The following is a 71778-nucleotide window of genomic DNA, read 5'->3' on the forward strand; positions in this document are numbered from 1 at the left end:
GAAAGAGTTTCCGAAGTGTCCTGATGTGCCCTTTAGCAATGCCAAACAGGTCTGTGAAAATGGCATCCTTTCGCCGCACTTCTCACAGCCTAGCCGACCTGAAACACCTGAGCCCGTTTTACCAGCAGGCTTTAACGGTAACCATTTGAAGCAAGAGGCAGCGGTGTCAGTTTCCGTAGTGTAGTGGTTATCACGTTCGCCTAACGCGCGAAAGGTCCCCGGTTCGAAACCGGGCGGAAACAGCCTACTGTGGGCTGGCCCTTTTCGTCATGCTTGCCCTCGTGGTTCCCCGGAGGCGGTGGGTGTCTTTTCTTCATTGGAGTGCCCGCAATCGATGCACTCAGAGCGTCCGTCCGTCGACAGGTTGAAATTGTAAACGCTGGTGTAGCCACTTTTAATTAAAATCTGATGATGATGATGATGATGATGTTGTTGTTGTTGTTCTTGTTGTTGTTGTTCTTGTTGTCATCGTGGTCGCCGTCATTATTATTGTTAAAGTAAAGCAGTAGTTAGATTTGTTGCTACCGTAAGGTGTAGAAGACAACAGTTGGTATGGCGTGTGATATCAAAACATTCAGAATACTTTTAACCTATATAATTTATAAGCTTTGTAAAATAAACCCAAATATCTCTTTTGCGGGGATAAACGCTGTTCTGAGTAGTTTGTGACTTGTTTAATACCAAACAAAGCATCGCTATAAAAAAAAAAAAAAAAATCACTGTAAAAGCGCTAGTTATTTTTGATCTTTATAGTTATTTTCTAGGCTCAGGTTGTTTTTTAGCGCTTATAAAGGCCTGAAATATTCTTAGTGGTTGTTGACTATAGGTCTTGATGCTTAAAAATGTTTTTTTGAGAGACCAAAAGGTTCTAATAAAAGTTTAGAGTAGAGAGGAGAGAAATCGTCTCCATCTTGGTTTCTATTTGAAATTTGATGCAGTGTCATTTTATTGGTTGGTTTTGATATGTTAATTGGTAACAGGGTGGCACAAAGGCCAGACCAGAACAATGCCTTACAAACAGATCCGGCATGTGGCCATCAGTATAAGTATGAAGGTCTGGTCTTCAGCTCGACAGACTCATACTGACCTTTCGATTTAAGACTAAAGATCAACAATGTCCGGAAACAACATCAGCGATTCGATTTAAACGAGTTTTTAGGCAAGTCTTCAGATTATTTTCATTGACTCAGAGCGTGTTGTGTGCATGTATTGTAAATAAGGCTATAACATCTGTTTTAAGTTCTGTAAAATTATTTTTCAACCAGTCAACAGGAGTTAATTCCCAACGCTGAGGAGATCATCTGGAACAACGACGGTAAGATTTTTGTGTTTGCGCTCATGGGTTCTTATGCATGGGTGTGTGTGGTTTTGAAGCGGCTCATTAGAGTTATGAAAACGTTTTAATATATATTAATGCCGGTCTCTTTAATTACACAGAAACTATCGAAAGGCCTGTGATTAATGTCTCCGAGGATCGACCAAGAGAAGTGGTTGTCCCTAGACAGGCTGTCTGCCGACCGGGTAAGAACTAAACCCCTGTTTGTTTGTATAACGTTTCTGTAAGATGTTTGAGTCCAGTTTTGTTAATTTTAAAAAATTATCCTGTCTAACAGTATTAAGAAACGTGGTTCGAGACAACGAAAGGCCTTCCACATCGAGGGCTTGTTTCGTTTTACCTTCGAGAACCGTAACCTTTCAAGAATCTGAAAGGCCGTTAGCCCCGGTATCTGATAGCTGTGAGTATATGTCTGCAGCCTGTAAGAGGTTAAAGCTTTTTATAAAGCGGTGTGGTTAAAGGTTAAACATGTCTCTTACCTTCACAGCGGTGCAAAAAGCTAAACCAGCCGAAAAACATAAGAAACGATTATTCTGTGGAGGTAAGTAAGATCTTTCAAACTTTAATGTTTTTAAAAGGGCTTTGTTTGCCCGTTGATGGCTAATATTTAAGCGATGGGTGACCGTTTCCTGTAGGGCGGGGGGTTCTGGGAAAGATCTTTAGAAGTCCGGACAGGTCTATGCTTGTTTCTGGGGAACGTGTTTAGAAATGACCGATTGCCGTACCGTCTGGTTAGGAAGTAAAGACGTCCGAAAGGGTTTAGTAAGTTGTTTGGCTTATCTCCCGCTATTATACTTCTGTTTTAAAGTGGTTGTAGGAAAAGGCTTGAAGGTGTTCATTGTATTTAATATTTAAACAGATCGTGAAAACATTTGTGAAACAGGAAGTCCCGGGATCAGGAAGCGTTTACACTTGGAAGGTTCGTTTAAAAATGAAATGTTGTTGTGTGTGTGTGTGTTTTATTAACAATATTACAGTTTTTAAAGAAACATTTAAGAAACAGTTTATTTACAGCGGCTTCTCTGTTTTACATTTATTATCAAGTCCTAATAAATATATTGTCTGTAAATAATAAGGCGTTGTAGTGAATGTCTAAGGCTATTTTCAAAGGTTTAAAAAAGCTAAAGGTTTTGAATGTCCTGGACATGTTGTTTTAAGTTTGATTTCTGTCACCGTTTAAAGATGTAAATGTAATGTATATTTTTATTCTTCCCAAGACTCTTGGGATAGTCATTCTGTGGATGAGCTATTGAGGACAATTACCCCGTCTAAGTGGGATCAAACATCTTCCCCGGTGAGATCACCGATAGGATCCCCCACGGTGGTCTTGGAGACCCCCCAACATCTACTCAGGCCACAGCCTTCTGGGGGTAATTCAACACCCCAGATTCAGCCCGCCGCATTGTCGGGCGGAACAAATACAGGCATCCAACAACCTCAGGGGTCGCCGTCAGTCAGGGCTGACACACCACCCAACGACGGCCTGGTTTCAACATCGTCCCCCCAGACCCGTTTCTTGGCTACAGAAACGCGGAACAGTACCCCGCGCTTGGCCAGGGTGTCACCGCAAAGGCCTTCTTGGTCTCCGTCCATGAGTATACGCTCGCTCCCTGCCTCCTTCGACCGAGATTTACCGGAGCGACCATCCTTTGAAGCTGAGCCAGGCCACCAGCCCCCGAAGCTACTTCCTGAAGGTCGGCATGAGTTGCTACATACTTTGTTACAAAATCAAAGACTTGTGTTAGTGGGGCAAAACCTGCTGATAGAGAGCCAAAACACCCTTATTAATACCCTTACTAACGAATTGTACCGTATTTAATGTTTTAATAGACACAAAACGCCTTACTATTGTGGGTTGTTGGAAAAATAAAAAATAAATTAAAAAATGTCCTGACTTGGTAAAAGAACTCACAAACTAAAGGATTATGAACAAGCTAGGGCCCCAAAAAGACCTTCCCGAGAGAACATCCCCGGCCCTGTTGTGAACTCCTCTGATGTCCCAATGAACCTGGAACTATTACAAATGATAAATGATTTAAATAACCCCCAATTACCACCGATAGAATGTGAATTAACAGACTTACCGGTGAACCCCGACCTGTTACAGATGGTCAATGATCTAAATAACCACCTCCCACCGGTAGCGCTTATAGAGGTTCACCCCCTAGTTCACCCCGATTTGTTTGAAATGGTGGAGGCTTTGGAGGAGCTACCCCGACCAAATTCTGCCCCTATTATAAATGATTTGAGACAATTAGAACACAGGATGGCGGCAGAAGCAGCCATCACTATAGAGGAGGGTCTTGACATTAACCGGTTGGATATCTTTGAAGGACTTTTACAGGCTTTAAATGAGCCTCCTCAAAAAGGGGGTTTTGTAGATGTCAGCAGTGGGGGTGTTCGGAATGTGGAGGGTTCTGAGACTGATAAGGCTGTGGAGGACATGCTCTGTGAGAATGTAGGGGGTGAAGGCTTTGTTCAAAATGATGATGTGTCCAAGAGTACCAGTGATCCCGTGATTATAGATAGACCGGCCTATAACAATTTTGAAATGATTCAGCGTTTTAATTTTGCAGAACTTTTAAATTGTGACAATTATGCAGAAATATTTGTCAACATACACGAGGCCTTGCAGAAAATGCTTGAACAGGTTGCTGAAAGGGTCAGACCTCGAGATGTTGTACAGTTAGAACTCAGAGGGGATGATTTGTTTAGCAACCTATCTGTAATGCTGAGTGGAGATAATTTAGACGTCTGGCTAAAATCGAAGCGTTATTGCAAAGTAACGCAGCCATCTTAGCTGATGAAAGTCTGTCTCTGGTAATGAATGTGGTTCGTAACCCTGAGGGTGGGGCGCTTAGATGACTGTCGAAATGCTTGAAGAACGACATAATTAGGACCAAGCTCAGGCAATTAGTGGTGAGTTCCAGTGGGGACAATAAGCTCTGTTTTGCTTACAGTTTAATAAAACTACTCACCCCCGACATGCCTGAACCCCAAGCTCTGCAAGAGGCTTTAATGCTTCATCAGAGGGCCGGCTTAAACTCTCAACAGATGGTTGCCTTTTCAGACATCACCAAGTTTGAGGAGTTGTTGTCTTTAAAAATTGTTGTGTGGTACCGTTGTGAGGTAAAGGAAGTATTTGTGAAATTTCAGACACATCCTGAAACCCATACACAGACACTGTTTCTCTTCCTAAGTGATAGTCATTACTTTGGAATAAAGAGTTTGACGGCTTTTTTGGGTTGTTCGTATGTTTGTCATTGGTGTTATAAGGCCTTCAATGATAAGCTTAAGCACCGCTGTGACGGTTACTGTAACGTCTGTTTCAATCCGCAATGTCGTAAGGGTTTGGCCCCTACCATCCGATGTAAAGATTGCTTAAGGATTTGTCTCTCAGCGTTCTGTTTTTCCGAGCATAAGGTACAGAGGGCCGCTGCTGAGAGGGGTTAAAAAATGGAGTTATTGTGATCAAACTAAATGTTGCCCGCAGTGTTGCCTCCAGTACCGTTTTCATGAGGTTAAACCACACAAATGTCTGGAGCCGAGATGCAGGATCTGTAATGCTGATTTAACCCCGGGGTCCGAACACCAGTGCTTTATTCAGCCGGTTAAAAAGGAGCCGCCGCACAACTGGTATGTCTTTTTTGATTTTGAATGCCGGCAAGAAAACGGGGTCCACGTTGCTAATTATATACACTGTATTGACATGTTGGATCGTGAGTGGTCAGCTAGCGGTGAGAGTTGTGTCAGGGATTTCTTTACGCGGTATCGAGGTCCAAAATACCTCAATTACACATTTATTGCCCACAATGCTAAGGGTTATGATTCTTACATTTTGATGAAGTATCTGGTGGAAAATGGGGTGACCCCAAGAATAATAGCTCAGGGTAGCAAGATCATGTGTTTCACCGACGAAGCTTTCAACTAACGTTACATAGACTTGTTAAATTTCCTCCCCATGAAATTGAGCGCTTTGCCTAAGGCTCTGGGTTTTGAGGCTCAGAAGAAAGGTTGGTTCTGCCATTTTTTTAATACTAAGGACACTCAAAATTATCAAGGGTCCTACCCGCCCGCCTCTTATTATGGGGCTGATACTATGATGTCTCATGAGAGGGAGGAATTCTTTAAATGGTACAATACGGTTAAGTGAGGTGTTTTTGATTTCCGAGAAGAGATGGCCGCTTATTGTAAAAATGATGTGGTGATCCTTAAAGAAGCCTGTGTGCGTTTCTGCGCCGAGGTTATCAACACATCGGGTCTCAACCCTTTGCAAAGTGTGACCATAGCGTCTCTCTGCATGAAAATGTATCGGTCCAATTTCTTGCAGAAAAACACTATAGCGGTCACCACTTCTGACAACTATCGTGCTAGACAAAAGAACTTTTCGACTGTCTCCATACAGTGGGTGGAATACCTGAGTGCCCGGGATAACATCTTCATCAGACATGCTTTAAATCAAGGGGAAGTAAAAATGGGGCCTTACTACTTAGACGGTTTTAGCGACGTGTCCGGGCGGCGTACCGCTTATGAGTTTGCCGGTTGTATTTACCATGGCTGTCCTCAGTGCTTTGACCCAAACACCTTTAACCCCGTAACACTAAAACTCTGCGGTGATATGTACTATGATTTCCAGGAACGAATTGAAACTTTAAAAAACACCTATGGTTTGAAAGTGCTGGTGATTTGGGAACACGAGTGGACGACCCTGAAGCAACAGGATGCGGGGGTACAACGGTTTATGGAAACCTTGGACTTTCCTGAATGTCTAGAGCCCCGGGATGCGTTATTTGGGGGTTGTACCAATGCCCTCTGTTTACATTATGAGGTAAAGGAGGGTGAGAGAGTAGATTACTATGATTTCACCAGTCTGTACCCTTATGTCAACAAGACCAAAATGTACCCGGTGGGGCGTCCAACCATTGTTTATCGTGACTTTCTCGAAATCGGACATTACTTTAGTTTGATCAAAGTCACCATGTACCCTCCTCGCGAGCTGTTCTTACCCGTGTTGCCTTACAGGTGTTCGGGAAAATTGATGTTCCCTCTGTGTAGAACGTGTGTGGAAACTGAAAATCAAACTACCTCTTGTCTGCACAGTGATGAAGAGAGAGCGCTGACGGGTGTCTGGTGTAGCATTGAGCTTGACAAGGCGGTGGAGAAAGGTTACAGAGTCGGTAAGGTGTATGAGGTTTGGCATTTTTCTGAAAAAACTGATACTCTTTTTGCTGATTACATTATGATCCATCTGAAAGGGAAACAGGAGGCATCGGGCTATCCCTCATGGTGTGTTGACTCCGCGGCCAAAGAGCGATACGTTCAGCAATATTTTGAAAAGGAAGGGATCCGTCTAGAGCCGGGGAACATAACTGTAAACCCCGCCAAGAGACAAATGTCCAAACTGATTTTAAACAGTCTGTGGGGTAAGTTTGGGGAAAGAAATTACCGTCTAAACACAACCTTGATTAAAACCCCTGAACTGTTCATAGAATTTATGTTTTCCAAACAACATGCAGTATCACACTTTCAATTCTTAAATGACCACGTGGCACAGGTCCAGTGGAGGGCCCCTAAAGATTTCCCCACCAAACAGGGGAATGTTAATGTTTTCATAGCGGTTTTTACCACGGCTTACGCCCGGCTTGAACTGTACAACTTAATGGATCAGTTGCAGGAACGCACGCTCTATCATGATACTGACTCTGTAATCTTTGTCACCAGGCCAGGGGATTGGGTCCCTCCCCTCGGGGACTACCTTGGGGAGTTAACGAGCGAACTAGATCCTCAGGACCACATAGTGGAGTTTGTTTCAGGGGGTCCTAAGACTTACGCATACAGAACGGCTGCGGGTAAGACCTGTATGAAAGTTAAGGGTTTCACTCTGAACCATTGTAACAACAAGCTCATTAACATCAAGTCTCTGACGACCCTGGTAGAAAGTTTTTTAACCGAGAAAGACGCGCCTCCTCGTGAGATTATTACAGCCGGAAATCAGATCTATCGCAATAAAAAGGGGTACACGTTGGAAAATAGATCACTAAACAAACGATTCAGGGTGGTGTACAATAAAAGAGTGTTGAAGACTGATTATACCACTCTGCCTTATGGATATTAGCGGTGGTTTTGATAACAGACTTCAACACCCTTTCTCCTGTATTATAGCCGGTCCCTCCAATTCGGGGAAGAGCTATCTTATAAAGAACATCATAGAAGATGTGGACGCAACCGTGTCCCAAGCTCTTGACAACATAGTGTGGTGTTACTCTTGCTGGCAACCTCTCTACGATGATTTGGCTTCGGAAAAAAATAATCTGAAATTTGTGCAAGGTCTCCCCGCCTCGTTGTGTGGCGATGACTTGTTCCCGCCCGGTCAAACTAACCTAGTGATCCTTGATGACCAGATGGAGCAGGCCGGTGACAACAGTGAAGTGGAAAAAGCTTTCACAAAGTACACTCATCATAGGAATTAAAGTATTATTTATTTAGTTCAAAATCTATTTTTTCAAGGTAAAAAAAGCCGCACTATTAATTTAAATGCCAATTATATAATTCTTTTTAAAAACCCCAGAGATAAACTACAGGTCACCGTCTTGGCTCGTCAAATGTACCCTAACCAGACCAAGTTCTTTTTGGAGGCATTTGAGGATGCCACCAAAAAACCCTACGGGTACTTGATTGCGGACTTAAAAGCACAAACCCCAGAAGACTTTCGCCTCAGAACAGGTTTGTGCCCGCCCGATTGGCCGGCAGTCTATGTGCTAAAGAAAAGGAAATAAATAAGAATGTCTGTTCGGATTAAAAGAAATCTGCCGCTTTTGCAAATGTTATTTGAGAGGAGCCCGCGCCATAGGAAAGCTGTGCTGGCAGGGGCCCCCTCGGATTTGATCGAGACCCTGTGTGAAATAGCTTTTAACATCTTACGCGGTAATATACCCCTAACCCCTTCTCAACATTCTAAACTCAAAAAACAAAAAGCGGTTATCAAGATCATCGCTAATAAGAAGTATTCTATTAAAAGAAAAAGAAAGAAGATTAATCAAACCGGGGGTTTTATAGGACCGCTGTTGAGCATAGCCGTGCCTTTCCTAACCAGTCTTCTAGCTTCCAGAGTGGGTTAATAATGGAATATGCTCAGAAAATGTTTTTGATCCCTCAGGAGCAGCTTGAGAAACTGAGAAAAAATGTTGTCGGGCCAGAGCCCATTAGACAAACGGCCGAAAACAACCTGGACTCTGAAATGAAAGCTATACAGGCCAGGGCCGATTTAAATCAGTATTCCAAAGCCCAGTTGTATACCAACACGTTACAGCGCTACCTCCGTCTGGTTAGACAGGGTGAAAAAGATCAAAACATTTTAACTTTAACCATGGCCTCTCAAGAAAATGGTTCTGGGGCTGATGCGGGGGGAACGGTTGATAAAGATGTTGCGGTGACCGAACCTGTTGAGAGTTCAGAGGGAGATGTTGTAACGGATGTTTTGAGAAACATGCCGGCCAGAAGCAAAAGACATGCAGAATATATCCTGCACAAAATGGTTCAGAAACCGCGGGTAACGGCTTGGAATGAACAGGGTGAATTTGTTTTTAAAGGACAACTGATCAAAGGTTCACACATGTTTGATTTGTTGAAGAGTGTCACTAGCACTAATAAGGTACCCGATAGTCGCCGACCTGTAGGCTGGAATGCTTTCCTACAGGCGATGGCCTGTCTGAACATGCCCCAATCAACAGTTCCTAACCAGGAAACGCGACAAAAAATCCGTCTGTGTAAAGAGGTGGAGCCTGATCTGACTCCGATATCTCATTACTCTGACCGTGCTGAGCGACCATCCTCAGGATCTATCCATCGTTGGGAAGCTTATTAATCTCATGTTTTTATTTGTCTCCCCTGTAAATAATGACCCGACAAACAATTTTTTATTTTTATTTTTTATTTTTCAAATGTTGTACATTTATTTATACCATAACCCCTGCTTTGTATAAGAATTGTGTTGAATAAAAACAAAACTAATGATTCAAAGGCTGTTTTCATTATTTTTTCACCTTAACACGCATGACATCTTTTAAAATCCTCACAAGAACACCCCATCTGTATACACGGCTGGCTAGGGTCGTAAGTCATTGTGTTATAAGGGGGGGTCCACAGTGTCCTGACAAACTCTGCCACTTTTTTATCATTTTGGCCTAAATCCTCACTGTACAAGGCCATAATATCGGGGTATGACCTTCCTTTAGATCTATGATATAAGAAAAACACACAGTGTTGACCACAAGTGAAGGTCTGAAGACTTTGTACTTGACGACCGCTGTAAATGGTTTCTTGACAGTTGTTGAGCAGAAAGTTATTGATCTTCCGAGGGAAAGGTCTGAAATCCGGGGGGTTTGCATAGGAATCAAAAAATTCACCACGGTGGTCCTCCCTTAGATAAATAGCCAGCCAATGTTCTCCGGGCATATTTTTAGGGTGTGTGTTGATTATGTACATTGCAGGTAAATTCTTGATCTTAAATTTAGGCAGCTGATCGCAGGCGTAGACTCCTTGAAACAGTTTCCGTGAGCCGGCCAGGGCATTCATGATGTGGTTGAGCTCTCTGGTGTTCATTTTAATAATAATCATACATAACGTTTCTCCTCTGATTCACCTCAATAATGTTGTCAAACACTGCATACACGACCATATTTACAGTGCGTGGTAGAGGCTGCTTGAAACGCATCTCCAAACGCATATTGCCCGTCTTCATCAGTGAAAAATGTTGTCCACACTCTTCGTCAGGGGTCAGGTTGAAACCGTACAGGGTGTAACCGCTGCAGTATTCCCGGCGATCGATCAGCAGAGTTTGATCCTTGAGATGGCGACCCGTAGCTAGTACTAGACTGTCATATTCACGAACCGCATTGCCGTTTTCAAAGTCAGGTTGAAAAGGTCTGGATGGAACCTGCACACCATCGACGTACAACGCTATAAATTCCGCGTTATAATGTTTAAAGTTAAAGGGGTTCTTGTTGTAAACCCCGGTAAATGCATCATTATCTTCGAGACCTATAATAACCTGTTTTGGGAGCTGTCCTAGAAACAGATTTTCCTGGTTCATCACCCGTGTCCCTGCGGGGATACTGTGGACTTTCATATAGACTCTTTCGATCGGGTACTTGGCGTTTGCCGTCATTAACGCCTGCGCGTGTCCTAGTTTAACCGCCGGGGAGACGGACACTTTTTTCACAAACAGCGAGGCCGATAATATGGTCAGTTTATATTTTTCAGTATCAGGGGTCATCAGACAAAAAGCACTTTTACTACGGATCATTTTAATTTTAATGTCTACCCCGTTGAGCATGAGTTTTTCTTGGAAAAATATGTCTGCATGGATATGCCCCATTAGCTCAAAGGTCCTCCCTTCTGTTGAAGAGGCCGTTCTTTTTTGCAAACCCTTATTGAGTCCCTCTGGATCCTTGTCGTCCATAGCTTCCGGGATGTCTTTGAAGAAAAGGCCGGGGCTGAACTGTTTGCTTAGGGTCTCCTCACTATAATTAAGTATACACTCCATCATGGCTCTATAGGGGTAAGTATTGCTGCTTTGACTAATGAGCCGATCTCCCAGGGTCACATTCACCTGTGTAAACATGGTGGCCACCGGGTAATTGATGACCCCATCGTTGGTCGTCTTCTCGATTGCATCGCCATCCTCATCAGTCACTTTACAGTTCATTAAAATAAATGTGTTATTCAAATCAATATAATCCTCGCCATTGCCAGCTATAAAAAACTCCAGAGGGGCCGTGTCTGAAATTGCAGAAAGAGGGGGAATCTCTACATATATGCTCTTATCTATACTCGTTTGAGTGTATGGAACTGTAAACAGATCCAGTTCTGATTTGACGCATTCTTCCGATAGACTGTGGACAAAAGACATGTTTAAAAGATGTATCCTGAGGCTCTATTTTTCTTTCTTTGAGACTTTCTTTTTGCAGGTTTTTTCTTGTGCTGCTTCCTTCTCCGAGTGTTTCCACGATATGTTGGAGAATGAGAGATTCTTCGTTTTTTGTTAGCCACGGATCTTTGTCGCCCCCTGGTGGACACATGCTGTTTCTTCTTTTACCCCCCCTCCTCGCCATTACCATGAGACCCGAACCCTCCTGATGCTCATGGCTAGCTGCCCGGTTCATAACATTGGTGAACACGTCACTAACAATATTTTTAGCCGCTGATTTCAAGTGGGGTCTGGCTATAGCAAAGCCTCTCTTAAGCAGGGGTATGGCCATTCTAAAGAGACCACGAAAGAGTCCTCCTAGACTGGCGCCATACATTGTGGGGGCTCCTACAATACCGGGCAAGCCGTTCCATCTTGCATCTTGTAATAATCCACATAGGCGCTAGGATCTACATAACCCCTCGAGGTAGCCATTTTAATAATGTACACACTGTTTCAGGGGTCGAAAATGTAGTTTGACATTAACTTTACCGATGCGGAAGGGTACGTTGATATTCTGATCCAATTTTACTTCGATCGTGATGTTGTCAAAGTGGGTCTTTGAGACTGGTACGTAGTGTGGTTTGTCATAAGTAATTGTGACCATGTCATTGCTTTTACCTTTAATAAGTACATTTCTCAAAAGGGGGACATAACTATCCCCGACCCTCTGGTGGGTTATGATATCCGTATACACATAAAGAGTGTAAAAGCCGCCCCACCACTTCTGAGAACCTGCTCTCTGTGTCAGAATAGAACCCAAATATACGCCCCAGTTGGCCGCTGGTTTGAATGCTAATACCTGGTTTTGACACCTTGTACACTCTGTTTTTAATAGGGTTGTAATATAGCTTGATGTTGGGGGTGCCTTCTGAGAACTGTTTATGCATCTCATCTAATATTTTATCCACATTGTCATAATAACCTCCTTGTATCGTGAATGTCCATTGACTCTTTTTAACATCATCAAAAATGGCGAAGGTGGCATCCTTATCTTGTAAAACAGCCCAAGTGTAAGGATACTGTATTTCCGCCAACCCCACTTCCCACGACACCCTTAGATCTATAGATTTTCCAAATTGTACCGTGTAACTGGATATTTCATTTTTAGGATATATATCGAGAGAGGCATTACTGGGTAGAGTCACGTAGAAGCCTCCTGATTCCATCTTGAGAATCGAAAGTAATGCCCCCAACACACCCGCGGGCATGTTGTTATAAGGATTGAATATCGCAAACCTGTTGTTCCGGGACCCAACTATTGAACTTTTCAGGCCATCCAAGCCATTTCATCAACACATATTTTTTCCGGTTCTGGGTTTTTTCAGCTAATATCTTTTCAACTCTGTATACACTGTCTTTACCCACAATAATTTTTTGTAACTCGGCTTCGTAAAACGTTCCTTCTATATCCTCCCTGTCATAGTCTTTTAACCGGTACACGGGGGGGTCTCTAGCCAACTGTTCGGTAACTGTAAAATATTCGTCAGAAAATGTTTGTTCATAACCTTTGGCAAAAGTACTCCTTAGCTTTGAAACGCGAACCACATCACCGATGTTGAACTAATAAGTAGTTTTTCCCTTCTTAATAAATGGTCCGTATAATTTTTTATAGACCTTAAAAGAATTACTTTGATCAACATCTATAGGCTTCATTTTAATACTGGTGTGATACCCTTGGTTGTAAGCATCGATAAAATCCTGAACTTTATCAAAATACTTGAACGTGTTGACCGCTGTAAAATATCTCCACATTTTGGTCTTTATGGTGCGGTTAAACCTCTCCACTACCGATGCCCTAAGCTCATTACCAGTGGTGAAATGATGTATTTTGTGTCTCTTCAGTAGATTCTGAAATTCTCTGTTGAGAAACTCTTTTCCTTTATCAGTCTGCAGTTTTTTAGGACATCGACCCTGGGACAATATATCCTCAAAGGCCCTTGTCACCGCCCGACCTGTTTTATTATGTAGAATGCGAGCCCAGGCATATTTTGATAACACATCGATACACATCAACATCAATTTGTGACCATTGTTATGTTTTGATAAATTTGACATATCGACTAGATCCATTTGCCATTGTGAATCTATGTCAGTTGCATATACGCGGTTTCTTTTAAAGTTAATCCTGAGAGGTTTATGTAAGGTATAGGCGTCTTGTTCCCGTAACCATTCTGAAACAACCACATCATTAACCTTCACTCCGGCCTCAGCGAGTCCTCTTTGAAAACCCTTCTTACCCGCCAAACCCCCAATCTTGGCTGGGTTGTAGTATAGTTCCTGCATTTGGGGAGCTTGCCGAGTCATTCTGTCAAATAACCACACAGACCCACACTATGCGCAAAGTTTTTATACAAGGTTTTTTATTCAACTTCAGGAGAGCAGATACCCCTTTTTAGACATTTGAGAAAAGTATAACATACACAACAATTTTTTCTACGGTCCAGACAAAAAGAAATCAGATGATTGGTTACTTGATCTATATCAACAAATATACCTGTTTCTTTATCTTGTAGGCACACACCTCAGTTACATATGTAAATAAAACAACAATATGACCTATTTTAAAAGTAAACAGAGGTGTATTAAACATGCTCAGTAAAAGGTCATACAGATGTTGATGAAATGGCCTAATATCATTCTTGGCCCCCTTGAGCCCTTCATCCCAGTGTTCGTACCCCCCGGTCTTTGTTACAGCAGCCATTCACTTTTCCAGGTTTGAAAGTTGATCCTCATCGATGGTTAAATCTGTAGAGAAAAGGCTCGCGTTGGCTACTTTTCTGTCAAGCACATGGTGTAATAGCGCTCTCAGGTTAGCTGCAGAGTGTTGATGACAGAACCAGTTGCAGAAGCAGTCCAGAACATTCCCCATGTTCAAAGTCCCTTAGTTCAGGTCAGAGTCTGAATCAGTGGCGTAGATGTCGAATTCTTCGTCGCTGCCCCCAGCTTTAACTTCTTTACGGAAGAAATAAGCTTTTAGCTTGCCAGCGGTTTTTCTACTCGGCTCATCCAGGTCATTGAGCAGCTGCCCAAGTTTCTCTATTATAAACGGCTCCTTTTTCAGCTCCAGCAAAATCTCATCTATGATTTTCTGGACTTGTCCCACAGTGACATGTATGTGGGAGTAAGAGAGCGCCTTGATTAGTGCCGGTTTCAGCCACGGTTTGTTCAGTCTTCTGTAAAACACATTGAAATAGAACAGGAAATAGTAACGGTCTGGTTCAAACAAACAACTGTGTCTCAACTGACTGGGGTGATTCACTTCACACCCCCGACAGACTTCTTTCAGAGCTCGGTCGATGAGAGCACTCAGAATATACACCAGGGTGCTTTTAACCACTCTGCTTACTTGGTCACATACCCCGGGCATAAATCCTGCGTCTTCATCACGCCCCCGGGACAGTCCGATGCTCATTGGGTCGCCTGGTGGTTTGTGGGGTGTTTCTCCATCCATTGGACTGACCCCCTCCTGAGACGCACAGACGGTAGACAGTTCGGCAAAATCGAGGCCCTCCATGAGCTCCAGAGGCTGGGGATCCCCGAGACTCATTTGGACATCCATCGCACCGCATGTTGTTTCGTCCTGAGGGACCGGGGTCTGAGGTCTTGGAGAGTAACCACAGTCAAAGGGTTCCAGAGTGTATACAAAATCTGGGGAATAGAACCAGGGGTGATCCCGGGTTTGAAGAGGCCTGTAGAGCCTGTCGACGTCCGCAGCTTTCGGGTAAGACATTCTCTTTAATTTTAAACCATGAATGAATTGTTGCACCTTTTATCCTATCTCTTCACTACGTCACGACACACCGCCCTCTTAGAAGAGAGTAGCCCCTGAGCCGTCAGACCCCCCTCCAAAACCCCACACGTCGTCTGTCGTAGTTCTGCAAGCTTTCCCATTCACACCTTTCAAAACCCTGAGTCGGAGACTCCATTTCGCATTCTCTTGGACCCTCTTGCAAGCCTTCTAGAGTCTTATCCACAAGCCCCAGATCTCTCCAGGCCATCACCTTCAACCAGTCCTCATAAGAGTATTCAATTACCGTCTCAAAAGGTTCCAACGTACCCTCCTTCTCTCCCAAAGCAAGAAGCTCCACTCCAACATAGCTGGGATCCCTTTTAAAGCGGTAACCCCGTCGAGCCCCCCAGAACAACACCCAGGAGCGTTCAATCTTCAAATTGGTGAGTACAGGAACCCTTGCCCGGGATTGTTTCTTGCGGGGTTTCATGTTGATGTCGCTGGACATGTTGAAGAAGCGGGATGTTTCAGAAGCTGAGAATTAAAGAGGTATTGCCTAAAAGAAGCGCGGGTTCTTAAATAGAGAGGAGAGTTTCGGGGCGTTGCCTTCAGAGGGGTGGGGGTATTTATGGGTGGCCTTGTTGTTCAGGGTTTTATGGGTGTACACTTTCTGACGGATATGAGGTAGGAATAATTAAGGAAATAACTCTACCTAAAATCACGCCCCCCAATTATGACGTAGGAATATTAATAAGCTTAGGGCATACGTCATAACAAAATAGGCCGCGCCCAAAAAACCCTACTATCTACTCTTATGTAGTTGAAGGCGCAGTATAGCTCTCATAGTCTGGTGGTGACGGAAGACCACCAGCCGTTTGAACAAGCCATTCAGCATCACCTTGTTGGGTTAAGTGCAGGCACTGTCAGAGCGCAGGGCGTCCTGCCTTTGAAAGAGTTTCCGAAGTGTCCTGATGTGCCCTTTAGCAATGCCAAACAGGTCTGTGAAAATGGCATCATTTCGCGGCACTTCAGACGCCATCTCACAGTCTAGCCGACCTGAAACGCCTGAGCCCGTTTTACCAGCAGGCTCCTACGGTAACCGTTTGAAGCAAGAGGTGGCGTTGTCAGTTTCCGTAGTGTAGCGGTTATCACATTCGCCTAACGCGCGAAAGGTCCCCGGTTCGAAACCGGGCGGAAACAGCCTGCTTTGGGCCGGCCCTTTTCGTCCTGCTTGCCCTCGTGGTTCCCCGCAGGCGGTGGGTGGCTTTTCTTCATTGGAGTGCCCGAAATCGGTGCTCTCAGAGCGTCCGTCCGTCGACAGGTTGAAATTGTAAACGCTGGTGTAGCCACTTTTAATTAAAATCTGATGATGATGATGATGATGTTGTTGTTGTTGTTGTTCTTGTTGTCGTCGTAGTCGCCGTCATTATTATTGTTAAAGTAAAGCAGTAGTTAGATTTGTTGCTACCGTAAGGTGTAGAAGGCACAATAGCTCTGATAGTCTGGTGGTGAAGGAAGACCACCAGACGTTTGAACAAGCCATTCAGCATCACCTTGTTGGGCTAAGTGCAGGCACTGTCAGAGCGCAGGGCGTCCTGCCTTTGAAAGAGTTTCCAAAGTGTCCTGATGTGCCCTTTAGCAATGCAATATAGGTCAGTGAAAATAGAAACCTTTATCTCACAGGCTGGCCCACGGGAAACGCCTGTGCGCGTTTTATCAGCCTGCTTCGATGGAAGCCATTCGAAACACCAGGACGGGTTGTTTTCCGTAGTGTAGTGGCTATCACGTTTGCCTCACACGCGAAAGGTCCCCGGTTCGAAACCGGGCGGAAACAACCCCCGGTGCACGCGTGCCAGTGCCATGTTACCCGTCGCCTTCTCTCTGCCCCAAGGCCGGCCGTCGTTTTCTCTTCCTCGGAGTGGCAAGAAATCCTGACCTTAAAAACAAACGATCGCAGAAGGGTAGCTTTGCGAGGCGCTGGAACTCACACTTTTAAAATCGATACATGTTGTAGCTGTTACAATACGACCGTAGCAGGATCAGCGACATTGCTGTTACTCTTATGTAGTCGAAGGCGCAGTATAGCTCTGATAGTCTGGTGGTGACGGAAGACCTCCAGCCGTTTGAACAAGCCATTCAGCATCACCTTGTTGGGCTAAGTGCAGGCACTGTCAGAGCGCAGGGCGACCTGCCTTTGATAGAGTTTCCTAAGTGTCCCGAAATCGGTGCACTCAGAGCGTCCGTCCGTCGACAGGTTGAAATTGTAAACGCTGGTGTAGCCACTTTTAATTAAAATATGATGATGATGATGATGATGTTGTTGTTCTTGTTCTTGTTCTTGTTGTTGTTGTTGTTCTTGTTTTTCTTGTTGTCGTCGTGGTCGCCGTCATTATTATTGTTAAAGTAAAGCAGTTGTTAGATTTGTAGCTACCGTAAGGTGTAGAAGGCACAATAGCTCTGTGATTGTCTGATGGTGGCACAAGACGAGCAGCAGCTGTTTGAACAAGCCATTGAGCATCACCATGTTGGGGTAAGTGTAAGTCTTGTCATAGCTCAGGGCGTTCTTCCTTTGAAAGAGTTTCCAAAGTGTCCTGATGTGCCCTTGAGCAATGCAAAATAGGTCAGTGAAAATAGAAACCTTTATCTCACAGGCTGGCCCACGGGAAACCCCTGTGCGCGTTTTACCAGCCGGCTTCGATGGGAGCCATTTGAAACACCAGGACGGGTCGGTTTCCGTAGTGTAGTGGCTATCACGTGCGCCTCACACGCGAAAGGTCCCTGGTTCGAAACCGGGCGGAAACAACCCGCGGTGCACGCGTGCCAGTGCCGTGTTACCCGTCGCCATCTCTCTGCTCCAAGGCCGGCCGTCGTTTTCTCTTCCTCGGAGTGGCAAGAAATCCTGACCTTGAGAACAAACGATCGCAGAAGGGTAGCTTTGTGAGGCACTGGAACTGACACTTTTAAAATCGATACATGTTGTTGCTGTTACAATACGACCGTAGCAGGATCGGCGACATTGCTGTTACTCTTATCTAGTTGAAGGCGCAGTATAGCTCTGATAGTCTGGTGGTGACGGAAGACCACCAGCCGTTTGAACAAGCCATTCAGCATCACCTTGTTGGGCTAAACGCAGGCACTGTCAGAGCGCAGGTCGTCCTGCCTTTGAAAGAGTTTCCGAAGTGTCCCGAAATCGGTGCACTCAGAGCGTCCGTCCGTCGACAGGTTGAAATTGTAAACGCTGGTGTAGCCACTTTTAATTAAAATCTGATGATGATGATGTTGTTGTTGTTATTCTTGTTGTCGTCGTAGTCGCCGTCATTATTAATGTTAAAGTAAAGCAGTAGTTAGATTTGTTGCTACCGTAAGGTGTAGAAGGCAAAATAGCTCTGATAGTCTGGTGGTGAAGGAAGACCACCAGACGTTTGAACAAGCCATTCAGCATCACCTTGTTGGGCTAAGTGCAGGCACTGTCAGAGCGCAGGGCGTCCTGCCTTTAAAAGAGTTTCCGAAGTGTCCTGATGTGCCCTTTAGCAATGCCAAACAGGTCAGTGAAAATGGCATCCTTTCGCCGCACTTCAGACGACATCTCACAGCCTAGCCGACCTGAAACACCTGAGCCCGTTTTACCAGCAGGCTTTAACGGTAACCATTTGAAGCAAGAGGCAGCGGTGTCAGTTTCCGTAGTGTAGCGGTTATCACGTTCGCCTAACGCGCGAAAGGTCCCCGGTTCGAAACCGGGCGGAAACAGCCTACTGTGGGCTGGCCCTTTTCGTCATGCTTGCCCTCGTGGTTCCCCGGAGGCGGTGGGTGTCTTTTCTTCATTGGAGTGCCCGTAATCGATGCACTCAGAGCGTCCGTCCGTCGACAGGTTGAAATTGTAAATGCTGGTGTAGCCACTTTTAATTAAAATCTGATGATGATGATGATGATGATGTTGTTGTTGTTGTTGTTGTTGTTGTTGTTCTTGTTGTCATCGTGGTCGCCGTCATTATTATTGTTAAAGTAAAGCAGTAGTTAGATTTGTTGCTACCGTAAGGTGTAGAAGACAACAGTAGGTATGGCGTGTGATATCAAAACATTCAGAATACTTTTAACCTATATAATTTATAAGCTTTGTAAAATAAACCCAAATATCTCTTTTGCGGGGATAAACGCTGTTCTGAGTAGTTTGTGACTTGTTTAATACCAAACAAAGCATCGCTATAAAAAATAAATAAAAAAATCACTGTAAAAGCGCTAGTTATTTTTGATCTTTATAGTTATTTTCTAGGCTCAGGTTGTTTTTTAGCGCTTATAAAGGCCTGAAATATTCTTAGTGGTTGTTGACTATAGGTCTTGATGCTTAAAAATGTTTTTTTGAGAGACCAAAAGGTTCTAATAAAAGTTTAGAGTAGAGAGGAGAGAGATCGTCTCCATCTTGGTTTCTATTTGAAATTTGATGCAGTGTCATTTTATTGGTTGGTTTTGATATGTTAATTGGTAACAGGGTGGCACAAAGGCCAGACCAGAACAATGCCTTACAAGCAGATCCGGCATGTGGCCATCAGTATAAGTATGAAGGTCTGGTCTTCAGCTCGACAGACTCACACTGACCTTTCGATTTAAGACTAAAGATCAACAATGTCCGGAAACAACATCAGCGATTCGATTTAAACGAGTTTTTAGGCAAGTCTTCAGATTATTTTCATTGACTCAGAGCGTGTTGTGTGCATGTATTGTAAATAAGGCTATAACATCTGTTTTAAGTTCTGTAAAATTATTTTTCAGCCAGTCAACAGGAGTTAATTCCCAACGCTGAGGAGATCATCTGGAACAACGACGGTAAGATTTTTGTGTTTGCGCTCATGGGTTCTTATGCATGGGTGTGTGTGGTTTTGAAGCGGCTCATTAGAGTTATGAAAACGTTTTAATATATATTAATGCCGGTCTCTTTAATTACACAGAAACTATCGAAAGGCCTGTGATTAATGTCTCCGAGGATCGACCAAGAGAAGTGGTTGTCCCTAGACAGGCTGTCTGCCGACCGGGTAAGAACTAAACCCCTGTTTGTTTGTATAACGTTTCTGTAAGATGTTTGAGTCCAGTTTTGTTAATTTAAAAAAATTATCCTGTCTAACAGTATTAAGAAACGTGGTTCGAGACAACGAAAGGCCTTCCACATCGAGGGCTTGTTTCGTTTTACCTTCGAGAACCGTAACCTTTCAAGAATCTGAAAGGCCGTCAGCCCCGGTATCTGATAGCTGTGAGTATATATCTGCAGCCTGTAAGAGGTTAAAGCTTTTTATAAAGCGGTGTGGTTAAAGGTTAAACATGTCTCTTACCTTCACAGCGGTGCAAAAAGCTAAACCAGCCGAAAAACATAAGAAACGATTATTCTGTGGAGGTAAGTAAGATCTTTCAAACTTTAATGTTTTTAAAAGGGCTTTTTTGCCCGTTGAGGGCTAATATTTAAGCGATGGGTGACCGTTTCCTGTAGGGCGGGGGGTTCTGGGAAAGATCTTTAGAAGTCCGGACAGGTCTAGGCTTGTTTCTGGGGAACGTGTTTAGAAATGACCGATTGCTGTACCGTCTGGTTAGGAAGTAAAGCCGTCCGAAAGGGTTTAGTAAGTTGTTTGGCTTATATCCCGCTATTATACTTCTGTTTTAAAGTGGTTGTAGGAAAAGGCTTGAAGGTGTTCATTGTATTTAATATTTAAACAGATCGTGAAAACGTTTGTGAAACAGGAAGTCCCGGGATCAGGAAGCGTTTACACTTGGAAGGTTCGATTAAAAATGAAATGTTGTTGTGTGTGTGTGTGTTTTATTAACAATATTACAGTTTTTAAAGAAACATTTAAGAAACAGTTTATTTACAGCGGCTTCTCTGTTTTACATTTATTATCAAGTCCTAATAAATATATTGTCTGTAAATAATAAGGCGTTGTAGTGAATGTCTAAGGCTATTTTCAAAGGTCTAAAAAAGCTAAAGGTTTTGAATGTCCTGGACATGTTGTTTTAAGTTTGATTTCTGTCACCGTTTAAAGATGTAAATGTAATGTATATTTTTATTCTTCCCAAGACTCTTGGGATAGTCATTCTGTGAATGAGCTATTGAGGACAATTACCCCGTCTAAGTGGGATCAAACATCTTCCCCGGTGAGATCACCGAGAGGATCCCCCACGGTGGTCTTGGAGACCCCCCAACATCTACTCAGGCCACAGCCTTCTGGGAGTAATTCAACACCCCAGATTCAGCCCGCCGCATTGTCGGGCGGAACAAATACAGGCATCCAACAACCTCAGGGGTCGCCGTCAGTCAGGGCTGACACACCACCCAACGACGGCCTGGTTTCAACATCGTCCCCCCAGACCCGTTTCTTGGCTACAGAAACGCGGAACAGTACCCCGCGCTTGGCCAGGGTGTCACCGCAAAGGCCTTCTTGGTCTCCGTCCATGAGTATACGCTCGCTCCCTGCCTCCTTCGACCGAGATTTACCGGAGCGACCATCCTTTGAAGCTGAGCCAGGCCACCAGCCCCCGGAGCTACATCCTGAAGGTCGGCATGAGTTGCTACATACTTTGTTACAAAATCAAAGACTTGTGTTAGTGGGGCAAAACCTGGTGATAGAGAGCCAAAACATCCTTGTTAATACCCTTACTAACGAATTGTACCGTATTTAATGTTTTAATAGACACAAAACGCCTTACTATTGTGGGTTGTTGGAAAAATAAAAAATAAATTAAAAAATGTCCTGACTTGGTAAAAGAACTCACAAACTAAAGGATTATGAACAAGCTAGGGCCCCAAAAAGACCTTCCCGAGAGAACATCCCCGGCCCTGTTGTGAACTCCTCTGATGTCCCAATGAACCTGGAACTATTACAAATGATAAATGATTTAAATAACCCCCAATTACCACCGATAGAATGTGAATTAACAGACTTACCGGTGAACCCCGACCTGTTACAGATGGTCAATGATCTAAATAACCACCTCCCACCGGTAGCGCTTATAGAGGTTCACCCCCTAGTTCACCCCGATTTGTTTGAAATGGTGGAGGCTTTGGAGGAGCTACCCCGACCAAATTCTGCCCCTATTATAAATGATTTGAGACAATTAGAACACAGGATGGCGGCAGAAGCAGCCATCACTATAGAGGAGGGTCTTGACATTAACCGGTTGGATATCTTTGAAGGACTTTTACAGGCTTTAAATGAGCCTCCTCAAAAAGGGGGTTTTGTAGATGTCAGCAGTGGGGGTGTTCGGAATGTGGAGGGTTCTGAGACTGATAAGGCTGTGGAGGACATGCTCTGTGAGAATGTAGGGGGTGAAGGCTTTGTTCAAAATGATGATGTGTCCAAAAGTACCAGTGATCCCGTGATTATAGATAGACCGGCCTATAACAATTTTGAAATGATTCAGCGTTTTAATTTTGCAGAACTTTTAAATTGTGACAATTATGCAGAAATATTTGTCAACATACACGAGGCCTTGCAGAAAATGCTTGAACAGGTTGCTGAAAGGGTCAGACCTCGAGATGTTGTACAGTTAGAACTCAGAGGGGATGATTTGTTTAGCAACCTATCTGTAATGCTGAGTGGAGATAATTTAGATGTCTGGCTAAAATCGAAGCGTTATTGCAAAGTAACGCAGCCATCTTAGCTGATGAAAGTCTGTCTCTGGTAATGAATGTGGTTCGTAACCCTGAGGGTGGGGCGCTTAGAAGACTGTCGAAATGCTTGAAGAACGACATAATTAGGACCAAGCTCAGGCAATTAGTGGTGAGATCCAGTGGGGACAATAAGCTCTGTTTTGCTTACAGTTTAATAAAACTACTCACCCCCGACATGCCTGAACCCCAAGCTCTGCAAGAGGCTTTAATGCTTCATCAGAGGGCCGGCTTAAACTCTCAACAGATGGTTGCCTTTTCAGACATCACCAAGTTTGAGGAGTTGTTGTCTTTAAAAATTGTTGTGTGGTACCGTTGTGAGGTAAAGGAAGTATTTGTGAAATTTCAGACACATCCTGAAACCCATACACAGACACTGTTTCTCTTCCTAAGTGATAGTCATTACTTTGGAATAAAGAGTTTGACGGCTTTTTTGGGTTGTTCGTATGTTTGTCATTGGTGTTATAAGGCCTTCAATGATAAGCTTAAGCACCGATGTGACGGTTACTGTAATGTCTGTTTCAATCCGCAATGTCGTAAGGGTTTGGCCCCTACCATCCGATGTAAAGATTGCTTAAGGATTTGTCTCTCAGCGTTCTGTTTTTCCGAACATAAGGTACAGAGGGCCGCTGCTGAGAGGGGTTAAAAAATGGAGTTATTGTGATCAAACTAAATGTTGCCCGCAGTGTTGCCTCCAGTACCGTTTTCATGAGGTTAAACCACACAAATGTCTGGAGCCGAGATGCAGGATCTGTAATGCTGATTTAACCCCGGGGTCCGAACACCAGTGCTTTATTCAGCCGGTTAAAAAGGAGCCGCCGCACAACTGGTATGTCTTTTTTGATTTTGAATGCCGGCAAGAAAACGGGGTCCACGTTGCTAATTATATACACTGTATTGACATGTTGGATCGTGAGTGGTCAGCTAGCGGTGAGAGTTGTGTCAGGGATTTCTTTACGCGGTATCGAGGTCCAAAATACCTCAATTACACATTTATTGCCCACAATGCTAAGGGTTATGATTCTTACATTTTGATGAAGTATCTGGTGGAAAATGGGGTGACCCCAAAAATAATAGCTCAGGGTAGCAAGATCATGTGTTTCACCGACGAAGCTTTCAACTAACGTTACATAGACTTGTTAAATTTCCTCCCCATGAAATTGAGCGCTTTGCCTAAGGCTCTGGGTTTTGAGGCTCAGAAGAAAGGTTGGTTCTGCCATTTTTTTAATACTAAGGACACTCAAAATTATCAAGGGTCCTACCCGCCCGCCTCTTATTATGGGGTTGATACTATGATGTCTCATGAGAGGGAGGAATTCTTTAAATGGTACAATACGGTTAAGGGAGGTGTTTTTGATTTCCGAGAAGAGATGGCCGCTTATTGTAAAAATGATGTGGTGATCCTTAAAGAAGCCTGTGTGCGTTTCTGCGCCGAGGTTATCAACACATCGGGTCTCAACCCTTTGCAAAGTGTGACCATAGCGTCTCTCTGCATGAAAATGTATCGGTCCAATTTCTTGCAGAAAAACACTATAGCGGTCACCACTTCTGACAACTATCGTGCTAGACAAAAGAACTTTTCGACTGTCTCCATACAGTGGGTGGAATACCTGAGTGCCCGGGATAACATCTTCATCAGACATGCTTTAAATCAAGGGGAAGTAAAAATGGGGCCTTACTACTTAGACGGTTTTAGCGACGTGTCCGGGCGGCGTACCGCTTATGAGTTTGCCGGTTGTATTTACCATGGCTGTCCTCAGTGCTTCGACCCAAACACCTTTAACCCCGTAACACTAAAACTCTGCGGTGATATGTACTATGATTTCCAGAAACGAATTGAAACTTTAAAAAACACCTATGGTTTGAACATGCTGGTGATTTGGGAACACGAGTGGACGACCCTGAAGCAACAGGATGCGGGGGTATAACGGTTTATGGAAACCTTGGACTTTCCTGAATGTCTAGAGCCCCGGGATGCGTTATTTGGGGGTTGTACCAATGCCCTCTGTTTACATTATGAGGTAAAGGAGGGTGAGAGAGTAGATTACTATGATTTCACCAGTCTGTACCCTTATGTCAACAAGACCAAAATGTACCCGGTGGGGCGTCCAACCATTGTTTATCGTGACTTTCTCGAAATCGGACATTACTTTCGTTTGATCAAAGTCACCATGTACCCTCCTCGCGAGCTGTTCTTACCCGTGTTGCCTTACAGGTGTTCGGGAAAATTGATGTTCCCACTTTGTAGAACGTGTGTGGAAACTGAAAATCAAACTACCTCTTGTCTGCACAGTGATGAAGAGAGAGCGCTGACGGGTGTCTGGTGTAGCATTGAGCTTGACAAGGCGGTGGAGAAAGGTTACAGAGTCGGTAAGGTGTATGAGGTTTGGCATTTTTCTGAAAAAACTGATACTCTTTTTGCTGATTACATTATGACCCATCTGAAAGGGAAACAGGAGGCATCGGGCTATCCCTCATGGTGTGTTGACTCCGCGGCCAAAGAGCGATACGTTCAGCAATATTTTGAAAAGGAAGGGATCCGTCTAGAGCCGGGGAACATAACTGTAAACCCCGCCAAGAGACAAATGTCCAAACTGATTTTAAACAGTCTGTGGGGTAAGTTTGGGGAAAGAAATTACCGTCTAAACACAACCTTGATTAAAACCCCTGAACTGTTCATAGAATTTATGTTTTCCAAACAACATGCAGTATCACACTTTCAATTCTTAAATGACCACGTGGCACAGGTCCAGTGGAGGGCCCCTAAAGATTTCCCCACCAAACAGGGGAACGTTAATGTTTTCATAGCGGTTTTTACCACGGCTTACGCCCGGCTTGAACTGTACAACTTAATGGATCAGTTGCAGGAACGCACGCTCTATCATGATACTGACTCTGTAATCTTTGTCACCAGGCCAGGGGATTGGGTCCCTCCCCTCGGGGACTACCTTGGGGAGTTAACGAGCGAACTAGATCCTCAGGACCACATAGTGGAGTTTGTTTCAGGGGGTCCTAAGACTTACGCATACAGAACGGCTGCGGGTAAGACCTGTATGAAAGTTAAGGGTTTCACTCTGAACCATTGTAACAACAAGCTCATTAACATCAAGTCTCTGACGACCCTGGTAGAAAGTTATGTAACGAGAAAGACGCGCCTCCTCGTGAGATTATTACAGCCGGAAATCAGATCTATCGCAATAAAAAGGGGTACACGTTGGAAAATAGATCACTAAACAAACGGTTCAGAGTGGTGTACAATAAAAGAGTGTTGAAGACTGATTATACCACTCTGCCTTATGGATATTAGCGGTGGTTTTGATAACAGACTTCAACACCCTTTCTCCTGTATTATAGCCGGTCCCTCCAATTCGGGGCAGAGCTATCTTATAAAGAACATCATAGAAGATGTGGACGCAACCGTGTCCCAAGCTCTTGACAACATAGTGTGGTGTTACTCTTGCTGGCAACCTCTCTACGATGATTTGGCTTCGAAAAAAAATAATCTGAAATTTGTGCAAGGTCTCCCCGCCTCGTTGTGTGGTGATGACTTGTTCCAGCCCGGTCAAACTAACCTAGTGATCCTTGATGACCTGATGGAGCAGGCCGGTGACAACAGTGAAGTGGAAAAAGCTTTCACAAAGTACACTCATCATAGGAATTTAAGTATTATTTATTTAGTTCAAAATCTATTTTTTCAAGGTAAAAAAAGCCGCACTATTAATTTATATGCCAATGATATAATTATTTTTAAAAACCCCAGAGATAAACTACAGGTCACCGTCTTGGCTCGTCAAATGTACCCTAACCAGACCAAGTTCTCTTTGGAGGCATTTGAGGATGCCACCAAAAAACCCTACGGGTACTTGATTGCGGACTTAAAAGCACAAACCCCAGAAGACTTTCGCCTCAGAACAGGTTTGTGCCCGCCCGATTGGCCGGCAGTGTATGTGCTAAAGAAAAGGAAATAAATAAGAATGTCTGTTCGGATTAAAAGAAATCTGCCGCTTTTGCAAATGTTATTTGAGAGGAGCCCGCGCCATAGGAAAGCTGTGCTGGCAGGGGCCCCCTCGGATTTGATCGAGACCCTGTGTGAAATAGCTTTTAACATCTTACGCGGTAATATACCCCTAACCCCTTCTCAACATTCTAAACTCAAAAAACAAAAAGCGGTTATCAAGATCATCGCTAATAAGAAGTATTCTATTAAAAGAAAAAGAAAGAAGATTAATCAAACCGGGGGTTTTATAGGACCGCTGTTGAGCATAGCCGTGCCTTTCCTAACCAGTCTTCTAGCTTCCAGAGTGGGTTAATAATGGAATATGCTCAGAAAATGTTTTTGATCCCTCAGGAGCAGCTTGAGAAACTGAGAAAAAATGTTGTCGGGCCAGAGCCCATTAGACAAATGGCCGAAAACAACCTGGACTCTGAAATGAAAGCTATACAGGCCAGGGCCGATTTAAATCAGTATTCCAAAGCCCAGTTGTATACCAACACGTTACAGCGCTACCTCCGTCTGGTTAGACAGGGTGAAAAAGATCAAAACATTTTAACTTTAACCATGGCCTCTCAAGAAAATGGTTCTGGGGCTGATGCGGGGGGTACGGTTGATAAAGATGTTGCGGTGACCGAACCTGTTGAGAGTTCAGAGGGAGATGTTGTAACGGATGTTTTGAGAAACATGCCGGCCAGAAGCAAAAGACATGCAGAATATATCCTGCACAAAATGGTTCAGAAACCGCGGGTAACGGCTTGGAATGAACAGGGTGAATTTGTTTTTAAAGGACAACTGATCAAAGGTTCACACATGTTTGATTTGTTGAAGAGTGTCACTAGCACTAATAAGGTACCCGATAGTCGCCGACCTGTAGGCTGGAATGCTTTCCTACAGGCGATGGCCTGTCTGAACATGCCCCAATCAACAGTTCCTAACCAGGAAACGCGACAAAAAATCCGTCTGTGTAAAGAGGTGGAGCCTGATCTGACTCCGATATCTCATTACTCTGACCGTGCTGAGCGACCATCCTCAGGATCTATCCATCGTTGGGAAGCTTATTAATCTCATGTTTTTATTTGTCTCCCCTGTAAATAATGTCTCGACAAACATTTTTTTTTTTTTATTTTTTTTTTTTCAAATGTTGTACATTTATTTATACCATAACCCCTGCTTTGTATAAGAATTGTGTTGAATAAAAACAAAACTAATGATTCAAAGGCTGTTTTCATTATTTTTTCACCTTAACACGCATGACATCTTTTAAAATCCTCACAAGAACACCCCATCTGTATACACGGCTGGCTAGGGTCGTAAGTCATTGTGTTATAAGGGGGGGTCCACAGTGTCCTGACAAACTCTGCCACTTTTTTATCATTTTGGCCTAAATCCTCACTGTACAAGGCCATAATATCGGGGTATGACCTTCCTTTAGATCTATGATATAAGAAAAACACACAGTGTTGACCACAAGTGAAGGTCTGAAGACTTTGTACTTGACGACCGCTGTAAATGGTTTCTTGACAGTTGTTGAGCAGAAAGTTATTGATCTTCCGAGGGAAAGGTCTGAAATCCGGGGGGTTTGCATAGGAATCAAAAAATTCACCACGGTGGTCCTCCCTTAGATAAATAGCCAGCCAATGTTCTCCGGGCATATTTTTAGGGTGTGTGTTGATTATGTACATTGCAGGTAAATTCTTGATCTTAAATTTAGGCAGCTGATCGCAGGCGTAGACTCCTTGAAACAGTTTCCGTGAGCCGGCCAGGGCATTCATGATGTGGTTGAGCTCTCTGGTGTTCATTTTAATAATAATCATACATAACGTTTCTCCTCTGATTCACCTCAATAATGTTGTCAAACACTGCATACACGACCATATTTACAGTGCGTGGTAGAGGCTGCTTGAAACGCATCTCCAAACGCATATTGCCCGTCTTCATCAGTGAAAAATGTTGTCCACACTCTTCGTCAGGGGTCAGGTTGAAACCGTACAGGGTGTAACCGCTGCAGTATTCCCGGCGATCGATCAGCAGAGTTTGATCCTTGAGATGGCGACCCGTAGCCAGTACTAGACTGTCATATTCACGAACCGCATTGCCGATTTCAAAGTCAGGTTGAAAAGGTCTGGATGGAACCTGCACACCATCGACGTACAACGCTATAAATTCCGCGTTATAATGTTTAAAGTTAAAGGGGTTCTTGTTGTAAACCCCGGTAAATGCATCATTATCTTCGAGACCTATAATAACCTGTTTTGGGAGCTGTCCTAGAAACAGATTTTCCTGGTTCATCACCCGTGTCCCTGCGGGGATACTGTGGACTTTCATATAGACTCTTTCAATCGGGTACTTGGCGTTTGCCGTCATTAACGCCTGCGCGTGTCCTAGTTTAACCGCCGGGGAGACGGACACTTTTTTCACAAACAGCGAGGCCGATAATATGGTCAGTTTATATTTTTCAGTATCAGGGGTCATCAGACAAAAAGCACTTTTACTACGGATCATTTTAATTTTAATGTCTACCCCGTTGAGCATGAGTTTTTCTTGGAAAAATATGTCTGCATGGATATGCCCCATTAGCTCAAAGGTCCTCCCTTCTGTTGAAAAGGCCGTTCTTTTTTGCAAACCCTTATTGAGTCCCTCTGGATCCTTGTCGTCCATAGCTTCCGGAATGTCTTTGAAGAAAAGGCCGGGGCTGAACTGTTTGCTTAGGGTCTCCTCACTATAATTAAGTATACACTCCATCATGGCTCTATAGGGGTAAGTATTGCTGCTTTGACTAATGAGCCGATCTCCCAGGGTCACATCCACCTGTGAAAACATGGTGGCCACCGGGTAATTGATGACCCCAGCGTTGGTCGTCTTCTCGATTGCATCGCCATCCTCATCAGTCACTTTACAGTTCATTAAAATAAATGTGTTATTCAAATCAATATAATCCTCGCCATTGCCAGCTATAAAAAACTCCAGAGGGGCCGTGTCTGAAATTGCAGAAAGAGGGGGAATCTCTACATATATGCTCTTATCTATACTCGTTTGAGTGTATGGAACTGTAAACAGATCCAGTTCTGATTTGACGCATTCTTCCGATAGACTGTGGACAAAAGACATGTTTAAAAGATGTATCCTGAGGCTCTATTTTTCTTTCTTTGATACTTTCTTTATGCAGGTTTTTTCTTGTGCTGCTTCCTTCTCCGAGTGTTTCCACGATATGTTGGAGAATGAGAGATTCTTCGTTTTTTGTTAGCCACGGATCTTTGTCGCCCCCTGGTGGACACATGCTGTTTCTTCTTTTACCCCCCCTCCTCGCCATTACCATGAGACCCGAACCCTCCTGATGCTCATGGCTAGCTGCCCGGTTCATAACATTGGTGAACACGTCACTAACAATATTTTTAGCCGCTGATTTCAAGTGGGGTCTGGCTATAGCAAAGCCTCTCTTAAGCAGGGGTATGGCCATTCTAAAGAGACCACGAAAGAGTCCTCCTCGACCGGCGCCATACATTGTGGGGGCTCCTACAATACCGGGCAAGCCGTTCCATCTTGCATCTTGTAATAATCCACATAGGCGCTAGGATCTACATAACCCCTCGAGGTAGCCATTTTAATAATGTACACACTGTTTCAGGGGTCGAAAATGTAGTTTGACATTAACTTTACCGAAGCGGAAGGGTACGTTGATATTCTGATCCGATTATACTTCGATCGTGATGTTGTCAAAGTGGGTCTTTGAGACTGGTACGTAGTGTGGTTTGTCATAAGTAATTGTGACCATGTCATTGCTTTTACCTTTAATAAGTACATTTCTCAAAAGGGGGACATAACTATCCCCGACCCTCTGGTGGGTTATGATATCCGTATACACATAAAGAGTGTAAAAGCCGCCCCACCACTTCTGAGAACCTGCTCTCTGTGTCAGAATAGAACCCAAATATACGCCCCAGTTGGCCGCTGGTTTGAATGCTAATACCTGGTTTTGACACCTTGTACACTCTGTTTTTAATAGGGTTGTAATATAGCTTGATGTTGGGGGTGCCTTCTGAGAACTGTTTATGCATCTCATCTAATATTTTATCCACATTGTCATAATAACCTCCTTGTATCGTGAATGTCCATTGACTCTTTTTAACATCATCAAAAATGGCAAAGGTGGCATCCGTATCTTGTAAAACAGCCCAAGTGTAAGGATACTGTATTTCCGCCAACCCCACTTCCCACGACCCCCTTAGATCTATAGATTTTCCAAATTGTACCGTGTAACTGGATATTTCATTTTTAGGATATATATCGAGAGAGGCATTACTGGGTAGAGTCACGTAGAAGCCTCCTGATTCCATCTTGAGAATCGAAAGTAATGCCCCCAACACACCCGCGGGCATGTTGTTATAAGGATTGAATATCGCAAACCTGTTGTTCCGGGACCCAACTATTGAACTTTTCAGGCCATCCAAGCCATTTCATCAACACATATTTTTTCCGGTTCTGGGTTTTTTCAGCTAATATCTTTTCAACTCTGTATACACTGTCTTTACCCACAATAATTTTTTGTAACTTGGCTTCGTAAAACGTTCCTTCTATATCCTCCCTGTCATAGTCTTTTAACCGGTACACGGGGGGGTCTCTAGCCAACTGTTCGGTAATTGTAAAATATTCGTCAGAAAATGTTTCTTCATAACCTTTGGCAAAAGTACTCCTTAGCTTTGAAACGCGAACCACATCACCGATGTTGAACTAATAAGTAGTTTTTCCCTTCTTAATAAATGGTCCGTATAATTTTTTATAGACCTTAAAAGAATTACTTTGATCAACATCTAAAGGCTTCATTTTAATACTGGTGTGATACCCTTGGTTGTAAGCATCGATAAAATCCTGAACTTTATCAAAATACTTGAACGTGTTGACCGCTGTAAAATATCTCCACATTTTGGTCTTTATGGTGCGGTTAAACCTCTCCAATACCGATGCCCTAAGCTCATTACCGGTGGTGAAATGATGTATTTTGTGTCTCTTCAGTAGATTCTGAAATTCTCTGTTGAGAAACTCTTTTCCTTTATCAGTCTGCAGTTTTTTAGGACATCGACCCTGGGACAATATATCCTCAAAGGCCCTTGTCACCGCCCGACCTGTTTTATTATGTAGAATGCGAGCCCAGGCATATTTTGATAACACATCGATACACATCAACATCAATTTGTGACCATTGTTATGTTTTGATAAATTTGACATATCGACTAGATCCATTTGCCATTGTGAATCTATGTCAGTTGCATATACGCGGTTTCTTTTAAAGTTAATCCTGAGAGGTTTATGTAAGGTATAGGCGTCTTGTTCCCGTAACCATTCTGAAACAACCACATCATTAACCTTCACTCCGGCCTCAGCGAGTCCTCTTTGAAAACCCTTCTTACCTGCCAAACCCCCAATCTTGGCTGGGTTGTAGTATAGTTCCTGCATTTGGGGAGCTTGCCGAGTCATTCTGTCAAATAACCACACAGACCCACACTATGCGCAAAGTTTTTATACAAGGTTTTTTATTCAACTTCAGGAGAGCAGATACCCCTTTTTAGACATTTGAGAAAAGTATAACATACACAACAATTTTTTCTACGGTCCAGACAAAAAGAAATCAGATGATTGGTTACTTGATCTATATCAACAAATATACCTGTTTCTTTATCTTGTAGGCACACACCTCAGTTACATATGTAAATAAAACAACAATATGACCTATTTTAAAAGTAAATAGAGGTGTATTAAACATGCTCAGTAAAAGGTCATACAGATGTTGATGAAATGGCCTAATATCATTCTTGGCCCCCTTGAGCGCTTCATCCCAGTGTTCGTACCCCCCGGTCTTTGTTACAGCAGCCATTAACTTTTCCAGGTTTGAAAGTTGATCCTCATCGATGGTTAAATCTGTAGAGAAAAGGCTCGCGTTGGCTACTTTTCTGTCAAGCACATGGTGTAATAGCGCTCTCAGGTTAGCTGCAGAGTGTTGATGACAGAACCAGTTGCAGAAGCAGTCCAGAACATTCCCCATGTTCAAAGTCCCTTAGTTCAGGTCAGAGTCTGAATCAGTGGCGTAGATGTCGAATTCTTCGTCGCTGCCCCCAGCTTTAACTTCTTTACGGAAGAAATAAGCTTTTAGCTTGCCAGCGGTTTTTCTACTCGGCTCATCCAGGTCATTGAGCAGCTGCCCAAGTTTCTCTATTATAAACGGCTCCTTTTTCAGCTCCAGCAAAATCTCATCTATGATTTTCTGGACTTGTCCCACAGTGACATGTATGTGGGAGTAAGAGAGCGCCTTGATTAGTGCCGGTTTCAGCCACGGTTTGTTCAGTCTTCTGTAAAACACGTTGAAATAGAACAGGAAATAGTAACGGTCTGGTTCAAACAAACAACTGTGTCTCAACTGACTGGGGTGATTCACTTCACACCCCCGACAGACTTCTTTCAGAGCTCGGTCGATGAGAGCACTCAGAATATACACCAGGGTGCTTTTAACCACTCTGCTTACTTGGTCACATACCCCGGGCAAAAATCCTGCGTCTTCATCACGCCCCCGGGACAGTCCGATGCTCATTGGGTCGCCTGGTGGTTTGTGGGGTGTTTCTCCATCCATTGGACTGACCCCCTCCTGAGACGCACAGACGGTAGACAGTTCGGCAAAATCGAGGCCCTCCATGAGCTCCAGAGGCTGGGGATCCCCGAGACTCATTTGGACATCCATCGCACCGCATGTTGTTTCGTCCTGAGGGACCGGGGTCTGAGGTCTTGGAGAGTAACCACAGTCAAAGGGTTCCAGAGTGTATACAAAATCTGGGGAATAGAACCAGGGGTGATCCCGGGTTTGAAGAGGCCTGTAGAGCCTGTCGACGTCCGCAGCTTTCGGGTAAGACATTCTCTTTAATTTTAAACCATGAATGAATTGTTGCACCTTTTATCCTATCTCTTCACTACGTCACGACACACCGCCCTCTTAGAAGAGAGTAGCCCCTGAGCCGTCAGACCCCCCTCCATAACCCCACACGTCGTCTGTCGTAGTTCTGCAAGCTTTCCCATTCACACCTTTCAAAACCCTGAGTCGGAGACTCCATTTCGCATTCTCTTGGACCCTCTTGCAAGCCTTCTAGAGTCTTATCCACAAGCCCCAGATCTCTCCAGGCCATCACCTTCAACCAGTCCTCATAAGAGTATTCAATTACCGTCTCAAAAGGTTCCAACGTACCCTCCTTCTCTCCCAAAGCAAGAAGCTCCACTCCAACATAGCTGGGATCCCTTTTAAAGCGGTAACCCCGTCGAGCCCCCCAGAACAACACCCAGGAGCGTTCAATCTTCAAATTGGTGAGTACAGGAACCCTTGCCCGGGATTGTTTCTTGCGGGGTTTCATGTTGATGTCGCTGGACATGATGAAGAAGCGGGATGTTTCAGAAGCTGAGAATTAAAGAGGTATTGCCTAATAGAAGCGCGAGTTCTTAAATAGAGAGGAGAGTTTCGGGGCGTTGCCTTCAGAGGGGTGGGGGTATTTATGGGTGGCCTTGTTGTTCAGGGTTTTATGGGTGCACACTTTCTGACGGATATGACGTAGGAATAATTAAGGAAATAACTCTACCTAAAATCACGCCCCCCAATTATGACGTAGGAATATTAATAAGCTTAGGGCATACGTCATAACAAAATAGGCCGCGCCCAAAAAACCCTACTATCTACTCTTATGTAGTTGAAGGCGCAGTATAGCTCTCATAGTCTGGTGGTGACGGAAGACCACCAGCCGTTTGAACAAGCCATTCAGCATCACCTTGTTGGGTTAAGTGCAGGCACTGTCAGAGCGCAGGGCGTCCTGCCTTTGAAAGAGTTTCCGAAGTGTCCTGATGTGCCCTTTAGCAATGCCAAACAGGTCTGTGAAAATGGCATCCTTTCGCGGCACTTCAGACGCCATCTCACAGTCTAGCCGACCTGAAACGCCTGAGCCCGTTTTACCAGCAGGCTCCAACGGTAACCGTTTGAAGCAAGAGGCGGCGTTGTCAGTTTCCGTAGTGTAGCGGTTATCAAATTCGCCTAACGCGCGAAAGGTCCCCTTTTCGAAACCGGGCGGAAACAGCCTGCTTTGGGCCGGCCCTTTTCGTCCTGCTTGCCCTTGTGGTTCCCCGCAGGCGGTGGGTGGCTTTTCTTCATTGGAGTGCCCGAAATCGGTGCTCTCAGAGCGTCCGTCCGTCGACAGGTTGAAATTGTAAACGCTGGTGTAGCCACTTTTAATTAAAATCTGATGATGATGATGATGATGATGTTGTTGTTGTTGTTCTTGTTGTTCTTGTTGTCGTCGTAGTCGCCGTCATTATTATTGTTAAAGTAAAGCAGTAGTTAGATTTGTTGCTACCGTAAGGTGTAGAAGGCACAATAGCTCTGATAGTCTGGTGGTGAAGGAAGACCACCAGACGTTTGAACAAGCCATTCAGCATCACCTTGTTGGGCTAAGTGCAGGCACTGTCAGAGCGCAGGGCGTCCTGCCTTTGAAAGAGTTTCCAAAGTGTCCTGATGTGCCCTTTAGCAATGCAAAATAGGTCAGTGAAAATAGAAACCTTTATCTCACAGGCTGGCCCACGGGAAACGCCTGTGCGCGTTTTATCAGCCTGCTTCGATGGGAGCCATTCGAAACGCCAGGACGGGTCGTTTTCCGTAGTGTAGTGGCTATCACGTTCGCCTCACACGCGAAAGGTCCCCGGTTCGAAACCGGGCGGAAACAACCCGCGGTGCACGCGTGCCAGTGCCATGTTACCCGTCGCCATCTCTCTGCCCCAAGGCCGGCCGTCGTTTTCTCTTCCTCGGAGTGGCAAGAAATCCTGACCTTGAGAACAAACGATCGCAGAAGGGTAGCTTTGCGAGGCGCTGGAACTCACACTTTTAAAATCGATACATGTTGTAGCTGTTACAATACGACCGTAGCAGGATCAGCGACATTGCTGTTACTCTTATGTAGTCGAAGGCGCAGTATAGCTCTGATAGTCTGGTGGTGACGGAAGACCTCCAACCGTTTGAACAAGCCATTCAGCATCACCTTGTTGGGCTGAGTGCAGGCACTGTCAGAGCGCAGGGCGACCTGCCTTTGATAGAGTATCCTAAGTGTCCCGAAATCGGTGCACTCAGAGCGTCCGTCCGTCGACAGGTTGAAATTGTAAACGCTGGTGTAGCCACTTTTAATTAAAATATGATGATGATGATGATGATGTTCTTGTTCTTGTTCTTGTTGTTGTTGTTGTTCTTTTGTTTTTCTTGTTGTCGTCGTGGTCGCCGTCATTATTATTGTTAAAGTAAAGCAGTAGTTAGATTTGTTGCTACCGTAAGGTGTAGAAGGCACAATAGCTTTGTGATTGTCTGATGGTGGCACAAGACGAGCAGCAGCTGTTTGAACAAGCCATTGAGCATCACCTTGTTAGGGTAAGTGTAAGTCTCGTCATAGCTCAGGGCGTTCTTCCTTTGAAAGAGTTTCCAAAGTGTCCTGATGTGCCCTTTAGCAATGCAAAATAGGTCAGTGAAAATAGAAACCTTTATCTCACAGGCTGGCCCACGGGAAACCCCTGTGCGCGTTTTACCAGCCGGCTTCGATGGGAGCCATTTGAAACACCAGGACGGGTCGGTTTCCGTAGTGTAGTGGCTATCACGTTCGCCTCACACGCGAAAGGTCCCTGGTTCGAAACCGGGCGGAAACAACCCGCGGTGCACGCGTGCCAGTGCCATGTTACCCGTCGCCATCTCTCTGCCCCAAAGCCGGCCGTCGTTTTCTCTTCCTCGGAGTGGCAAGAAATCCTGACCTTGAGAACAAACAATCGCAGAAGGGTAGCTTTGCGAGGCACTGGAACTGACACTTTTAAAATCGATACATGTTGTTGCTGTTACAATACGACCGTAGCAGGATCGGCGACATTGCTGTTACTCTTATGTAGTTGAAGGCGCAGTATAGCTCTGATAGTCTGGTGGTGACGGAAGACCACCAGCCGTTTGAACAAGCCATTCAGCATCACCTTGTAGGGCTAAACGCAGGCACTGTCAGAGCGCAGGTCGTCCTGCCTTTGAAAGAGTTTCCGAAGTGTCCCGAAATCGGTGCACTCAGAGCGTCCGTCCGTCGACAGGTTGAAATTGTAAACGCTGGTGTAGCCACTTTTAATTAAAATCTGATGATGAAGATGTTGTTGTTGTTATTCTTGTTGTCGTCGTAGTCGCCGTCATTATTAATGTTAAAGTAAAGCAGTAGTTAGATTTGTTGCTACCGTAAGGTGTAGAAGGCACAATAGCTCTGATAGTCTGGTGGTGAAGGAAGACCACCAGACGTTTGAACAAGCCATTCAGCATCACCTTGTTGGGTTAAGTGCAGGCACTGTCAGAGCGCAGGGCGTCCTGCCTTTAAAAGAGTTTCCGAAGTGTCCTGATGTGCCCTTTAGCAATGCCAAACAGGTCAGTGAAAATGGCATCCTTTCGCCGCACTTCAGACGCCATCTCACAGCCTAGCCGACCTGAAACACCTGAGCCCGTTTTACCAGCAGGCTTTAACGGTAACCATTTGAAGCAAGAGGCAGCAGTGTCAGTTTCCGTAGTGTAGCGGTTATCACGTTCGCCTAACGCGCGAAAGGTCCCCGGTTCGAAACCGGGCGGAAACAGCCTACTGTGGGCTGGCCCTTTTCGTCATGCTTGCCCTCGTGGTTCCCCGGAGGCGGTGGGTGTCTTTTCTTCATTGGAGTGCCCGCAATCGATGCACTCAGAGCGTCCGTCCGTCGACAGGTTGAAATTGTAAACGCTGGTGTAGCCACTTTTAATTAAAATCTGATGATGATGATGATGATGATGTTGTTGTTGTTGTTCTTGTTGTTGTTGTTCTTGTTGTCATCGTGGTCGCCGTCATTATTATTGTTAAAGTAAAGCAGTAGTTAGATTTGTTGCTACCGTAAGGTGTAGAAGACAACAGTTGGTATGGCGTGTGATATCAAAACATTCAGAATACTTTTAACCTATATAATTTATAAGCTTTGTAAAATAAACCCAAATATCTCTTTTGCGGGGATAAACGCTGTTCTGAGTAGTTTGTGACTTGTTTAATACCAAACAAAGCATCGCTATTAAAAAAAAAAAAAAATCACTGTAAAAGCGCTAGTTATTTTAGATCTTTATAGTTATTTTCTAGGCTCAGGTTGTTTTTTAGTGCTTATAAAGGCCTGAAATATTCTTAGTGGTTGTTGACTATAGGTCTTGATGCTTAAAAATGTTTTTTTGAGAGACCAAAAGGTTCTAATAAAAGTTTAGAGTAGAGAGGAGAGAGATCGTCTCCATCTTGGTTTCTATTTGAAATTTGATGCAGTGTCATTTTATTGGTTGGTTTTGATATGTTAATTGGTAACAGGGCGGCACAAAGGCCAGACCAGAACAATGCCTTACAAGCAGATCCGGCATGTGGCCATCAGTATAAGTATGAAGGTCTGGTCTTCAGCTCGACAGACTCATACTGACCTTTCGATTTAAGACTAAAGATCAACAATGTCCGGAAACAACATCAGCGATTCGATTTAAACGAGTTTTTAGGCAAGTCTTCAGATTATTTTCATTGACTCAGAGCGTGTTGTGTGCATGTATTGTAAATAAGGCTATAACATCTGTTTTAAGTTCTGTAAAATTATTTTTCAGCCAGTCAACAGGAGTTCATTTCCAACGCTGAGGAGATCATCTGGAACAACGACGGTAAGAATTTTGTGTTTGCGCTCATGGGTTCTTATGCATGGGTGTGTGTGGTTTTGAAGCGGCTCATTAGAGTTATGAAAACGTTTTAATATATATTAATGCCGGTCTCTTTAATTACACAGAAACTATCGAAAGGCCTGTGATTAATGTCTCCGAGGATCGACCAAGAGAAGTGGTTATCCCTAGACAGGCTGTCTGCCGACCGGGTAAGAACTAAACCCCTGTTTGTTTGTATAACGATTCTGTAAGATGTTTGAGTCCAGTTTTGTTAATTTAAAAAAATTATCCTGTCTAACAGTATTAAGAAATGTGGTTCGAGACAACGAAAGGCCTTCCACATCGAGGGCTTGTTTCGTTTTACCTTCGAGAACCGTAACCTTTCAAGAATCTGAAAGGCCGTCAGCCCCGGTATCTGATAGCTGTGAGTATATATCTGCAGCCTGTAAGAGGTTAAAGCTTTTTATAAAGCGGTGTGGTTAAAGGTTAAACATGTCTCTTACCTTCACAGCGGTGCAAAAAGCTAAACCAGCCGAAAAACATAAGAAACGATTATTCTGTGGAGGTAAGTAAGATCTTTCAAACTTTAATGTTTTTAAAAGGGCTTTGTTTGCCCGTTGAGGGCTAATATTTAAGCGATGGGTGACCGTTTCCTGTAGGGCGGGGGGTTCTGGGAAAGATCTTTAGAAGTCCGGACAGGTCTAGGCTTGTTTCTGGGGAACGTGTTTAGAAATGACCGATTGCCGTACCGTCTGGTTAGGAAGTAAAGCCGTCCGAAAGGGTTTAGTAAGTTGTTTGGCTTATCTCCCGCTATTATACTTCTGTTTTAAAGTGGTTGTAGGAAAAGGCTTGAAGGTGTTCATTGTATTTAATATTTAAACAGATCGTGAAAACGTTTGTGAAACAGGAAGTCCCGGGATCAGGAAGCGTTTACACTTGGAAGGTTCGTTTAAAAATGAAATGTTGTTGTGTGTGTGTGTGTTTTATTAACAATATTACAGTTTTTAAAGAAACATTTAAGAAACAGTTTATTTACAGCGGCTTCTCTGTTTTACATTTATTATCAAGTCCTAATAAATATATTGTCTGTAAATAATAAGGTGTTGTAGTGAATGTCTAAGGCTATTTTCAAAGGTCTAAAAAAGCTAAAGGTTTTGAATGTCCTGGACATGTTGTTTTAAGTTTGATTTCTGTCGCCGTTTAAAGATGTAAATGTAATGTATATTTTTATTCTTCCCAAGACTCTTGGGATAGTCATTCTGTGAATGAGCTATTGATGACAATTACCCCGTCTAAGTGGGATCAAACATCTTTCCCGGTGAGATCACCGAGAGGATCCCCCACGGTGGTCTTGGAGACCCCCCAACATCTACTCAGGCCACAGCCTTCTGGGGGTAATTCAACACCCCAGATTCAGCCCGCCGCATTGTCGGGCGGAACAAATACAGGCATCCAACAACCTCAGGGGTCGCCGTCAGTCAGGGCTGACACACCACCCAACGACGGCCTGGTTTCAACATCGTCCCCCCAGACCCGTTTCTTGGCTACAGAAACGCGGAACAGTACCCCGCGCTTGGCCAGGGTGTCACCGCAAAGGCCTTCTTGGTCTCCGTCCATGAGTATACACTCGCTCCTTGCCTCCTTCGACCGAGATTTACCGGAGCGACCATCCTTTGAAGCTGAGCCAGGCCACCAGCCCCCGGAGCTTCTTCCTGAAGGTCGGCATGAGTTGCTACATACTTTGTTACAAAATCAAAGACTTGTGTTAGTGGGGCAAAACCTGCTGATAGAGAGCCAAAACACCCTTATTAATACCCTTACTAACGAATTGTACCGTATTTAATGTTTTAATAGACACAAAACGCCTTACTATTGTGGGTTGTTGGAAAAATAAAAAATAAATTAAAAAATGTCCTGACTTGGTAAAAGAACTCACAAACTAAAGGATTATGAACAAGCTAGGGCCCCAAAAAGACCTTCCCGAGAGAACATCCCCGGCCCTGTTGTGAACTCCTCTGATGTCCCAATGAACCTGGAACTATTACAAATGATAAATGATTTAAATAACCCCCAATTACCACCGATAGAATGTGAATTAACAGAATTACCGGTGAACCCCGACCTGTTACAGATGGTCAATGATCTAAATAACCACCTCCCACCGGTTGCGCTTATAGAGGTTCACCCCCTAGTTCACCCCGATTTGTTTGAAATGGTGGAGGCTTTGGAGGAGCTACCCCGACCAAATTCTGCCCCTATTATAAATGATTTGAAACAATTAGAACACAGGATGGCGGCAGAAGCAGCCATCACTATAGAGGAGGGTCTTGACATTAACCGGTTGGATATCTTTGAAGGACTTTTACAGGCTTTAAATGAGCCTCCTCAAAAAGGGGGTTTTGTAGATGTCAGCAGTGGGGGTGTTTGGAATTTGGAGGGTTCTGAGACTGATAAGGCTGTGGAGGACATGCTCTGTGAGAATGTAGGGGGTAAAGGCTTTGTTCAAAATGATGATGTGTCCAAGAGTACCAGTGATCCCGTGATTATAGATAGACCGGCCTATAACAATTTTGAAATGATTCAGCGTTTTAATTTTGCAGAACTTTTAAATTGTGACAATTATGCAGAAATATTTGTCAACATATACGAGGCCTTGCAGAAAATGCTTGAACAGGTTGCTGAAAGGGTCAGACCTCGAGATGTTGTACAGTTAGAACTCAGAGGGGATGATTTGTTTAGCAACCTATCTGTAATGCTGAGTGGAGATAATTTAGACGTCTGGCTAAAATCGAAGCGTTATTGCAAAGTAACACAGCCATCATAGCTGATGAAAGTCTGTCTCTGGTAATGAATGTGGTTCGTAACCCTGAGGGTGGGGTGCTTAGAAGACTGTCGAAATGCTTGAAGAACGACATAATTAGGACCAAGCTCAGGCAATTAGTGGTGAGTTCCAGTGGGGACAATAAGCTCTGTTTTGCTTACAGTTTAATAAAATTACTCACCCCCGACATGCCTGAACCCCAAGCTCTGCAAGAGGCTTTAATGCTTCATCAGAGGGCCGGCTTAAACTCTCAACAGATGGTTGCCTTTTCAGACATCACCAAGTTTGAGGAGTTGTTGTCTTTAAAAATTGTTGTGTGGTACCGTTGTGAGGTAAAGGAAGTATTTGTGAAATTTCAGACACATCCTGAAACCCATACACAGACACTGTTTCTCTTCCTAAGTGATAGTCATTACTTTGGAATAAAGAGTTTGACGGCTTTTTTGGGTTGTTCGTATGTTTGTCATTGTTGTTATAAGGCCTTCAATGATAAGCTTAAGCACCGCTGTGACGGTTACTGTAACGTCTGATTCAATCCCCAATGTTGTAAGGGTTTGGCCCCTACCATCCGATGAAAAGATTGCTTAAGGATTTGTCTCTCTGCGTTCTGTTTTTCCGAGCATAAGGTACAGAGGGCCGCTGCTGAGGGGGTTAAAAAACTGAGTTATTGTGATCAAACTAAATATTGCCCGCAGTGTTGCCTCCAGTACCGTTTTCATGAGGTTAAACCACACAAATGTCTGGAGCCGAGATGCAGGATCTGTAATGCTGATTTAACCCCGGGGTCCGAACACCAGTGCTTTATTCAGCCGGTTAAAAAGGAGCCGCCGCACAACCGGTATGTCTTTTTTGCTTTTGAATGCCGGCAAGAAAACGGGGTCCACGTTGCTAATTATATACACTGTATTGACATGTTGGATCGTGAGTGGTCAGCTAGCGGTGAGAGTTGTGTCAGGGAAATCATTACGCGGTATCGCGGTCCAAAATACCTCAATTACACATTTATTGCCCACAATGCTAAGGGTTATGATTCTTACATTTTGATGAAGTATCTGGTGGAAAATGGGGTGACCCCAAAAATAATAGCTCAGGGTAGCAAGATCATGTGTTTCACCGACGAAGCTTTCAACTAACGTTACATAGACTCGTTAAATTTCCTCCCCATGAAATTGAGCGCTTTGCCTAAGGCTCTGGGTTTTGAGGCTCAGAAGAAAGGTTGGTTCTGCCATTTTTTTAATACTAAGGACACTCAAAATTATCGAGGGTCCTACCCGCCCGCCTCTTATTATGGGGTTGATACTATGATGTCTCATGAGAGGGACGAATTCTTTAAATGGTACAATACCGAGAAGAGATGGCCGCTTATTGTAAAAATGATGTGGTGATCCTTAAAGAAGCCTGTGTGCGTTTCTGCGCCGAGGTTATCAACACATCGGGTCTCGACCCTTTGCAAAGTGTGACCATAGCGTCTCTCTGCATGAAAATGTATCGGTCCAATTTCTTGCAGAAAAACACTATAGCGGTCACCACTTCTGACAACTATCGTGCTAGACAAAAGAACTTTTCGACTGTCTCCATACAGTGGCTGGAATACCTGAGTGCCCGGGATAACATCTTCATCAGACATGCTTTAAATCAAGGGAAAGTCAAAATGGGGCCTTACTACTTAGACGGTTTTAGCGACGTGTCCGGGCGGCGTACCGCTTATGAGTTTGCTGGTTGTATTTACCATGGCTGTCCTCAGTGCTTCGACCCAAACACCTTTAACCCCGTAACACAAAAACTCTGCGGTGATATGTACTATGATTTCCAGGAACGAATTGAAACTTTAAAAAACACCTATGGTTTGAACGTGCTGGTGATTTGGGAACACGAGTGGACGACCCTGAAGCAACAGGATGCGGGGGTACAATGGTTTATGGAAACCTTGGACTTTCCTGAACGTCTAGAGCCCCGGGATGCGTTATTTGGGGGTCGTACCAACGCCCTCTGTTTACATTATGAGGTAAAGGAGGGTGAGAGAGTAGATTACTATGATTTCACCAGTCTGTACCCTTATGTCAACAAGACCAAAATGTACCCGGTGGGGCGTCCAACCATTGTTTATCGTGACTTTCTCAAAATCGGACATTTCTTTGGTTTGATCAAAGTCACCATGTACCCTCCTCGCGAGCTGTTCTTACCCATGTTGCCTTACAGGTGTTCGGGAAAATTGATGTTCCCTCTGTGTAGAACGTGTGTGGAAACTGAAAATCAAACTACCTCTTGTCTGCACAGTGATGAAGAGAGAGCGCTGACGGGTGTCTGGTGTAGCATTGAGCTTGACAAGGCGGTGGAGAAAGGTTACAGAGTCGGTAAGGTGTATGAGGTTTGGCATTTTTCTGAAAAACCTGATACTCTTTTTGCTGATTACATTATGACCCATCTGAAAGGGAAACAGGAGGCATCGGGCTATCCCTCATGGTGTGTTGACTCCGCGGCCAAAGAGCGATACGTTCAGCAATATTTTGAAAAGGAAGGGATCCGTCTAGAGCCGGGGAACATAACTGTAAACCCCGCCAAGAGACAAATGTCCAAACTGATTTTAAACAGTCTGTGGGGTAAGTTTGGGGAAAGAAATTACCGTCTAAACACAACCTTGATTAAAACCCCTGAACTGTTCATAGAATTTATGTTTTCCAAACAACATGCAGTATCACACTTTCAATTCTTAAATGACCACGTGGCACAGGTCCAGTGGAGGGCCCCTAAAGATTTCCCCACCAAACAGGGGAATGTTAATGTTTTCATAGCGGTTTTTACCACGGCTTACGCCCGGCTTGAACTGTACAACTTAATGGATCAGTTGCAGGAACGCACGCTCTATCATGATACTGACTCTGTAATCTTTGTCACCAGGCCAGGGGATTGGGTCCCTCCCCTCGGGGACTACCTTGGGGAGTTAACGAGCGAACTAGATCCTCAGGACCACATAGTGGAGTTTGTTTCAGGGGGTCCTAAGACTTACGCATACAGAACGGCTGCGGGTAAGACCTGTATGAAAGTTAAGGGTTTCACTCTGAACCATTGTAACAACAAGCTCATTAACATCAAGTCTCTGACGACCCTGGTAGAAAGTTTTTTAACCGAGAAAGACGCGCCTCCTCGTGAGATTATTACAGCCGGAAATCAGATCTATCGCAATAAAAAGGGGTACACGTTGGAAAATAGATCACTAAACAAACGATTCAGGGTGGTGTACAATAAAAGAGTGTTGAAGACTGATTATACCACTCTGCCTTATGGATATTAGCGGTGGTTTTGATAACAGACTTCAACACCCTTTCTCCTGTATTATAGCCGGTCCCTCCAATTCGGGGAAGAGCTATCTTATAAAGAACATCATAGAAGATGTGGACGCAACCGTGTCCCAAGCTCTTGACAACATAGTGTGGTGTTACTCTTGCTGGCAACCTCTCTACGATGATTTGGCTTCGGAAAAAAATAATCTGAAATTTGTGCAAGGTCTCCCCGCCTCGTTGTGTGGCGATGACTTGTTCCCGCCCGGTCAAACTAACCTAGTGATCCTTGATGACCAGATGGAGCAGGCCGGTGACAACAGTGAAGTGGAAAAAGCTTTCACAAAGTACACTCATCATAGGAATTAAAGTATTATTTATTTAGTTCAAAATCTATTTTTTCAAGGTAAAAAAAGCCGCACTATTAATTTAAATGCCAATTATATAATTCTTTTTAAAAACCCCAGAGATAAACTACAGGTCACCGTCTTGGCTCGTCAAATGTACCCTAACCAGACCAAGTTCTTTTTGGAGGCATTTGAGGATGCCACCAAAAAACCCTACGGGTACTTGATTGCGGACTTAAAAGCACAAACCCCAGAAGACTTTCGCCTCAGAACAGGTTTGTGCCCGCCCGATTGGCCGGCAGTCTATGTGCTAAAGAAAAGGAAATAAATAAGAATGTCTGTTCGGATTAAAAGAAATCTGCCGCTTTTGCAAATGTTATTTGAGAGGAGCCCGCGCCATAGGAAAGCTGTGCTGGCAGGGGCCCCCTCGGATTTGATCGAGACCCTGTGTGAAATAGCTTTTAACATCTTACGCGGTAATATACCCCTAACCCCTTCTCAACATTCTAAACTCAAAAAACAAAAAGCGGTTATCAAGATCATCGCTAATAAGAAGTATTCTATTAAAAGAAAAAGAAAGAAGATTAATCAAACCGGGGGTTTTATAGGACCGCTGTTGAGCATAGCCGTGCCTTTCCTAACCAGTCTTCTAGCTTCCAGAGTGGGTTAATAATGGAATATGCTCAGAAAATGTTTTTGATCCCTCAGGAGCAGCTTGAGAAACTGAGAAAAAATGTTGTCGGGCCAGAGCCCATTAGACAAACGGCCGAAAACAACCTGGACTCTGAAATGAAAGCTATACAGGCCAGGGCCGATTTAAATCAGTATTCCAAAGCCCAGTTGTATACCAACACGTTACAGCGCTACCTCCGTCTGGTTAGACAGGGTGAAAAAGATCAAAACATTTTAACTTTAACCATGGCCTCTCAAGAAAATGGTTCTGGGGCTGATGCGGGGGGAACGGTTGATAAAGATGTTGCGGTGACCGAACCTGTTGAGAGTTCAGAGGGAGATGTTGTAACGGATGTTTTGAGAAACATGCCGGCCAGAAGCAAAAGACATGCAGAATATATCCTGCACAAAATGGTTCAGAAACCGCGGGTAACGGCTTGGAATGAACAGGGTGAATTTGTTTTTAAAGGACAACTGATCAAAGGTTCACACATGTTTGATTTGTTGAAGAGTGTCACTAGCACTAATAAGGTACCCGATAGTCGCCGACCTGTAGGCTGGAATGCTTTCCTACAGGCGATGGCCTGTCTGAACATGCCCCAATCAACAGTTCCTAACCAGGAAACGCGACAAAAAATCCGTCTGTGTAAAGAGGTGGAGCCTGATCTGACTCCGATATCTCATTACTCTGACCGTGCTGAGCGACCATCCTCAGGATCTATCCATCGTTGGGAAGCTTATTAATCTCATGTTTTTATTTGTCTCCCCTGTAAATAATGACCCGACAAACAATTTTTTATTTTTATTTTTTATTTTTCAAATGTTGTACATTTATTTATACCATAACCCCTGCTTTGTATAAGAATTGTGTTGAATAAAAACAAAACTAATGATTCAAAGGCTGTTTTCATTATTTTTTCACCTTAACACGCATGACATCTTTTAAAATCCTCACAAGAACACCCCATCTGTATACACGGCTGGCTAGGGTCGTAAGTCATTGTGTTATAAGGGGGGGTCCACAGTGTCCTGACAAACTCTGCCACTTTTTTATCATTTTGGCCTAAATCCTCACTGTACAAGGCCATAATATCGGGGTATGACCTTCCTTTAGATCTATGATATAAGAAAAACACACAGTGTTGACCACAAGTGAAGGTCTGAAGACTTTGTACTTGACGACCGCTGTAAATGGTTTCTTGACAGTTGTTGAGCAGAAAGTTATTGATCTTCCGAGGGAAAGGTCTGAAATCCGGGGGGTTTGCATAGGAATCAAAAAATTCACCACGGTGGTCCTCCCTTAGATAAATAGCCAGCCAATGTTCTCCGGGCATATTTTTAGGGTGTGTGTTGATTATGTACATTGCAGGTAAATTCTTGATCTTAAATTTAGGCAGCTGATCGCAGGCGTAGACTCCTTGAAACAGTTTCCGTGAGCCGGCCAGGGCATTCATGATGTGGTTGAGCTCTCTGGTGTTCATTTTAATAATAATCATACATAACGTTTCTCCTCTGATTCACCTCAATAATGTTGTCAAACACTGCATACACGACCATATTTACAGTGCGTGGTAGAGGCTGCTTGAAACGCATCTCCAAACGCATATTGCCCGTCTTCATCAGTGAAAAATGTTGTCCACACTCTTCGTCAGGGGTCAGGTTGAAACCGTACAGGGTGTAACCGCTGCAGTATTCCCGGCGATCGATCAGCAGAGTTTGATCCTTGAGATGGCGACCCGTAGCTAGTACTAGACTGTCATATTCACGAACCGCATTGCCGTTTTCAAAGTCAGGTTGAAAAGGTCTGGATGGAACCTGCACACCATCGACGTACAACGCTATAAATTCCGCGTTATAATGTTTAAAGTTAAAGGGGTTCTTGTTGTAAACCCCGGTAAATGCATCATTATCTTCGAGACCTATAATAACCTGTTTTGGGAGCTGTCCTAGAAACAGATTTTCCTGGTTCATCACCCGTGTCCCTGCGGGGATACTGTGGACTTTCATATAGACTCTTTCGATCGGGTACTTGGCGTTTGCCGTCATTAACGCCTGCGCGTGTCCTAGTTTAACCGCCGGGGAGACGGACACTTTTTTCACAAACAGCGAGGCCGATAATATGGTCAGTTTATATTTTTCAGTATCAGGGGTCATCAGACAAAAAGCACTTTTACTACGGATCATTTTAATTTTAATGTCTACCCCGTTGAGCATGAGTTTTTCTTGGAAAAATATGTCTGCATGGATATGCCCCATTAGCTCAAAGGTCCTCCCTTCTGTTGAAGAGGCCGTTCTTTTTTGCAAACCCTTATTGAGTCCCTCTGGATCCTTGTCGTCCATAGCTTCCGGGATGTCTTTGAAGAAAAGGCCGGGGCTGAACTGTTTGCTTAGGGTCTCCTCACTATAATTAAGTATACACTCCATCATGGCTCTATAGGGGTAAGTATTGCTGCTTTGACTAATGAGCCGATCTCCCAGGGTCACATTCACCTGTGTAAACATGGTGGCCACCGGGTAATTGATGACCCCATCGTTGGTCGTCTTCTCGATTGCATCGCCATCCTCATCAGTCACTTTACAGTTCATTAAAATAAATGTGTTATTCAAATCAATATAATCCTCGCCATTGCCAGCTATAAAAAACTCCAGAGGGGCCGTGTCTGAAATTGCAGAAAGAGGGGGAATCTCTACATATATGCTCTTATCTATACTCGTTTGAGTGTATGGAACTGTAAACAGATCCAGTTCTGATTTGACGCATTCTTCCGATAGACTGTGGACAAAAGACATGTTTAAAAGATGTATCCTGAGGCTCTATTTTTCTTTCTTTGAGACTTTCTTTTTGCAGGTTTTTTCTTGTGCTGCTTCCTTCTCCGAGTGTTTCCACGATATGTTGGAGAATGAGAGATTCTTCGTTTTTTGTTAGCCACGGATCTTTGTCGCCCCCTGGTGGACACATGCTGTTTCTTCTTTTACCCCCCCTCCTCGCCATTACCATGAGACCCGAACCCTCCTGATGCTCATGGCTAGCTGCCCGGTTCATAACATTGGTGAACACGTCACTAACAATATTTTTAGCCGCTGATTTCAAGTGGGGTCTGGCTATAGCAAAGCCTCTCTTAAGCAGGGGTATGGCCATTCTAAAGAGACCACGAAAGAGTCCTCCTAGACTGGCGCCATACATTGTGGGGGCTCCTACAATACCGGGCAAGCCGTTCCATCTTGCATCTTGTAATAATCCACATAGGCGCTAGGATCTACATAACCCCTCGAGGTAGCCATTTTAATAATGTACACACTGTTTCAGGGGTCGAAAATGTAGTTTGACATTAACTTTACCGATGCGGAAGGGTACGTTGATATTCTGATCCAATTTTACTTCGATCGTGATGTTGTCAAAGTGGGTCTTTGAGACTGGTACGTAGTGTGGTTTGTCATAAGTAATTGTGACCATGTCATTGCTTTTACCTTTAATAAGTACATTTCTCAAAAGGGGGACATAACTATCCCCGACCCTCTGGTGGGTTATGATATCCGTATACACATAAAGAGTGTAAAAGCCGCCCCACCACTTCTGAGAACCTGCTCTCTGTGTCAGAATAGAACCCAAATATACGCCCCAGTTGGCCGCTGGTTTGAATGCTAATACCTGGTTTTGACACCTTGTACACTCTGTTTTTAATAGGGTTGTAATATAGCTTGATGTTGGGGGTGCCTTCTGAGAACTGTTTATGCATCTCATCTAATATTTTATCCACATTGTCATAATAACCTCCTTGTATCGTGAATGTCCATTGACTCTTTTTAACATCATCAAAAATGGCGAAGGTGGCATCCTTATCTTGTAAAACAGCCCAAGTGTAAGGATACTGTATTTCCGCCAACCCCACTTCCCACGACACCCTTAGATCTATAGATTTTCCAAATTGTACCGTGTAACTGGATATTTCATTTTTAGGATATATATCGAGAGAGGCATTACTGGGTAGAGTCACGTAGAAGCCTCCTGATTCCATCTTGAGAATCGAAAGTAATGCCCCCAACACACCCGCGGGCATGTTGTTATAAGGATTGAATATCGCAAACCTGTTGTTCCGGGACCCAACTATTGAACTTTTCAGGCCATCCAAGCCATTTCATCAACACATATTTTTTCCGGTTCTGGGTTTTTTCAGCTAATATCTTTTCAACTCTGTATACACTGTCTTTACCCACAATAATTTTTTGTAACTCGGCTTCGTAAAACGTTCCTTCTATATCCTCCCTGTCATAGTCTTTTAACCGGTACACGGGGGGGTCTCTAGCCAACTGTTCGGTAACTGTAAAATATTCGTCAGAAAATGTTTGTTCATAACCTTTGGCAAAAGTACTCCTTAGCTTTGAAACGCGAACCACATCACCGATGTTGAACTAATAAGTAGTTTTTCCCTTCTTAATAAATGGTCCGTATAATTTTTTATAGACCTTAAAAGAATTACTTTGATCAACATCTATAGGCTTCATTTTAATACTGGTGTGATACCCTTGGTTGTAAGCATCGATAAAATCCTGAACTTTATCAAAATACTTGAACGTGTTGACCGCTGTAAAATATCTCCACATTTTGGTCTTTATGGTGCGGTTAAACCTCTCCACTACCGATGCCCTAAGCTCATTACCAGTGGTGAAATGATGTATTTTGTGTCTCTTCAGTAGATTCTGAAATTCTCTGTTGAGAAACTCTTTTCCTTTATCAGTCTGCAGTTTTTTAGGACATCGACCCTGGGACAATATATCCTCAAAGGCCCTTGTCACCGCCCGACCTGTTTTATTATGTAGAATGCGAGCCCAGGCATATTTTGATAACACATCGATACACATCAACATCAATTTGTGACCATTGTTATGTTTTGATAAATTTGACATATCGACTAGATCCATTTGCCATTGTGAATCTATGTCAGTTGCATATACGCGGTTTCTTTTAAAGTTAATCCTGAGAGGTTTATGTAAGGTATAGGCGTCTTGTTCCCGTAACCATTCTGAAACAACCACATCATTAACCTTCACTCCGGCCTCAGCGAGTCCTCTTTGAAAACCCTTCTTACCCGCCAAACCCCCAATCTTGGCTGGGTTGTAGTATAGTTCCTGCATTTGGGGAGCTTGCCGAGTCATTCTGTCAAATAACCACACAGACCCACACTATGCGCAAAGTTTTTATACAAGGTTTTTTATTCAACTTCAGGAGAGCAGATACCCCTTTTTAGACATTTGAGAAAAGTATAACATACACAACAATTTTTTCTACGGTCCAGACAAAAAGAAATCAGATGATTGGTTACTTGATCTATATCAACAAATATACCTGTTTCTTTATCTTGTAGGCACACACCTCAGTTACATATGTAAATAAAACAACAATATGACCTATTTTAAAAGTAAACAGAGGTGTATTAAACATGCTCAGTAAAAGGTCATACAGATGTTGATGAAATGGCCTAATATCATTCTTGGCCCCCTTGAGCCCTTCATCCCAGTGTTCGTACCCCCCGGTCTTTGTTACAGCAGCCATTCACTTTTCCAGGTTTGAAAGTTGATCCTCATCGATGGTTAAATCTGTAGAGAAAAGGCTCGCGTTGGCTACTTTTCTGTCAAGCACATGGTGTAATAGCGCTCTCAGGTTAGCTGCAGAGTGTTGATGACAGAACCAGTTGCAGAAGCAGTCCAGAACATTCCCCATGTTCAAAGTCCCTTAGTTCAGGTCAGAGTCTGAATCAGTGGCGTAGATGTCGAATTCTTCGTCGCTGCCCCCAGCTTTAACTTCTTTACGGAAGAAATAAGCTTTTAGCTTGCCAGCGGTTTTTCTACTCGGCTCATCCAGGTCATTGAGCAGCTGCCCAAGTTTCTCTATTATAAACGGCTCCTTTTTCAGCTCCAGCAAAATCTCATCTATGATTTTCTGGACTTGTCCCACAGTGACATGTATGTGGGAGTAAGAGAGCGCCTTGATTAGTGCCGGTTTCAGCCACGGTTTGTTCAGTCTTCTGTAAAACACATTGAAATAGAACAGGAAATAGTAACGGTCTGGTTCAAACAAACAACTGTGTCTCAACTGACTGGGGTGATTCACTTCACACCCCCGACAGACTTCTTTCAGAGCTCGGTCGATGAGAGCACTCAGAATATACACCAGGGTGCTTTTAACCACTCTGCTTACTTGGTCACATACCCCGGGCATAAATCCTGCGTCTTCATCACGCCCCCGGGACAGTCCGATGCTCATTGGGTCGCCTGGTGGTTTGTGGGGTGTTTCTCCATCCATTGGACTGACCCCCTCCTGAGACGCACAGACGGTAGACAGTTCGGCAAAATCGAGGCCCTCCATGAGCTCCAGAGGCTGGGGATCCCCGAGACTCATTTGGACATCCATCGCACCGCATGTTGTTTCGTCCTGAGGGACCGGGGTCTGAGGTCTTGGAGAGTAACCACAGTCAAAGGGTTCCAGAGTGTATACAAAATCTGGGGAATAGAACCAGGGGTGATCCCGGGTTTGAAGAGGCCTGTAGAGCCTGTCGACGTCCGCAGCTTTCGGGTAAGACATTCTCTTTAATTTTAAACCATGAATGAATTGTTGCACCTTTTATCCTATCTCTTCACTACGTCACGACACACCGCCCTCTTAGAAGAGAGTAGCCCCTGAGCCGTCAGACCCCCCTCCAAAACCCCACACGTCGTCTGTCGTAGTTCTGCAAGCTTTCCCATTCACACCTTTCAAAACCCTGAGTCGGAGACTCCATTTCGCATTCTCTTGGACCCTCTTGCAAGCCTTCTAGAGTCTTATCCACAAGCCCCAGATCTCTCCAGGCCATCACCTTCAACCAGTCCTCATAAGAGTATTCAATTACCGTCTCAAAAGGTTCCAACGTACCCTCCTTCTCTCCCAAAGCAAGAAGCTCCACTCCAACATAGCTGGGATCCCTTTTAAAGCGGTAACCCCGTCGAGCCCCCCAGAACAACACCCAGGAGCGTTCAATCTTCAAATTGGTGAGTACAGGAACCCTTGCCCGGGATTGTTTCTTGCGGGGTTTCATGTTGATGTCGCTGGACATGTTGAAGAAGCGGGATGTTTCAGAAGCTGAGAATTAAAGAGGTATTGCCTAAAAGAAGCGCGGGTTCTTAAATAGAGAGGAGAGTTTCGGGGCGTTGCCTTCAGAGGGGTGGGGGTATTTATGGGTGGCCTTGTTGTTCAGGGTTTTATGGGTGTACACTTTCTGACGGATATGAGGTAGGAATAATTAAGGAAATAACTCTACCTAAAATCACGCCCCCCAATTATGACGTAGGAATATTAATAAGCTTAGGGCATACGTCATAACAAAATAGGCCGCGCCCAAAAAACCCTACTATCTACTCTTATGTAGTTGAAGGCGCAGTATAGCTCTCATAGTCTGGTGGTGACGGAAGACCACCAGCCGTTTGAACAAGCCATTCAGCATCACCTTGTTGGGTTAAGTGCAGGCACTGTCAGAGCGCAGGGCGTCCTGCCTTTGAAAGAGTTTCCGAAGTGTCCTGATGTGCCCTTTAGCAATGCCAAACAGGTCTGTGAAAATGGCATCATTTCGCGGCACTTCAGACGCCATCTCACAGTCTAGCCGACCTGAAACGCCTGAGCCCGTTTTACCAGCAGGCTCCTACGGTAACCGTTTGAAGCAAGAGGTGGCGTTGTCAGTTTCCGTAGTGTAGCGGTTATCACATTCGCCTAACGCGCGAAAGGTCCCCGGTTCGAAACCGGGCGGAAACAGCCTGCTTTGGGCGGGCCCTTTTCGTCCTGCTTGCCCTCGTGGTTCCCCGCAGGCGGTGGGTGGCTTTTCTTCATTGGAGTGCCCGAAATCGGTGCTCTCAGAGCGTCCGTCCGTCGACAGGTTGAAATTGTAAACGCTGGTGTAGCCACTTTTAATTAAAATCTGATGATGATGATGATGATGTTGTTGTTGTTGTTGTTCTTGTTGTCGTCGTAGTCGCCGTCATTATTATTGTTAAAGTAAAGCAGTAGTTAGATTTGTTGCTACCGTAAGGTGTAGAAGGCACAATAGCTCTGATAGTCTGGTGGTGAAGGAAGACCACCAGACGTTTGAACAAGCCATTCAGCATCACCTTGTTGGGCTAAGTGCAGGCACTGTCAGAGCGCAGGGCGTCCTGCCTTTGAAAGAGTTTCCAAAGTGTCCTGATGTGCCCTTTAGCAATGCAATATAGGTCAGTGAAAATAGAAACCTTTATCTCACAGGCTGGCCCACGGGAAACGCCTGTGCGCGTTTTATCAGCCTGCTTCGATGGAAGCCATTCGAAACACCAGGACGGGTTGTTTTCCGTAGTGTAGTGGCTATCACGTTTGCCTCACACGCGAAAGGTCCCCGGTTCGAAACCGGGCGGAAACAACCCCCGGTGCACGCGTGCCAGTGCCATGTTACCCGTCGCCTTCTCTCTGCCCCAAGGCCGGCCGTCGTTTTCTCTTCCTCGGAGTGGCAAGAAATCCTGACCTTAAAAACAAACGATCGCAGAAGGGTAGCTTTGCGAGGCGCTGGAACTCACACTTTTAAAATCGATACATGTTGTAGCTGTTACAATACGACCGTAGCAGGATCAGCGACATTGCTGTTACTCTTATGTAGTCGAAGGCGCAGTATAGCTCTGATAGTCTGGTGGTGACGGAAGACCTCCAGCCGTTTGAACAAGCCATTCAGCATCACCTTGTTGGGCTAAGTGCAGGCACTGTCAGAGCGCAGGGCGACCTGCCTTTGATAGAGTTTCCTAAGTGTCCCGAAATCGGTGCACTCAGAGCGTCCGTCCGTCGACAGGTTGAAATTGTAAACGCTGGTGTAGCCACTTTTAATTAAAATATGATGATGATGATGATGATGTTGTTGTTCTTGTTCTTGTTCTTGTTGTTGTTGTTGTTCTTGTTTTTCTTGTTGTCGTCGTGGTCGCCGTCATTATTATTGTTAAAGTAAAGCAGTTGTTAGATTTGTAGCTACCGTAAGGTGTAGAAGGCACAATAGCTCTGTGATTGTCTGATGGTGGCACAAGACGAGCAGCAGCTGTTTGAACAAGCCATTGAGCATCACCATGTTGGGGTAAGTGTAAGTCTTGTCATAGCTCAGGGCGTTCTTCCTTTGAAAGAGTTTCCAAAGTGTCCTGATGTGCCCTTGAGCAATGCAAAATAGGTCAGTGAAAATAGAAACCTTTATCTCACAGGCTGGCCCACGGGAAACCCCTGTGCGCGTTTTACCAGCCGGCTTCGATGGGAGCCATTTGAAACACCAGGACGGGTCGGTTTCCGTAGTGTAGTGGCTATCACGTGCGCCTCACACGCGAAAGGTCCCTGGTTCGAAACCGGGCGGAAACAACCCGCGGTGCACGCGTGCCAGTGCCGTGTTACCCGTCGCCATCTCTCTGCTCCAAGGCCGGCCGTCGTTTTCTCTTCCTCGGAGTGGCAAGAAATCCTGACCTTGAGAACAAACGATCGCAGAAGGGTAGCTTTGTGAGGCACTGGAACTGACACTTTTAAAATCGATACATGTTGTTGCTGTTACAATACGACCGTAGCAGGATCGGCGACATTGCTGTTACTCTTATCTAGTTGAAGGCGCAGTATAGCTCTGATAGTCTGGTGGTGACGGAAGACCACCAGCCGTTTGAACAAGCCATTCAGCATCACCTTGTTGGGCTAAACGCAGGCACTGTCAGAGCGCAGGTCGTCCTGCCTTTGAAAGAGTTTCCGAAGTGTCCCGAAATCGGTGCACTCAGAGCGTCCGTCCGTCGACAGGTTGAAATTGTAAACGCTGGTGTAGCCACTTTTAATTAAAATCTGATGATGATGATGTTGTTGTTGTTATTCTTGTTGTCGTCGTAGTCGCCGTCATTATTAATGTTAAAGTAAAGCAGTAGTTAGATTTGTTGCTACCGTAAGGTGTAGAAGGCAAAATAGCTCTGATAGTCTGGTGGTGAAGGAAGACCACCAGACGTTTGAACAAGCCATTCAGCATCACCTTGTTGGGCTAAGTGCAGGCACTGTCAGAGCGCAGGGCGTCCTGCCTTTAAAAGAGTTTCCGAAGTGTCCTGATGTGCCCTTTAGCAATGCCAAACAGGTCAGTGAAAATGGCATCCTTTCGCCGCACTTCAGACGACATCTCACAGCCTAGCCGACCTGAAACACCTGAGCCCGTTTTACCAGCAGGCTTTAACGGTAACCATTTGAAGCAAGAGGCAGCGGTGTCAGTTTCCGTAGTGTAGCGGTTATCACGTTCGCCTAACGCGCGAAAGGTCCCCGGTTCGAAACCGGGCGGAAACAGCCTACTGTGGGCTGGCCCTTTTCGTCATGCTTGCCCTCGTGGTTCCCCGGAGGCGGTGGGTGTCTTTTCTTCATTGGAGTGCCCGTAATCGATGCACTCAGAGCGTCCGTCCGTCGACAGGTTGAAATTGTAAACGCTGGTGTAGCCACTTTTAATTAAAATCTGATGATGATGATGATGATGATGTTGTTGTTGTTGTTGTTGTTGTTGTTGTTCTTGTTGTCATCGTGGTCGCCGTCATTATTATTGTTAAAGTAAAGCAGTAGTTAGATTTGTTGCTACCGTAAGGTGTAGAAGACAACAGTAGGTATGGCGTGTGATATCAAAACATTCAGAATACTTTTAACCTATATAATTTATAAGCTTTGTAAAATAAACCCAAATATCTCTTTTGCGGGGATAAACGCTGTTCTGAGTAGTTTGTGACTTGTTTAATACCAAACAAAGCATCGCTATAAAAAATAAATAAAAAAATCACTGTAAAAGCGCTAGTTATTTTTGATCTTTATAGTTATTTTCTAGGCTCAGGTTGTTTTTTAGCGCTTATAAAGGCCTGAAATATTCTTAGTGGTTGTTGACTATAGGTCTTGATGCTTAAAAATGTTTTTTTGAGAGACCAAAAGGTTCTAATAAAAGTTTAGAGTAGAGAGGAGAGAGATCGTCTCCATCTTGGTTTCTATTTGAAATTTGATGCAGTGTCATTTTATTGGTTGGTTTTGATATGTTAATTGGTAACAGGGTGGCACAAAGGCCAGACCAGAACAATGCCTTACAAGCAGATCCGGCATGTGGCCATCAGTATAAGTATGAAGGTCTGGTCTTCAGCTCGACAGACTCACACTGACCTTTCGATTTAAGACTAAAGATCAACAATGTCCGGAAACAACATCAGCGATTCGATTTAAACGAGTTTTTAGGCAAGTCTTCAGATTATTTTCATTGACTCAGAGCGTGTTGTGTGCATGTATTGTAAATAAGGCTATAACATCTGTTTTAAGTTCTGTAAAATTATTTTTCAGCCAGTCAACAGGAGTTAATTCCCAACGCTGAGGAGATCATCTGGAACAACGACGGTAAGATTTTTGTGTTTGCGCTCATGGGTTCTTATGCATGGGTGTGTGTGGTTTTGAAGCGGCTCATTAGAGTTATGAAAACGTTTTAATATATATTAATGCCGGTCTCTTTAATTACACAGAAACTATCGAAAGGCCTGTGATTAATGTCTCCGAGGATCGACCAAGAGAAGTGGTTGTCCCTAGACAGGCTGTCTGCCGACCGGGTAAGAACTAAACCCCTGTTTGTTTGTATAACGTTTCTGTAAGATGTTTGAGTCCAGTTTTGTTAATTTAAAAAAATTATCCTGTCTAACAGTATTAAGAAACGTGGTTCGAGACAACGAAAGGCCTTCCACATCGAGGGCTTGTTTCGTTTTACCTTCGAGAACCGTAACCTTTCAAGAATCTGAAAGGCCGTCAGCCCCGGTATCTGATAGCTGTGAGTATATATCTGCAGCCTGTAAGAGGTTAAAGCTTTTTATAAAGCGGTGTGGTTAAAGGTTAAACATGTCTCTTACCTTCACAGCGGTGCAAAAAGCTAAACCAGCCGAAAAACATAAGAAACGATTATTCTGTGGAGGTAAGTAAGATCTTTCAAACTTTAATGTTTTTAAAAGGGCTTTTTTGCCCGTTGAGGGCTAATATTTAAGCGATGGGTGACCGTTTCCTGTAGGGCGGGGGGTTCTGGGAAAGATCTTTAGAAGTCCGGACAGGTCTAGGCTTGTTTCTGGGGAACGTGTTTAGAAATGACCGATTGCTGTACCGTCTGGTTAGGAAGTAAAGCCGTCCGAAAGGGTTTAGTAAGTTGTTTGGCTTATATCCCGCTATTATACTTCTGTTTTAAAGTGGTTGTAGGAAAAGGCTTGAAGGTGTTCATTGTATTTAATATTTAAACAGATCGTGAAAACGTTTGTGAAACAGGAAGTCCCGGGATCAGGAAGCGTTTACACTTGGAAGGTTCGATTAAAAATGAAATGTTGTTGTGTGTGTGTGTGTTTTATTAACAATATTACAGTTTTTAAAGAAACATTTAAGAAACAGTTTATTTACAGCGGCTTCTCTGTTTTACATTTATTATCAAGTCCTAATAAATATATTGTCTGTAAATAATAAGGCGTTGTAGTGAATGTCTAAGGCTATTTTCAAAGGTCTAAAAAAGCTAAAGGTTTTGAATGTCCTGGACATGTTGTTTTAAGTTTGATTTCTGTCACCGTTTAAAGATGTAAATGTAATGTATATTTTTATTCTTCCCAAGACTCTTGGGATAGTCATTCTGTGAATGAGCTATTGAGGACAATTACCCCGTCTAAGTGGGATCAAACATCTTCCCCGGTGAGATCACCGAGAGGATCCCCCACGGTGGTCTTGGAGACCCCCCAACATCTACTCAGGCCACAGCCTTCTGGGAGTAATTCAACACCCCAGATTCAGCCCGCCGCATTGTCGGGCGGAACAAATACAGGCATCCAACAACCTCAGGGGTCGCCGTCAGTCAGGGCTGACACACCACCCAACGACGGCCTGGTTTCAACATCGTCCCCCCAGACCCGTTTCTTGGCTACAGAAACGCGGAACAGTACCCCGCGCTTGGCCAGGGTGTCACCGCAAAGGCCTTCTTGGTCTCCGTCCATGAGTATACGCTCGCTCCCTGCCTCCTTCGACCGAGATTTACCGGAGCGACCATCCTTTGAAGCTGAGCCAGGCCACCAGCCCCCGGAGCTACATCCTGAAGGTCGGCATGAGTTGCTACATACTTTGTTACAAAATCAAAGACTTGTGTTAGTGGGGCAAAACCTGGTGATAGAGAGCCAAAACATCCTTGTTAATACCCTTACTAACGAATTGTACCGTATTTAATGTTTTAATAGACACAAAACGCCTTACTATTGTGGGTTGTTGGAAAAATAAAAAATAAATTAAAAAATGTCCTGACTTGGTAAAAGAACTCACAAACTAAAGGATTATGAACAAGCTAGGGCCCCAAAAAGACCTTCCCGAGAGAACATCCCCGGCCCTGTTGTGAACTCCTCTGATGTCCCAATGAACCTGGAACTATTACAAATGATAAATGATTTAAATAACCCCCAATTACCACCGATAGAATGTGAATTAACAGACTTACCGGTGAACCCCGACCTGTTACAGATGGTCAATGATCTAAATAACCACCTCCCACCGGTAGCGCTTATAGAGGTTCACCCCCTAGTTCACCCCGATTTGTTTGAAATGGTGGAGGCTTTGGAGGAGCTACCCCGACCAAATTCTGCCCCTATTATAAATGATTTGAGACAATTAGAACACAGGATGGCGGCAGAAGCAGCCATCACTATAGAGGAGGGTCTTGACATTAACCGGTTGGATATCTTTGAAGGACTTTTACAGGCTTTAAATGAGCCTCCTCAAAAAGGGGGTTTTGTAGATGTCAGCAGTGGGGGTGTTCGGAATGTGGAGGGTTCTGAGACTGATAAGGCTGTGGAGGACATGCTCTGTGAGAATGTAGGGGGTGAAGGCTTTGTTCAAAATGATGATGTGTCCAAAAGTACCAGTGATCCCGTGATTATAGATAGACCGGCCTATAACAATTTTGAAATGATTCAGCGTTTTAATTTTGCAGAACTTTTAAATTGTGACAATTATGCAGAAATATTTGTCAACATACACGAGGCCTTGCAGAAAATGCTTGAACAGGTTGCTGAAAGGGTCAGACCTCGAGATGTTGTACAGTTAGAACTCAGAGGGGATGATTTGTTTAGCAACCTATCTGTAATGCTGAGTGGAGATAATTTAGATGTCTGGCTAAAATCGAAGCGTTATTGCAAAGTAACGCAGCCATCTTAGCTGATGAAAGTCTGTCTCTGGTAATGAATGTGGTTCGTAACCCTGAGGGTGGGGCGCTTAGAAGACTGTCGAAATGCTTGAAGAACGACATAATTAGGACCAAGCTCAGGCAATTAGTGGTGAGATCCAGTGGGGACAATAAGCTCTGTTTTGCTTACAGTTTAATAAAACTACTCACCCCCGACATGCCTGAACCCCAAGCTCTGCAAGAGGCTTTAATGCTTCATCAGAGGGCCGGCTTAAACTCTCAACAGATGGTTGCCTTTTCAGACATCACCAAGTTTGAGGAGTTGTTGTCTTTAAAAATTGTTGTGTGGTACCGTTGTGAGGTAAAGGAAGTATTTGTGAAATTTCAGACACATCCTGAAACCCATACACAGACACTGTTTCTCTTCCTAAGTGATAGTCATTACTTTGGAATAAAGAGTTTGACGGCTTTTTTGGGTTGTTCGTATGTTTGTCATTGGTGTTATAAGGCCTTCAATGATAAGCTTAAGCACCGATGTGACGGTTACTGTAATGTCTGTTTCAATCCGCAATGTCGTAAGGGTTTGGCCCCTACCATCCGATGTAAAGATTGCTTAAGGATTTGTCTCTCAGCGTTCTGTTTTTCCGAACATAAGGTACAGAGGGCCGCTGCTGAGAGGGGTTAAAAAATGGAGTTATTGTGATCAAACTAAATGTTGCCCGCAGTGTTGCCTCCAGTACCGTTTTCATGAGGTTAAACCACACAAATGTCTGGAGCCGAGATGCAGGATCTGTAATGCTGATTTAACCCCGGGGTCCGAACACCAGTGCTTTATTCAGCCGGTTAAAAAGGAGCCGCCGCACAACTGGTATGTCTTTTTTGATTTTGAATGCCGGCAAGAAAACGGGGTCCACGTTGCTAATTATATACACTGTATTGACATGTTGGATCGTGAGTGGTCAGCTAGCGGTGAGAGTTGTGTCAGGGATTTCTTTACGCGGTATCGAGGTCCAAAATACCTCAATTACACATTTATTGCCCACAATGCTAAGGGTTATGATTCTTACATTTTGATGAAGTATCTGGTGGAAAATGGGGTGACCCCAAAAATAATAGCTCAGGGTAGCAAGATCATGTGTTTCACCGACGAAGCTTTCAACTAACGTTACATAGACTTGTTAAATTTCCTCCCCATGAAATTGAGCGCTTTGCCTAAGGCTCTGGGTTTTGAGGCTCAGAAGAAAGGTTGGTTCTGCCATTTTTTTAATACTAAGGACACTCAAAATTATCAAGGGTCCTACCCGCCCGCCTCTTATTATGGGGTTGATACTATGATGTCTCATGAGAGGGAGGAATTCTTTAAATGGTACAATACGGTTAAGGGAGGTGTTTTTGATTTCCGAGAAGAGATGGCCGCTTATTGTAAAAATGATGTGGTGATCCTTAAAGAAGCCTGTGTGCGTTTCTGCGCCGAGGTTATCAACACATCGGGTCTCAACCCTTTGCAAAGTGTGACCATAGCGTCTCTCTGCATGAAAATGTATCGGTCCAATTTCTTGCAGAAAAACACTATAGCGGTCACCACTTCTGACAACTATCGTGCTAGACAAAAGAACTTTTCGACTGTCTCCATACAGTGGGTGGAATACCTGAGTGCCCGGGATAACATCTTCATCAGACATGCTTTAAATCAAGGGGAAGTAAAAATGGGGCCTTACTACTTAGACGGTTTTAGCGACGTGTCCGGGCGGCGTACCGCTTATGAGTTTGCCGGTTGTATTTACCATGGCTGTCCTCAGTGCTTCGACCCAAACACCTTTAACCCCGTAACACTAAAACTCTGCGGTGATATGTACTATGATTTCCAGAAACGAATTGAAACTTTAAAAAACACCTATGGTTTGAACATGCTGGTGATTTGGGAACACGAGTGGACGACCCTGAAGCAACAGGATGCGGGGGTATAACGGTTTATGGAAACCTTGGACTTTCCTGAATGTCTAGAGCCCCGGGATGCGTTATTTGGGGGTTGTACCAATGCCCTCTGTTTACATTATGAGGTAAAGGAGGGTGAGAGAGTAGATTACTATGATTTCACCAGTCTGTACCCTTATGTCAACAAGACCAAAATGTACCCGGTGGGGCGTCCAACCATTGTTTATCGTGACTTTCTCGAAATCGGACATTACTTTCGTTTGATCAAAGTCACCATGTACCCTCCTCGCGAGCTGTTCTTACCCGTGTTGCCTTACAGGTGTTCGGGAAAATTGATGTTCCCACTTTGTAGAACGTGTGTGGAAACTGAAAATCAAACTACCTCTTGTCTGCACAGTGATGAAGAGAGAGCGCTGACGGGTGTCTGGTGTAGCATTGAGCTTGACAAGGCGGTGGAGAAAGGTTACAGAGTCGGTAAGGTGTATGAGGTTTGGCATTTTTCTGAAAAAACTGATACTCTTTTTGCTGATTACATTATGACCCATCTGAAAGGGAAACAGGAGGCATCGGGCTATCCCTCATGGTGTGTTGACTCCGCGGCCAAAGAGCGATACGTTCAGCAATATTTTGAAAAGGAAGGGATCCGTCTAGAGCCGGGGAACATAACTGTAAACCCCGCCAAGAGACAAATGTCCAAACTGATTTTAAACAGTCTGTGGGGTAAGTTTGGGGAAAGAAATTACCGTCTAAACACAACCTTGATTAAAACCCCTGAACTGTTCATAGAATTTATGTTTTCCAAACAACATGCAGTATCACACTTTCAATTCTTAAATGACCACGTGGCACAGGTCCAGTGGAGGGCCCCTAAAGATTTCCCCACCAAACAGGGGAACGTTAATGTTTTCATAGCGGTTTTTACCACGGCTTACGCCCGGCTTGAACTGTACAACTTAATGGATCAGTTGCAGGAACGCACGCTCTATCATGATACTGACTCTGTAATCTTTGTCACCAGGCCAGGGGATTGGGTCCCTCCCCTCGGGGACTACCTTGGGGAGTTAACGAGCGAACTAGATCCTCAGGACCACATAGTGGAGTTTGTTTCAGGGGGTCCTAAGACTTACGCATACAGAACGGCTGCGGGTAAGACCTGTATGAAAGTTAAGGGTTTCACTCTGAACCATTGTAACAACAAGCTCATTAACATCAAGTCTCTGACGACCCTGGTAGAAAGTTATGTAACGAGAAAGACGCGCCTCCTCGTGAGATTATTACAGCCGGAAATCAGATCTATCGCAATAAAAAGGGGTACACGTTGGAAAATAGATCACTAAACAAACGGTTCAGAGTGGTGTACAATAAAAGAGTGTTGAAGACTGATTATACCACTCTGCCTTATGGATATTAGCGGTGGTTTTGATAACAGACTTCAACACCCTTTCTCCTGTATTATAGCCGGTCCCTCCAATTCGGGGCAGAGCTATCTTATAAAGAACATCATAGAAGATGTGGACGCAACCGTGTCCCAAGCTCTTGACAACATAGTGTGGTGTTACTCTTGCTGGCAACCTCTCTACGATGATTTGGCTTCGAAAAAAAATAATCTGAAATTTGTGCAAGGTCTCCCCGCCTCGTTGTGTGGTGATGACTTGTTCCAGCCCGGTCAAACTAACCTAGTGATCCTTGATGACCTGATGGAGCAGGCCGGTGACAACAGTGAAGTGGAAAAAGCTTTCACAAAGTACACTCATCATAGGAATTTAAGTATTATTTATTTAGTTCAAAATCTATTTTTTCAAGGTAAAAAAAGCCGCACTATTAATTTATATGCCAATGATATAATTATTTTTAAAAACCCCAGAGATAAACTACAGGTCACCGTCTTGGCTCGTCAAATGTACCCTAACCAGACCAAGTTCTCTTTGGAGGCATTTGAGGATGCCACCAAAAAACCCTACGGGTACTTGATTGCGGACTTAAAAGCACAAACCCCAGAAGACTTTCGCCTCAGAACAGGTTTGTGCCCGCCCGATTGGCCGGCAGTGTATGTGCTAAAGAAAAGGAAATAAATAAGAATGTCTGTTCGGATTAAAAGAAATCTGCCGCTTTTGCAAATGTTATTTGAGAGGAGCCCGCGCCATAGGAAAGCTGTGCTGGCAGGGGCCCCCTCGGATTTGATCGAGACCCTGTGTGAAATAGCTTTTAACATCTTACGCGGTAATATACCCCTAACCCCTTCTCAACATTCTAAACTCAAAAAACAAAAAGCGGTTATCAAGATCATCGCTAATAAGAAGTATTCTATTAAAAGAAAAAGAAAGAAGATTAATCAAACCGGGGGTTTTATAGGACCGCTGTTGAGCATAGCCGTGCCTTTCCTAACCAGTCTTCTAGCTTCCAGAGTGGGTTAATAATGGAATATGCTCAGAAAATGTTTTTGATCCCTCAGGAGCAGCTTGAGAAACTGAGAAAAAATGTTGTCGGGCCAGAGCCCATTAGACAAATGGCCGAAAACAACCTGGACTCTGAAATGAAAGCTATACAGGCCAGGGCCGATTTAAATCAGTATTCCAAAGCCCAGTTGTATACCAACACGTTACAGCGCTACCTCCGTCTGGTTAGACAGGGTGAAAAAGATCAAAACATTTTAACTTTAACCATGGCCTCTCAAGAAAATGGTTCTGGGGCTGATGCGGGGGGTACGGTTGATAAAGATGTTGCGGTGACCGAACCTGTTGAGAGTTCAGAGGGAGATGTTGTAACGGATGTTTTGAGAAACATGCCGGCCAGAAGCAAAAGACATGCAGAATATATCCTGCACAAAATGGTTCAGAAACCGCGGGTAACGGCTTGGAATGAACAGGGTGAATTTGTTTTTAAAGGACAACTGATCAAAGGTTCACACATGTTTGATTTGTTGAAGAGTGTCACTAGCACTAATAAGGTACCCGATAGTCGCCGACCTGTAGGCTGGAATGCTTTCCTACAGGCGATGGCCTGTCTGAACATGCCCCAATCAACAGTTCCTAACCAGGAAACGCGACAAAAAATCCGTCTGTGTAAAGAGGTGGAGCCTGATCTGACTCCGATATCTCATTACTCTGACCGTGCTGAGCGACCATCCTCAGGATCTATCCATCGTTGGGAAGCTTATTAATCTCATGTTTTTATTTGTCTCCCCTGTAAATAATGTCTCGACAAACATTTTTTTTTTTTTATTTTTTTTTTTTCAAATGTTGTACATTTATTTATACCATAACCCCTGCTTTGTATAAGAATTGTGTTGAATAAAAACAAAACTAATGATTCAAAGGCTGTTTTCATTATTTTTTCACCTTAACACGCATGACATCTTTTAAAATCCTCACAAGAACACCCCATCTGTATACACGGCTGGCTAGGGTCGTAAGTCATTGTGTTATAAGGGGGGGTCCACAGTGTCCTGACAAACTCTGCCACTTTTTTATCATTTTGGCCTAAATCCTCACTGTACAAGGCCATAATATCGGGGTATGACCTTCCTTTAGATCTATGATATAAGAAAAACACACAGTGTTGACCACAAGTGAAGGTCTGAAGACTTTGTACTTGACGACCGCTGTAAATGGTTTCTTGACAGTTGTTGAGCAGAAAGTTATTGATCTTCCGAGGGAAAGGTCTGAAATCCGGGGGGTTTGCATAGGAATCAAAAAATTCACCACGGTGGTCCTCCCTTAGATAAATAGCCAGCCAATGTTCTCCGGGCATATTTTTAGGGTGTGTGTTGATTATGTACATTGCAGGTAAATTCTTGATCTTAAATTTAGGCAGCTGATCGCAGGCGTAGACTCCTTGAAACAGTTTCCGTGAGCCGGCCAGGGCATTCATGATGTGGTTGAGCTCTCTGGTGTTCATTTTAATAATAATCATACATAACGTTTCTCCTCTGATTCACCTCAATAATGTTGTCAAACACTGCATACACGACCATATTTACAGTGCGTGGTAGAGGCTGCTTGAAACGCATCTCCAAACGCATATTGCCCGTCTTCATCAGTGAAAAATGTTGTCCACACTCTTCGTCAGGGGTCAGGTTGAAACCGTACAGGGTGTAACCGCTGCAGTATTCCCGGCGATCGATCAGCAGAGTTTGATCCTTGAGATGGCGACCCGTAGCCAGTACTAGACTGTCATATTCACGAACCGCATTGCCGATTTCAAAGTCAGGTTGAAAAGGTCTGGATGGAACCTGCACACCATCGACGTACAACGCTATAAATTCCGCGTTATAATGTTTAAAGTTAAAGGGGTTCTTGTTGTAAACCCCGGTAAATGCATCATTATCTTCGAGACCTATAATAACCTGTTTTGGGAGCTGTCCTAGAAACAGATTTTCCTGGTTCATCACCCGTGTCCCTGCGGGGATACTGTGGACTTTCATATAGACTCTTTCAATCGGGTACTTGGCGTTTGCCGTCATTAACGCCTGCGCGTGTCCTAGTTTAACCGCCGGGGAGACGGACACTTTTTTCACAAACAGCGAGGCCGATAATATGGTCAGTTTATATTTTTCAGTATCAGGGGTCATCAGACAAAAAGCACTTTTACTACGGATCATTTTAATTTTAATGTCTACCCCGTTGAGCATGAGTTTTTCTTGGAAAAATATGTCTGCATGGATATGCCCCATTAGCTCAAAGGTCCTCCCTTCTGTTGAAAAGGCCGTTCTTTTTTGCAAACCCTTATTGAGTCCCTCTGGATCCTTGTCGTCCATAGCTTCCGGAATGTCTTTGAAGAAAAGGCCGGGGCTGAACTGTTTGCTTAGGGTCTCCTCACTATAATTAAGTATACACTCCATCATGGCTCTATAGGGGTAAGTATTGCTGCTTTGACTAATGAGCCGATCTCCCAGGGTCACATCCACCTGTGAAAACATGGTGGCCACCGGGTAATTGATGACCCCATCGTTGGTCGTCTTCTCGATTGCATCGCCATCCTCATCAGTCACTTTACAGTTCATTAAAATAAATGTGTTATTCAAATCAATATAATCCTCGCCATTGCCAGCTATAAAAAACTCCAGAGGGGCCGTGTCTGAAATTGCAGAAAGAGGGGGAATCTCTACATATATGCTCTTATCTATACTCGTTTGAGTGTATGGAACTGTAAACAGATCCAGTTCTGATTTGACGCATTCTTCCGATAGACTGTGGACAAAAGACATGTTTAAAAGATGTATCCTGAGGCTCTATTTTTCTTTCTTTGATACTTTCTTTATGCAGGTTTTTTCTTGTGCTGCTTCCTTCTCCGAGTGTTTCCACGATATGTTGGAGAATGAGAGATTCTTCGTTTTTTGTTAGCCACGGATCTTTGTCGCCCCCTGGTGGACACATGCTGTTTCTTCTTTTACCCCCCCTCCTCGCCATTACCATGAGACCCGAACCCTCCTGATGCTCATGGCTAGCTGCCCGGTTCATAACATTGGTGAACACGTCACTAACAATATTTTTAGCCGCTGATTTCAAGTGGGGTCTGGCTATAGCAAAGCCTCTCTTAAGCAGGGGTATGGCCATTCTAAAGAGACCACGAAAGAGTCCTCCTCGACCGGCGCCATACATTGTGGGGGCTCCTACAATACCGGGCAAGCCGTTCCATCTTGCATCTTGTAATAATCCACATAGGCGCTAGGATCTACATAACCCCTCGAGGTAGCCATTTTAATAATGTACACACTGTTTCAGGGGTCGAAAATGTAGTTTGACATTAACTTTACCGAAGCGGAAGGGTACGTTGATATTCTGATCCGATTATACTTCGATCGTGATGTTGTCAAAGTGGGTCTTTGAGACTGGTACGTAGTGTGGTTTGTCATAAGTAATTGTGACCATGTCATTGCTTTTACCTTTAATAAGTACATTTCTCAAAAGGGGGACATAACTATCCCCGACCCTCTGGTGGGTTATGATATCCGTATACACATAAAGAGTGTAAAAGCCGCCCCACCACTTCTGAGAACCTGCTCTCTGTGTCAGAATAGAACCCAAATATACGCCCCAGTTGGCCGCTGGTTTGAATGCTAATACCTGGTTTTGACACCTTGTACACTCTGTTTTTAATAGGGTTGTAATATAGCTTGATGTTGGGGGTGCCTTCTGAGAACTGTTTATGCATCTCATCTAATATTTTATCCACATTGTCATAATAACCTCCTTGTATCGTGAATGTCCATTGACTCTTTTTAACATCATCAAAAATGGCAAAGGTGGCATCCGTATCTTGTAAAACAGCCCAAGTGTAAGGATACTGTATTTCCGCCAACCCCACTTCCCACGACCCCCTTAGATCTATAGATTTTCCAAATTGTACCGTGTAACTGGATATTTCATTTTTAGGATATATATCGAGAGAGGCATTACTGGGTAGAGTCACGTAGAAGCCTCCTGATTCCATCTTGAGAATCGAAAGTAATGCCCCCAACACACCCGCGGGCATGTTGTTATAAGGATTGAATATCGCAAACCTGTTGTTCCGGGACCCAACTATTGAACTTTTCAGGCCATCCAAGCCATTTCATCAACACATATTTTTTCCGGTTCTGGGTTTTTTCAGCTAATATCTTTTCAACTCTGTATACACTGTCTTTACCCACAATAATTTTTTGTAACTTGGCTTCGTAAAACGTTCCTTCTATATCCTCCCTGTCATAGTCTTTTAACCGGTACACGGGGGGGTCTCTAGCCAACTGTTCGGTAATTGTAAAATATTCGTCAGAAAATGTTTCTTCATAACCTTTGGCAAAAGTACTCCTTAGCTTTGAAACGCGAACCACATCACCGATGTTGAACTAATAAGTAGTTTTTCCCTTCTTAATAAATGGTCCGTATAATTTTTTATAGACCTTAAAAGAATTACTTTGATCAACATCTAAAGGCTTCATTTTAATACTGGTGTGATACCCTTGGTTGTAAGCATCGATAAAATCCTGAACTTTATCAAAATACTTGAACGTGTTGACCGCTGTAAAATATCTCCACATTTTGGTCTTTATGGTGCGGTTAAACCTCTCCAATACCGATGCCCTAAGCTCATTACCGGTGGTGAAATGATGTATTTTGTGTCTCTTCAGTAGATTCTGAAATTCTCTCTTGAGAAACTCTTTTCCTTTATCAGTCTGCAGTTTTTTAGGACATCGACCCTGGGACAATATATCCTCAAAGGCCCTTGTCACCGCCCGACCTGTTTTATTATGTAGAATGCGAGCCCAGGCATATTTTGATAACACATCGATACACATCAACATCAATTTGTGACCATTGTTATGTTTTGATAAATTTGACATATCGACTAGATCCATTTGCCATTGTGAATCTATGTCAGTTGCATATACGCGGTTTCTTTTAAAGTTAATCCTGAGAGGTTTATGTAAGGTATAGGCGTCTTGTTCCCGTAACCATTCTGAAACAACCACATCATTAACCTTCACTCCGGCCTCAGCGAGTCCTCTTTGAAAACCCTTCTTACCTGCCAAACCCCCAATCTTGGCTGGGTTGTAGTATAGTTCCTGCATTTGGGGAGCTTGCCGAGTCATTCTGTCAAATAACCACACAGACCCACACTATGCGCAAAGTTTTTATACAAGGTTTTTTATTCAACTTCAGGAGAGCAGATACCCCTTTTTAGACATTTGAGAAAAGTATAACATACACAACAATTTTTTCTACGGTCCAGACAAAAAGAAATCAGATGATTGGTTACTTGATCTATATCAACAAATATACCTGTTTCTTTATCTTGTAGGCACACACCTCAGTTACATATGTAAATAAAACAACAATATGACCTATTTTAAAAGTAAATAGAGGTGTATTAAACATGCTCAGTAAAAGGTCATACAGATGTTGATGAAATGGCCTAATATCATTCTTGGCCCCCTTGAGCGCTTCATCCCAGTGTTCGTACCCCCCGGTCTTTGTTACAGCAGCCATTAACTTTTCCAGGTTTGAAAGTTGATCCTCATCGATGGTTAAATCTGTAGAGAAAAGGCTCGCGTTGGCTACTTTTCTGTCAAGCACATGGTGTAATAGCGCTCTCAGGTTAGCTGCAGAGTGTTGATGACAGAACCAGTTGCAGAAGCAGTCCAGAACATTCCCCATGTTCAAAGTCCCTTAGTTCAGGTCAGAGTCTGAATCAGTGGCGTAGATGTCGAATTCTTCGTCGCTGCCCCCAGCTTTAACTTCTTTACGGAAGAAATAAGCTTTTAGCTTGCCAGCGGTTTTTCTACTCGGCTCATCCAGGTCATTGAGCAGCTGCCCAAGTTTCTCTATTATAAACGGCTCCTTTTTCAGCTCCAGCAAAATCTCATCTATGATTTTCTGGACTTGTCCCACAGTGACATGTATGTGGGAGTAAGAGAGCGCCTTGATTAGTGCCGGTTTCAGCCACGGTTTGTTCAGTCTTCTGTAAAACACGTTGAAATAGAACAGGAAATAGTAACGGTCTGGTTCAAACAAACAACTGTGTCTCAACTGACTGGGGTGATTCACTTCACACCCCCGACAGACTTCTTTCAGAGCTCGGTCGATGAGAGCACTCAGAATATACACCAGGGTGCTTTTAACCACTCTGCTTACTTGGTCACATACCCCGGGCAAAAATCCTGCGTCTTCATCACGCCCCCGGGACAGTCCGATGCTCATTGGGTCGCCTGGTGGTTTGTGGGGTGTTTCTCCATCCATTGGACTGACCCCCTCCTGAGACGCACAGACGGTAGACAGTTCGGCAAAATCGAGGCCCTCCATGAGCTCCAGAGGCTGGGGATCCCCGAGACTCATTTGGACATCCATCGCACCGCATGTTGTTTCGTCCTGAGGGACCGGGGTCTGAGGTCTTGGAGAGTAACCACAGTCAAAGGGTTCCAGAGTGTATACAAAATCTGGGGAATAGAACCAGGGGTGATCCCGGGTTTGAAGAGGCCTGTAGAGCCTGTCGACGTCCGCAGCTTTCGGGTAAGACATTCTCTTTAATTTTAAACCATGAATGAATTGTTGCACCTTTTATCCTATCTCTTCACTACGTCACGACACACCGCCCTCTTAGAAGAGAGTAGCCCCTGAGCCGTCAGACCCCCCTCCATAACCCCACACGTCGTCTGTCGTAGTTCTGCAAGCTTTCCCATTCACACCTTTCAAAACCCTGAGTCGGAGACTCCATTTCGCATTCTCTTGGACCCTCTTGCAAGCCTTCTAGAGTCTTATCCACAAGCCCCAGATCTCTCCAGGCCATCACCTTCAACCAGTCCTCATAAGAGTATTCAATTACCGTCTCAAAAGGTTCCAACGTACCCTCCTTCTCTCCCAAAGCAAGAAGCTCCACTCCAACATAGCTGGGATCCCTTTTAAAGCGGTAACCCCGTCGAGCCCCCCAGAACAACACCCAGGAGCGTTCAATCTTCAAATTGGTGAGTACAGGAACCCTTGCCCGGGATTGTTTCTTGCGGGGTTTCATGTTGATGTCGCTGGACATGATGAAGAAGCGGGATGTTTCAGAAGCTGAGAATTAAAGAGGTATTGCCTAATAGAAGCGCGAGTTCTTAAATAGAGAGGAGAGTTTCGGGGCGTTGCCTTCAGAGGGGTGGGGGTATTTATGGGTGGCCTTGTTGTTCAGGGTTTTATGGGTGCACACTTTCTGACGGATATGACGTAGGAATAATTAAGGAAATAACTCTACCTAAAATCACGCCCCCCAATTATGACGTAGGAATATTAATAAGCTTAGGGCATACGTCATAACAAAATAGGCCGCGCCCAAAAAACCCTACTATCTACTCTTATGTAGTTGAAGGCGCAGTATAGCTCTCATAGTCTGGTGGTGACGGAAGACCACCAGCCGTTTGAACAAGCCATTCAGCATCACCTTGTTGGGTTAAGTGCAGGCACTGTCAGAGCGCAGGGCGTCCTGCCTTTGAAAGAGTTTCCGAAGTGTCCTGATGTGCCCTTTAGCAATGCCAAACAGGTCTGTGAAAATGGCATCCTTTCGCGGCACTTCAGACGCCATCTCACAGTCTAGCCGACCTGAAACGCCTGAGCCCGTTTTACCAGCAGGCTCCAACGGTAACCGTTTGAAGCAAGAGGCGGCGTTGTCAGTTTCCGTAGTGTAGC

The 71778-nt window shown here is 44.1% G+C and overlaps 10 non-coding genes across 10 annotated transcripts; all 10 read left to right on the forward strand.

Moving 5' to 3' along the window:
• The first annotated feature begins 169 nt into the window (after positions 1-169).
• On the forward strand, positions 170-242 carry trnav-aac (transfer RNA valine (anticodon AAC)). Its single transcript has one exon. It is a non-coding gene; the product is annotated as a tRNA-Val (tRNA).
• Positions 243-16163: 15921 nt separating this feature from the next.
• trnav-aac (transfer RNA valine (anticodon AAC)) lies at positions 16164-16236 on the forward strand. Its single transcript has one exon. It is a non-coding gene; the product is annotated as a tRNA-Val (tRNA).
• A 1529-nt stretch (positions 16237-17765) lies between these two features.
• Positions 17766-17838, forward strand: trnav-cac (transfer RNA valine (anticodon CAC)). Its single transcript has one exon. It is a non-coding gene; the product is annotated as a tRNA-Val (tRNA).
• Positions 17839-18710: 872 nt separating this feature from the next.
• trnav-aac (transfer RNA valine (anticodon AAC)) lies at positions 18711-18783 on the forward strand. The gene has a single exon. It is a non-coding gene; the product is annotated as a tRNA-Val (tRNA).
• Positions 18784-35345: 16562 nt separating this feature from the next.
• trnav-cac (transfer RNA valine (anticodon CAC)) lies at positions 35346-35419 on the forward strand. Its single transcript has one exon. It is a non-coding gene; the product is annotated as a tRNA-Val (tRNA).
• An 891-nt stretch (positions 35420-36310) lies between these two features.
• Positions 36311-36383, forward strand: trnav-cac (transfer RNA valine (anticodon CAC)). The gene has a single exon. It is a non-coding gene; the product is annotated as a tRNA-Val (tRNA).
• An 872-nt stretch (positions 36384-37255) lies between these two features.
• On the forward strand, positions 37256-37328 carry trnav-aac (transfer RNA valine (anticodon AAC)). Its single transcript has one exon. It is a non-coding gene; the product is annotated as a tRNA-Val (tRNA).
• Positions 37329-53222: 15894 nt separating this feature from the next.
• On the forward strand, positions 53223-53295 carry trnav-aac (transfer RNA valine (anticodon AAC)). Its single transcript has one exon. It is a non-coding gene; the product is annotated as a tRNA-Val (tRNA).
• Positions 53296-54824: 1529 nt separating this feature from the next.
• Positions 54825-54897, forward strand: trnav-cac (transfer RNA valine (anticodon CAC)). Its single transcript has one exon. It is a non-coding gene; the product is annotated as a tRNA-Val (tRNA).
• An 872-nt stretch (positions 54898-55769) lies between these two features.
• Positions 55770-55842, forward strand: trnav-aac (transfer RNA valine (anticodon AAC)). Its single transcript has one exon. It is a non-coding gene; the product is annotated as a tRNA-Val (tRNA).
• Positions 55843-71778: the final 15936 nt, after the last annotated feature.

The sequence above is a fragment of the Amia ocellicauda genome, assembly GCF_036373705.1.
Source record: "Amia ocellicauda isolate fAmiCal2 chromosome 11 unlocalized genomic scaffold, fAmiCal2.hap1 SUPER_11_unloc_5, whole genome shotgun sequence".
Classification (NCBI taxonomy): domain Eukaryota; kingdom Metazoa; phylum Chordata; class Actinopteri; order Amiiformes; family Amiidae; genus Amia; species Amia ocellicauda.